The following is a 72,089-nucleotide window of genomic DNA, read 5'->3' on the forward strand; positions in this document are numbered from 1 at the left end:
GCTTCAGAAGTAGACTAAAATAAGGAACAGCTTAATTCTCAGACCTTTTAGTATGATTATACTCATATGAGAGGAATTTCTGTAATGTAGCTGGATGTGTATGGAGCTGGCGTAGTAGGAAAGAAAGGAAGATGCTGTTATGGACACCTTAAAACTAATGGACTTAGAACATATTTGTAGACCCTTATTTATTATCGCTCTAGATTCTTTTAAACCTGGTAGCCTGAAACAATTGTTACTTAGTGAATGTTACTCCTTTAGATGCCCCTCTTCTGAAAGACCCAGGAAGCATAGTATGCTGTAATTAGTTCTATCCCACTTAATCAGTTTATAGCACAGTGTATCTTGGGAAAGGGTTTATTGCTCCCTTCCATTTAGCAAAGCAGTCCTGTGACAATGTGAAGGTCTCTGATGCATGAAGAATTAAACAGTCTCCCAATGAACTGTATCCAGCCCTGCTAAACTGCTGACTTTATTTTGGATGCATGACCTTTTACCTTCTTCAGTGTCTGTTCACTTCTGTGTTGAGATGAAATGAGAACAAAGCCCTAATAAGAGAAGGTCATTAAATGCAGATAGTCTTCTATTTTAACACAAACATCTGAGACAATAACGAGCTCTTATGGAGGAAAATCGTGTTGTCAGGGAAGAGGTTACCTTGGCAACAAGGTCATCCAGCAGGGCCTGCAGTGTGAGGAGAGTGATGGGGCAGCATCTGATGGGGAGAGCCTCAAAGATGATGAAAGAGCAGGAGGTCAATCCCTCACACTTCTCAGTGACTTCTATCAGCTCAAGGTGAGTTACTCCAGGAGCTTCATAAACCTGGCTTTCTGAATACAAATAGTCTGTGTGAATTGCCAAGGGCATGGAGAAGCAGAGGAAAGGACTTTAGATTCAGGAAATTGTTATCATCAAAGATTTTTGTGTGTGTGGTTTTTGGGTTTGTTTTTTTTTTTCTAAAAAGGAAAGAGTAGAAATTCTATGTGAAGCTCATCTGCAGCTACTTTCTCATAGATATTTTAAACCAAAACCTAAACTGTATACTCCTGAAGAAGGATCACATACTTTACACATGGAGAAGGGAGACTCAGGATGCAGCCCAGGGTGCTGGGAACAGATTAACTGACGCTGGTTTCAAGTTCACAGTTGTCGGTGCTAGATAGTCACCCTTTAGGGTTTTGTCTAGCAAACCTAAGATGAGTTAGAGTATAGGTGCTTGATAGTGAGGTCAATTTATCATAGAATCATTTAGGTTGGAAAAGACGTTCAGGATCATAAAGTCCAACCATGAACCCAGGATTGCCAAGTCCATCACTAACCCATGGCCCTAAGTACAGCATCTACACATTTATTAAACACTTCCAAAGATGGTGATTCCACCACCTCCCTGGGCAGCCTGGTCCAATGCTTGACCACCCTTTCAGTGAAGACATTTTTCCTGATATCTGATCTAAATCTCCCCTGGTGCAAATGGAGGCCGTTTCCTTTTGTCCCATTGCTTGTTATCTGGGAGGAGACTTATCTCTATATGCCTGCAATGTCCTTCTACATAGCTGTAGAAAGCAATGAGATTCCCTCTGATTCTTCTCCTCTCCAGGCTAAACAGCCCCAGCTCCCTCAGCTGCTCCATATCAGACTTGTTCTCCAGACACTTCACCAGCCTCATTGCCCATCTCTGTACAAATTCCAGCACCTCTAAATCCCTCTTGAAGTTAGGGGCCCAAAACTGAACACAGTATTTGAGATGTGGCCTCAGCAGGGCCGACACAGGGGGACAATCACTTCCCTTGTCCTGCTGGCCACACTTCTTCTACAAGCCAGGATGCTGTTGGCCTTCTTGGCCACCTGGGCACACTGCTGGCTCATGTTCAGCTGGTTATCAGCCAGCACTCGCAGGCACTTTCCCACCAGGCAGCTTTCCAGCCACTCTTCCCCAAGCCTGTACCACTGCATGGGGTTGTGACCAGTTGCAGGGCCTGGCACTTTTCCTTGTTGAACCTTCTACAATTGGCGTTGGCCCATCGGTCCAGCCTGTCCAGATCCCTCTGCAGAGCCTTCCCACCCTCAAGTAGATCAACACTCCCCCCAGCTTGGTGTTGTCTGCAAAACTATTGAGGGTGAACATCCAGATCGTTGATGAAGATATTAAACAGGACTGGCCCCAATACTGATCCCTGAGGAACACCCCTTGTGACTGGTTGCCAGCCAGGTGTAACTACATTCACCACCACTCTTTGGGCTCAGCTGTTCCACCAGCTTTTAAACAGTGTAGAGTGCACTCGTCCAAGCCGTGAGCAGCCAGTTTCTCCAGGAGAATGCTGTGGGGCATGATGTCATAGGCTTTACTAAGGTCCAGGTAGACAACATCTACAGCCTTTCCCTCATTCAACAGGCAGGTCATCTTGTCATAGGAGGAGATCAGGTTCATCAGGTAGGACCTGCCTTTCATAAACCCACACTGGCTGGGCCTGTTTCCCTGGTTGTCTCGCATGTGCCATGTGATGGCACTCAGGATGATCTGCTCCATGACCTTCCCTGGCAGCGAGGTCAGGTTGACAGACCTGTTGCTCCCCGGATCCTCCTTCTTGTAGATGGGCATCACACTGGCTAACCTCCGGTCTGCTGGGACCTCCCCAGTTTGCCAGGACTGTTGATAAACGATGGAGAGTGACTTGGCAAACTCCTCTGCCAGCTCCCTCAGTACCCTCTGGTGGATCCCGTCCAGCCCCATAGACTTGTGCATGTGTAAGCGGAGCAGCAGGTCTCTAACCGTTTCCTCCTGGTCTGTGGGGACCACATTCTGCTCCTCATCCTCCTTGTCTTTCAGCTCAGGGGACTGAGTAAGCAGAGGTTAACTGGTTTTATCATTAAAGACCAAGGCAAAGAAAGCATTAAATACCTCAGCCTTTTCCTCATCCTTTGTGGCAATGTTCCCTGCCACATCCAATAAAGGATGCAGATACTCCTTGTCCCTCCTTTTGTTTCTAATGTATTTGCAAAAACACTTTTTTGTTGTCTTTTACAGCCTGAGTTCTAGCTGGGCTTTCACCTCCCTATCTTTGCCCTGTATAACTTCGCAACATCCTTATAGTCCTCCAGAGCTGCCTGCCCCTTCTTCGAGAAGTGGCAAACTCCTTTCCCTGAGTTCCAGACAAAGCTCCCTCTTCAGCCAGGCTGCTCTTCTTTCCCATCGGTTCATCTTTTGGCACATAGGAACGGCCTGCTCCTGCTCCTTTAAGACTTCCTTCTGGATTTATGCCCAGCCTTCCTGGAGCCCTTGGCCTTTCAGAACTAACTCCCAAGGGACTCTGTCAACCAGGCTCTTAAACTCTTAAACAGGCCAAAGTTGGCCCTCCAGAAGTCCAATGTAGCGGTTCTGCTGACCCCCCTCCTTAATTTTCTGAGAATCAAAAACTCTATCAAATTCCTACAGAAGCTTTGAAGCTAGAGGAAGCCTGAATGCTCTCAATGTTGGTCTGGCACTCGGCATGCTGGATGGACCCTAAGATAGAGAAATGTGCTGGCTGTGGCGCAGTTGTAAGCACAGCTGGCAGACCTAGTGCTTTTTAGTCTTTACAAGATGTATAAGAGATAAAGGTATAGAAGAGATACAGACCATAGTGGAGTTTTTAAAGGTATACAGGAAAATGAAAGGGATAAATTCTGTGTAAGAGACAGAGGAGAAAAGCAAGAAAGGAAAAGGTATGGAAGATGAAGCATATTGTTTGGAAACAGCAATTTGTACTCTTCCATCTTTCTTTTTCTTTCCATAGTGCAAGAAAAAATAAATAAGGAAATTAAAAAGCGACCTGCTTAAAGCAGATAAATAAATGCAGCACTGTAATTAACAGGTGATCTTAATCACTCCCTATGTTTATCTTTTATCTGCTTTTAATTTCTTCACCAAGCCATTAGGTTTGTCTATTGCTCTTTGATTGCTGGGCCCTGTAAGAAATTCACAGCACTGATAACCTTAAGGCAATTTTTCCTTGATTCAGGATTTTCAGTGAGGTAGTCGTTGTGTTCCATCTCTTCATAATTAGTATGCCTGCTAACCATGTCTGCAGACTAAACTAAATTGCTCAGTTGGAAGCAAATGAGACAATGTAGTGATGTTATTCTGTATTCAATGCTCCCGTCTGGGTCTGCTTTTCAGTCAAAAAATCACCAGCTTTTTCTTCTTCCAAAGCAACATTCTGCAAATGTGTAAATGACACCACCTCCTCTCTCACATTGTGCAAGACTGTGTCTCTAACTGCAGTGAAGAGACAATCGAACTTGTGACTTTGTTAGTGAGGAAATTATGTTCTTGATACTTTTCTCAGTCCTCCTCACCCCTCACCTCAGGCAAAACTAACCTCCTCCTCCTCCACAATCCTGTTGTTAGATGGAGACACAGCAGAAAGACACAGTCGGCGCTGATAACAGGAAAAGCAAGCATAGTTTAGGAACTGCTAAGTTATTCCAGACTGCTCTTAATTTTTAAGGTCTACTTCAGTTTTGTGCTGGAATTAGTGAAGTAGCTAAAAAAATCTCCTCCCAAGTTCTACTTACTTACTCTTAACTAGTAGCATGAATATTTCTTTTTCAAGGAAAAATACTTATCTTCCTTGAAGGTAATAGTCATATCTGCAGTGATCTGCAGAAGTGACCTTAAATATGCTTGAAACTCTATTTTCACCCCCATGCTTATACTTCTGCTACATTTCAAAAGGACAAAGGAATTGACACTAAATCGACATTGCTTGATGTTCACTGAGGACGGTTTTACCTACTCACATCCCAAAATGCATGTATTATTTTATATTCCCTCCAAGTTTGTTTCCTGAAAAAACATAGCTGAGATTAAACTGTACTTGCTATGTGCACAAATCAGATAGGAGATGAAGTTACTCTATGTGTACCACTAGGTTCATTGATAAACTAGAAAACATGGAGCAATACTTTGAAATTCACAAAAAAAAAATAGTAAATGCTGGCAGCTCTAGAAGGGAAATCTTTACTGAGGAAGTAGGAATTTAAGCTGAAGTTATCAGAGTGTTCCTTTTGAGCTTTTACCTCACCTTTCCATCTTGGATGTTTGTATATGCTAGGCTGATAAACCAGATCAGCCTATAAGCATATTTAATAGAATGATGACAAGAAGTTATTCAAATTTAGGCTAGTCAGCTTAACAACTGTCAGTTAACTAAGTGCTCTGTTAAAGACTCTGAGAAACCATTGGCAGAAGGCATAATTCAGACTCTCAAACGCACCTTGTCCTGTCACTTTCCACCCTGAGATTTCAAAGAAAATCAGTAATCAAAGAAGCAACAAGTACTATCCAAGTACCTGAAAACTGATTTTGTTTAAGTAGTATCTTCTGCCTCAGTTTGTGTGAAGAGAAGTTCATGAATTGAAGAGTTCAGTGTGAAAAAAGGTAAGTTGTGATTGCAGTTAAGCATCAGCTGTACTACAATTAAAGAAATGACTGGCTTTTAAAGGTGGGTGTAGAATTAGGCTGTTTGTTCTCCAAATGAGCTGCCAATGCTATCCTGGTTATAAAGATGACAATCTCTTAAATGGCATTTAACTACTAAAGCAAGATAGTAAGATAACAATTTATTACTAAAGTACTAACTGATATTTTGAAAAGCTGTAACTTTCTTGCTTAAGCAATTTTGTCAAATACTAATTAAATATATAGACATTCTCTTGCAAATTTAATTTAATAACTCAACAATATCTGTTGCTTATCCAGTTTTTGGCAATTGCTTGACTGCATTCTCCAATATACTATTCATTCAGAGTACGTAAATTTCTAATAATCGATTGCAATGTTCCTGTGCAGTCAGACTAAACAAAGTATTGCATCAGAGGTTTGTGTAAATGCCCAAACCATACAACTCACAGTTGCATTGGTAGGCAAATCTGACAGTGAAGTTGCCACCCTAACCACAGTCATCAATAGCATGCTCAGTTATGCACCACCTACTGCAGGCTGCCTGGTAATACATTGAAAATTGCAATAAGTAGTTTTTAATTTGGACAAGAGACTAAAATCATTTCACAGTACAATTATTTAAAAAGGCTCAGTGTCTCTCACATGTAGCTCGCTTTCCTTTTGATGCTTCTTGTATAGGACCCATCTAGGAGTGATAATCAAAATAAGTAATGGTCTTCCCTTTCACATTATGGGCCCTAACTTGGTTGTAACTCAGGTTTGAAGCACCCATGCCGCATCTACGAGTTCGGTATATTTTACAGAGAGCTAGCTTATGGTTTGTGCTTTGTCTGTCTGGCCATTTGAGTTGGTCAGCTTTGGCCTATGATGTGGTGTGTGTGCTAGAGCACTGCTTTTCTTAGTAGCTGTGGTGCAGGTCATTTCTTAACATTTGTTTTGGGGCTTGAACAGTGACATTACGTGGCACATTTGGGAGTAGGATCATTCATGTAGTTGCCTGATGACAATGGCATTCTTTTTTTAGGTGGTTAGGATCTCAGCTTTGCTGTTTTAGGTGTGAGCATGTCTGTATGTACACGTAGAACATGAAAGAGGTTTGAGAAAACAGTATCATGAAAACAAAAGCCAATATGTGTTGTTTGTAAGATAGTGTTATCAAGATGAACACATTTAGTTGTAATGCATTGAAAAAGTAAAAATCAACGTTACCATGTAAAAGAATGTGTAACTTTTTCCTACTTGCCCTTTTGTATGCTCAGCCTGGGTTGCTACATGTCCATCTCTGGGCTTGTAAATAGCTGATGAAATTGTATGAAGGACATAGTGCAAGAATGCCTAAGATCTGGGTAATAAATGTAAGCAATAATTTAAATAAAAGTTATAACAACCAATTATATGTTGTAATTTATGATATGTTGGGATTTCTGGATATAGACCTTTCTATTCTTCTAAAAAAATATGGTGTTATTTAATAAAATAATTTTTAAAGAAGTTGATTAAAAACTTTTATTAATAATGATTGTGTAATAGCTGAGGAGGGATAATTGAACATGGTCAGCTTGTGTCTTAAGTGTTTTTTCTTGCTATTTATATTTATAGAATATTTAAAGAACGTATGAAAACAAAAAGATGTTACTTCAGAATGTTGTTTCTCACCTTAGTCATTGTTTCAGTATCCTTTTGTATTCTGTAGGAGTTTGAGGTACTTAATGGGCTGCAATAAAATAACTATAAAATGTTAGCTGTTGACAGATGTAAGTTTGAAGTTCTGTGTTCATATTGTCACAACACTGTTAGACTCCCATCTGTAGTAATGGCGACTTTTGATTTTATACAAGACTGCTACTAATTTGTTTTATTTTGGTACATGCATGTTAAATGCAACTGTATAACTTGGATTTTGTAAATGTATTTGCAATTAGAAGTGGCTATAATTGTTCTTATTGCATAATTACTGAAAAAAATTTAAGCTTCAAATGTGCATTAGGCAACTTCCAGTGGATTAAGAGAGAGGCGAGAAGGATTTGGCCATTTGAAGAGAAAATATTGCTTATAGGCAACTTTCTTTTATTTCTTTCAACTGCTACGCTTTCACTCTTTTTCTTACTTGTTAAAATTCCCCATTTTCATAACTGTAGCTGTTACTGTTGCTACAGGAGCATGAAAAACTTGCTTCCTAGGCTCAGAGTAATATCTTGCCTGTTGACAATGAATTGCTGTTCTGTCACTTGTGAGTGCTCTCTTCCCTATTGCAAGGTAGTGCAGCATCTTCACTCTTCATATACACTATGAATCTTCTGTTGAGAAGTAGTTCTGTGGTTGTTAGGGGTCTTTTGAATCCTTCTAGACTTCCTAGGGTTCTGGGAGACTCTAAATCCCTGGGACAAGACTGCAGTGGCCCCGCAAAAGTCAGCCACATGGATACAGGTTATGTGCTTACACTCTGACAATGTCCTTTGTGGAAGACCTTTCCTTTTAACCTAAAATAAGACTTTTTTCTAACTAATTTTCAGTGTCTTCTGGAGCCATACTTGTCTGTCAAAATGTCCTCTTTTTCTGAACTCAGATACAATTTTAACCTTATTTGAATCAGCAGTTGGTAAAGATTTGGCCTTCAGATGATTAAAAACATTTGAATGCAAAATTATCCAGCACCAGTCTACTATACGTAAGTTTCTGCATCATGATTCGAAGCAAAACCAATTGCAAACATTTATTTTAACCAAAAGCTATTTTTTCTGCCCTCTACCAACTATAAGCCCAGGAGGTTACTGATCCTAATTTAATTGCACAGAATGGAGCAATATTGTTCATTATGAATGAACTAACCAAAAGATTTAAGTAGTTGCTTATGCTGTGTTTAGACTGCATTTAAGTTTTGGGGAAGAACAGGATACTAATATTGAAAAATAATAAATGTGTATGCAGGCAGACTATGCAGAAAGTCTAACTAAAACAATATCACCATAATCTGTGTACATCAAGATTTTTTCCTGCAGTTCACCATTGAGAAAAATCTCAAAATTTACAAAAAATTAATTCATAAACTTACTATAGAGCACTGTATAATGTAGACCTGTGTTTTAGGTGAATTATCCAGTGAGACCTACAGAATTCAGATTGTAATTTGAAGAAAAAATATAAAAAAGACTACATGATCAATTAAATATACACAGGGTAGGATTTTGTTCACTATCTACAGCTTGATCAATGTTTTATATACTACTAGAAACTAATACTGTGTATCTTTGAGTTAACACTTTAAGCAATTAAATCAGTTCAACAATACCTATAGGTAGAGGATGCTAAAAAAAGTCTATGTAAGTTAAAATTTAATCTCTAAGTCCAGTTCTGAGGGCATATATACTCAGAATATATTCAGTAATACTGTAAAGAGCAGTGCAACCCGTTTTCAACAAAGGATACAAGTCCCATTTATTTTGCAGAACATTATTCCATCTGTGTGGATAAGGGCAGAAGCTCTTGCAGGCCCAGTCTCTAAATGCCTTCCAAGAGAACAGGGAAAACTTAATTCTCTTCCCTTTGATCTCTTTTATAAATATAAAGGTCATTATATGAAAAATAAAATTCTGAAGTTATAATACCAAAAGCCATGTTTACGTTGCCTTTAAAAAGTATCTGGATTTTCAAAGGGATTCTGCTCTTGAGATCTTAGAGGACAGAACTATTTAAAATAATCATTTTTTTTATATATATCAAACTTAACAAAAGCACAACAGTGTTGCAGGACATTTAATGCTGAGTGATGTTAGAAATACATGGCAGCATATATAAAATATATATATATATATATCTCTGTATGTTTAATTTCCTCCTTGCCTGTTAGGGCTTGCAACCAGAAAAAATTGCCTACCTGATGAATCAGTCGGGTAGTAGAGTATTTGGTACTGCCTGTTTAAGCTATATACAGCATTGGAAGTACACACGGAACAAAGTAAATTAAACAAGCTATAAGTTATGAGTTTTTCAGACATATTCTACCTGGCACTCAAAGTTTTGTGTGCTACAGCTGTCAAACCTCTATTTTTCTTGCCTTTGAATCCTTTTTTTTGAGGCAGTCCAAAATTCTCTCTGGGACCACTGTCTGGCTAATAGAGTTGCTTGCGACTGAGCTGCAGTTGACCGTGCCTCTTTGAGGGAAGTGTAGCTGTTCCATAGCACACTTGAAAGGTGTCAAGAAGAGCACCACTCCCAGTGGAAGAATCTTTGGGGAAAAAAAAGTCTGGACATGGATCCCAATTGATCCGTGTTGCGGAGAAGTACAAGCAGACTGGCACAATGAGCAGCAGTATGCATGGGGAAGGATGGTCACTATTGAATGCGCCGGTAAGGCAACAAAAGATGGAGGGACTACTAGGTACCAGATTCAATGCACTTTGCTTTCTGTTAGTTTCACAGAAACGTTATTGGCAAAGGCTGAACCTTCCGGTTTGTACCGGTGAGGTGTTTTTTAATGTTATAGGACCTAGTGAGGTAATGATGTGTGACTTATTAGGCTCGTCTTCTGCAGCCAAAAGCATGCTGGCTGTATGCTTCTAAATTGTTACTCTTAAGGGTGTTCTCTGATGTCTGCACTGTGAGCCTGCAATTTTCTGTTTGGATTCAAGAAATCTTTCTGCAAGATTATTTTGTAGTATGTCATTCTTACTTTTGCTAACACTAGGGAATTTTTCTGCTTTCCCTTTGCCTTCTGTTCTAATTCAGTTCTCAGTACTTTTATTTTTAAGGCCACAAATGTGGTAAGCTTTTTATTTTTCGTAGAAGCTGCAGCTAGAAGACATATACTGGCTTAGTTTACATGTTGAATGATGATGAGGGTTTACACTGGGCTAGGTAAAGTGAACAGTAGCTAATTTTTTAGAAAAAGTGATATTTAGAATAAAGTCAAAATACTATATATTCAGCGTCTATGAATGGATGCATAAATGCAAAGAATTAGCTATTCCCTCCCAATTTTGAATGATGATCTAGGGTGTGGTATTTTTGAGCCCTGTCTGACTTTAACTTGAGCTCCCAATGGTAGGTAAATGAAGGGGCAGCAGCTGCAGGAAGCGGTTCATTCAGCCTGTGCTTTGACTTCCGCTGAGGGTTGCTTGTCTTTCTCCATTTACTGTGTATCAAGCCTAGGGTAACTTCCTACTTAGACATCTTAAGAAACAAACATTGTTATGTCTTTTAGGCTGAACTAATTTTCTTATACCAAGTCTGAAGCATCTGGGTTTGTGCTCTAACAATAAAAAAAGAGAATATATGTGTGTGTGCATGTAAGGATTGAAACAATTTGAGAAATATGAAACAAAATTGCCTTAAATATCTATCTATGCTTTGAGAATGGCCATAACTATTCTGTTTTGATTCAGCTAATTACACTTCCAACTAGGATAACTAAAGAAGTGATCTTTATTGGATTCTCTCTGATTGAATTTTAACTGCCTTATGATTTTTTAATTTTTGTGATATTAATTGATTTCTTCTTCATCCTGTAATTTACTGATAGGGAAATTTGCAATATTTATTTTTCAGGCCAAAGATCAGAACCTATCTGAGTATTTAGCAGCAAGTTGTAACAGTTTCAAAAGCAGCAAGTGATTTTGTCAAAATTTAAGTGGCTTATCACTCACAATTTTCAGTGGATCAGTTCACGCTTGCAAAAGTAAGGTCATTTGAGAGTCTTTAGAATCGTCAGAGTAGTCCAGTTACCACCATATAGTCTCCCCTGCTGTAATGCAACAGTTCAGGAGCAGTAGAAGATTCATCATCCTCTAACAAAAACCTGATCACCTAGACTAGTTTTCTTTTAGTTGTTCTGGATTTCTATAAGATGTCTTGGTGTCCTTGAAACTTTTTCAAAAACAGACACAGCTGCAATGCCCTTTACTTTTCATGTAAATCACTTGCAAGATTTGTGGGAGAGAGTCAGAAATGTAAACTATTTGTTCAAGATGTTGAATGAAATGTGCCAAGTGTTTAAAATGAGAAGACATGCTCAAGGCACTGCATTTTCACCACTTCAGAGATGTGGACTTTATTGTAGTTGACCTCAAAACTGACACTTCTGGAAGTACCCTGTGCTTCTATATATGTTTCTTTTAATTTTTTTTTAATGCCACATTATAACAAAAGTTAATTTTGGGCTTGAGTCTGTAAAACCAATGGCTGTATTGTTAAAGGACCAATTTCATTGTACTTTCTGACACAGAGATATGCAGGGCACACAAAATGAGTCACAGAGCTGCCACTACCCATAATGCTGAAAGACTAGGTCTTGGTGCTTAAGGCAGTATAAGCACTGAAGTTATAAATCTAAAGCACCTATGTAATTCTGTCTTTAACTCAGCTAGAATAATTATAGGGTGATCTCCTCTGTCATGTTTTTAGAACACTTTAACAAAACTCTTGTTGCTTATGTCAATTTTGTACTCATTTTGTGAAAAAATATTGTGTTCAGAAGTTTGTCTTCTACAATGTAGATATATTGAAGAAAAAGATAATAGCTTTTTATACTAAATTAAAGCTTGAAAGAGCTTTTCTTTAATTTATTTAATTTCAGACACTAAAACACGTGATTTCAAGCAAAACTAAGAGATTAAGTCCCCTGTCAGTTGAAGAATAATTCATGCGTTATTTATGAGAAAATGCAAATATGCCAACTAGAAGATTATTCAGCTTGGAATGAATATTTGATCTCTAGCGTACCTTAGGACAGGCAAAACTTTTCAACTAGAAGAATAACACTAAAGTGATGGGCTTTGAGGTTTGGTTACACACAAATATATAAATGAAGTATTTGTACATTCTCTCAATTTGTGTCAGTAAGTAGTATTTTTGTTAGTTGTGCCATGGACTGTAATTGAATGACCTTAGAAAGCAATGATGCTTCTTGTTTACTTTAGACACCCATGCTTCAAAACACAACTATTGGAAAACAAGAATTCCATTGTAAAGACAATGAAAGCAGTAATTTCTTCCTATTGGTCTTATTTCTTCCTGTATACCTGTGGTATACCCCCCCCCCCCCCCCCCCCATATGTGAAGGGCAAGTGGTTGCATTAGCCCAAAACTAAGCAAAACAGCCTTCACTGGGAGAGTAGGCATTCTGCAAAATGTGGTTCTGTGACAAATGCTCCTTTCCAGAGACTGACTGACCAACTGATAGCATCTGCATACCAACAAAAGTATACTTTGTACAACTTCTGTTACACTTATTGGTACATTTTTGTGACCAGAAGAGATGGATTTTTGCCCTGAGATTGTTTTTGCTGCTGGACTCCCAGCTACTTGTAAGCTGGTTTTGATGCTTTCCAACACTAGAAATAAGAATTACAAGTCTATCACTTCAAGGGCTGCTTTTATAGTGCTTATTAAAATAACAGGGTTTAGTTTCTTGTAACATATCATTAGACTTCTTTCCATGAAGTGTGTTTTACAGGACACGGAATCTTTTTACCTGCTTTGAAGAGAATGTCTTTTTTTAATCTTATAGATTCTAGAATAGAAAAAAATTGGTTTCTATTTTCTGTTTTATGTTTCTGTGGGATTGTATCTGTCTGTGAATTGCTGTTCAAAGGATTTAGGTCTTATTTCTCCCCACTCTCCCTCCATAGCCTCCAGCCTTCATGTAGATTGTGTGGATTTCATGTGCTGTGTATGAATGGTAGCTCTTCTATACCTTTGGCTATCCAAAAGTATTTATTATGTGTGAAATGCCAGAAGTTCACATATCTTAAGGAAAGAAACAGAAGATGACAGATTCAAGATAAATAAATGTGTGTCCATATGTATTAATAAACTGTAACTGGCTGAGGTTTGAATCCAAGCTGTTCTGCTTCTGAGAAGTTAAATGGTAAAGCAAGTAATTTATAGTGGGTAATCTGTATGATGAATTTCTTTTCTTTTCCTATTAACAAATCTTCTATGAAAGCATAATATATCTTCTCAGATGTACTTATTGTTTTAATCAATCTTTTGCATTCATTCTGGTTGCTGCTTTAGACCCATGAATTGCTTGCACATTATTAGTATTTGAAATGCATTGATGAATATTGATGGAATTTCAGCTTTGTTATATGGAAGGATAAATTTTTTGGTGTCCAGATGGAGATAAAATTAGTTTCTGGTGTGACCCTGCAATCTATAAGTTCAATTTTAGTGTGTGTTTTAACTTTTAGCATGGGAGAAGCAGAAGTGTGCATGAAACCTTTGGAACCGCTGTAATTGATGGCATAAACAATAGACACACAGCACCCTTCCGCTTCACCTACTTGTTGTCAATTGTTTCTAATACTTTCCTGAAAATAAAATTATGGGGTCACTGGAGGAAAAGTTTACTGTACCTTCTGAATAGCTTTCTACTGTTAGGGATTTCTGGGGGGGGGGGGGGGGGAGGGGGAGAAAAAAAAAAAAAAAAAAAAAAAAAAAAAAAAAGGATTACTTCCAGTACTTAACCTGGTACCTGAGAGGTGCAAAATAAGCAGAACAAGAAATCTACTGTTTAGAAAATTTATCAAAGGACTCCTGAGAACTTCCTATTGGTTTTGGTAGCACTCTACACATCTTGTTATTAGGGAACAAAATCTTATACTTAATTTTAAAGCTACTTATGGATTCAAAAGTTTATTCAGTTCTAGTGTTATCAAGTACACGTTACACTTAGGAAAATCACTGGCGGGGAAAAAAAGTGAGAACAGCAGTGTATTGATTTCACCTGTGTAAACAAAACAAACCTCCCAGCCAATAAACAACAAAACCCCATCCACATAAGCATAGCATAAAAGAAATTTAGGTAAGAAAGATACATTGAATATAGGACCAGCCCGTTCAATATTACCCTTGGAATGCTCAGGTGAAACATGAATTAAGTGTATAGTGCAAGAGAAAAATAATTTGCAAGAGAAAAATAATTTGTATTATCAAGTTACCTTTATGGACTGTTGTAGTTCCTAGCATATTCCCCTCTGCCTCCCTTGCTCACATGCAAAGGTGCACTGTCTGCAGAACTTCAGAGCCCACAAGAGTTCATGTATTCCCCTTTATGCTGAAAGTGCTGACTAGAAATCAAAAGGGAATAGAGAGTTCAGGCAGGGGAGCTCCATCTGTGACTCACTGTTTTCCATCATGTACAGCATGAAATATCACCCCAAATTTAAAGCCAGCATCCATACTGAGGAGTAACAGATGCAATGTGCAGAGACCTGCATCCAAATATCTGAATTTGCTTGCTCTTAGATATTTTTGTTTGTTTAAGGAAAATATTTGTGATGCAGTTGCTTAGTTAAAAAAAAAAATAAATGAATGATGTCAACACAGAAAAAAACACTTCTAGTTGGCTTAGCAATTTGTTGAGCTAATGGGATTTTTTTTTTTTTTTTGCTGATATTGCTCATATGTATTCTCAGCATACTCCATGAAGTCCCATGGAACCATTATAGTGTGTGCTGCAAATGTTTATTGCCAATATGATAAATCATTTAACAATGCTCAGACAATCAAAACGGATTTACTAAACAAGTTTAAATCTCTTATTTTAACAAAAACCCTCCCAGAACCCTCAGAAGTAAACAAACCTTCAAACCATTCAATGCACATTTTTAAGGGGGGGAAAAAAAAAAAAAGCAGCAGTTGGTGTGACTGATACTTTGATATTTTTCCTATGATACAACTTGGGAATTATGCAGGTGACCTATTTAAGATCATCTAGGGTTTTTCTAAGATTTGCATAATGCAGTTATGTCGTAACTATTCTATAGTGAGGCATAGTAAACCAGGGTTGATCAAGCACAAGGAACTTCTTTAAATGTGGTCTGAAAAAGCTCACAGCTTTCAAATCATGCCTATTTATATTATTTGTTTCTTGTGATTGCATTGGCACATTTGTGATGGCAGAGGCATTGTACTAATTCATCTGTTGGGACATGTAAATAGCCAGAAGAGTTTTCTAACTTTAGAATAAAACGGTAAGACTCTTCTTGTGTGTATTTACACATTGGAGGAATAAACCGCTAATATGAGAGTTAACTTAAATCAGATTCATATCCCTGGTATTTTATAGAGTAGAATCTTTCTCTAAGCCTGTTCCAAAGCAGGGTATAATAAGGCAGGTTCACTTTTGAAGGCAATGTGCCTTGCTGCTGTTTTTTGTTCAAATCCAGGGCCAGATGGGATTCACTCAACAGTGGTGAAAGAGAGCGCCCATGTGACTGCAAGGGTGAAAGATCACAGTTATTAAGGGAGACCCCTGACAAATGGAGAAAAGCTAACATTATACTCATCTTAATAAACAAATAAACATTAAAAGGAGGACCTGAGGAACTATAACTTGGTCATATTTACTTCAGCCCCTGGAAAGGTCATGATAAAAGTCTTTAGAGTGTCAGTTGCAAGCACATCAAGAACAAGTATGCAACCAGAAGTAGTCAGCATCAATCTACCAAAGGAAAGCTGTGTTTTGCCAGCTTTAACTGTTTTCTATTTCAAAGTGCTTGACAACGTGGATAAGGGGAAATCAGTGAAGGTGTAATATGGTTTGACCTTGGTATAGCTTTGACATCTTTTTCAATGTTCTCGTGTAGAAAGTTAGGAAGTATGGGCTGGATAAAGGAAGGTGGGCTAAAAACTGCCTGTACTGTCAGGCAATAATGAGCAGAGTGCCCAGGAGTTAATATGAAAGCCTTTTTTTTTTTTTTTTTTTTTTTTTTTTTACCTTGGAGTTTTAGCACCATAGAAATACAGGTTGCAAGAGACCTCTGGAAGCTTTTATATTGTCTGGAAGAGTTTGAGCTCCATCTTTGATGCTATCCGTCAGAACATGGAGACACTTTTGCACTGCTCCTTAGCCTCTCCTCAACCAGACTAAGCAAGCTGAGGTCCCTCAACCTTTCCTTCTAGATCATGTGCTGCGGGCCTGTGTACACAGTGACAGCCTTCCAGGTGTACTTCCTCAAGCTTCTGAACATTCTTCTTGAACTAGGCCACCCAAAACTAGGCACTGTACTCCAGGTGCAATCTCACCAGGCTTGAGCGATGACCATAAACTGTGGTTTAAGAGGTTTTAGCAGAACTTTAGGGGATTAAAAAAAGTAAATGCTAGGAGCGTAATGCAGCGCTGGAAAAGGTTGCCCAGAGGTTGCCCATTCTAGAGTCTGTGTACTTGGAGGTTTTCAAGATTTTGCTATCTAAACCTGTGACTGATCTGATTTAGTGGTGGTTATACTCTAGCTTAAAGTGGAAGTTTGGACTAGATGACCTTTCGGGATCTCTTCCAACAAACATTTCTATGATTGTATGATTCATTCATTATACGACAGCTGATTTTTATTTGTAAATTCATGTTTTTTTCTACTTAGATTTTTTTTCTCTTCCATATTGCTAAGCAGTACTCCAAAGAACTGAACGATAGGACTGAACAATCTCTTTCAAAATGATGTTGTTTTGAACTGATACTCTTTAGTAAAGTTACAGTATCCATTACTGTTACAGTTAAGTAACCTCTGGCAGAACAAAATGTGTAATTGTAGAGATCTTGTATCATATTTTTAAAAATAATTCTGTAAGATTGTGCACTTAACATCAAATCAGGAGGATGTCCCCTTTCATATCCTTAAAAGGCATGTATCTTAAGTCTTTTTTTAGGACAGATGATGTTAACACAATCCTTATTTTTCTAGGGCCACAATCTGAATACAGTTGCAGGGGGTGGCGTCAGCTCACAGGGTGAGTACACTTATTGCTTTGGTATGCTGGAGCTGTGTTGAATTGTTTTCTGGTTGAATCTCTTCTCATAATCCTAATTAAGTATCAGACTGTTTTCAAAGGGAAAAAAAACCCTATAATTTCATGATCAGTATTACAATTACAGGAAATTCAACAATGAAATCATTAGGCTTGCAGGGAATAGAAATTACAGAAGAATTTGGTCTGGAATATTTTCAAATACTTCCAATCTGCATAAGTAAATTAATGAATAAAAGAAAATCTCAGAACTGTGTAGAACATTGTATGGGTCTGTTTCTGTGGTAGACAATATAGCTGGGGTTTTCCTGTTACCAAGGCATAGGCTTCGGTCATCGGGAAGACCATACAAACTGTGTTGTGCTTTGAGCAGGAGGCTGGGCTGAGGTTCCTGCCAGCCTTTGTTATTTTTTTGTTATCCTGTGGAATGAGCCAGGGAGTCTGCTGTACTTGTCACCCCTGGTGCTGCTCCTTGGGGGTGCATTTCTATTCCTGTTTAGCTTGTTGGCAACAAACTGTTCTCTATACTTTACATACGAAGGTGGACATTTAACTTTGAACCACCTTTTCCCATGTACTTTCAGAGTACTGCTTGAATATTCTTACCTGTTGTCCTAGTTCCAGCTGGGATGAAGTTACTTATCTTAGGAGCTAGCGCAGTGCTGTGTTTTGCCTTTGATGTGAGGCTTTTCAGGTCCTCAGGCTTTGTTAACAAAAAGGTTGGAGGGGCACAAGGAATTGGAAAGGGACACAGCCAGGTCAGCTGACCCAAAGTACCCAAAGAAGAATTCCATACCATGGGACGTCATGCCTGGTGTATATACATGGGGGTTTGGCCAGGGTAGGCAGGTTGTTGCTCAAGGACTGGCTGGGCATTGATCAGCGAGTGATGAGCGGTTGCTTTGTGTACCATGTGTTTCTTTTCTCTTTTCTCTCTAGATTTTATTCTTTTCCTCCCCCTTTTCACTATAACTGTTATTGTCATTTTTATTCTGTTTCAGTTATTAAATTGTTCTTATCTCAACCCTTGAGTTTTACATTCCTTTTCAGCTCTCCTCCCCATCTCTCTCAGTCAGGGGGAAGTGAACAAGCAGCTACGTGATACTTAATTAGCAGCTAGGGTTAAGCTATGACACCTGTGTATCATGTAAAGGGATGCTTTAAACTGCAAAAAGCAGAGGAAAACAGCAGCCTTCCTGGAGAGTTTATCATGTAGGATCTGAAATACAATACTGAGCTGGTAAAAGCAAAGCAAAGTGAAGTGAAAATAAAGCAGGACTACAGATAACATCCCAGGAACATTGTGGATCAGGTGTGTACCTGTCTGTCCTGGTTTCAGCTGGGACAGAGTTAATTTTCTTCTTAGTAGCTGGTGCAGAGCTGTGTTTTGGATTTGGTGTGAGAGTGATGTTGATAGCACACTGATGTTTCTGGTTCTTGCTGAGCAGTGTTTGTACTAAGTCAAGGATTTTTTTAGTTTCTCAGGCCCTGCCAGCGAGAAGTCTGGAGTGGCACAAGAAATTGGGAGGGGACACAGCCAGGTCAGCTGTCCTGAAGTAGCCAGAGGTATTCCATGCCATATGACCTCATGCTGAGTATATATCAGTGGGGAGAAGAAGAAGGAAGAGAGGGAAATTCAGAATTATGGCATTTCTCTACCCAAGTAACCCCTACATATGATGGAGCCCTGCTTTCCTGGAGGTGGCTGAACACCTGCCTGCCGATGGGAAGCAGTAAATTAATTCATTGCTTTGCTTTGCTTGTGTGCGTGACTTTTGTTTTACCTATCAAACTGTCTTCATCTCAACCCACGAGTTTTCTCACTTTTACCCTCTTGATCCTCTCCCCCATCTTGCTGTGGGGGGATTGAGTGAGTGGCTGTGTGGTGCTTGGTTATTGCCCAAGGTTAAATCATGACGCTGTCTCAAAGATCTTTTAAAAACAGTGCTTCCATACACGTTTTTCAAGCAATCGTTTTTGGTGTCTATTGCAAGGGGAGTGCTAAGAGCAAGATCTTAGTATGGTTTTGGAAGGAAAACGAGCCAAGACAATAATTCAAATTTAGTTGCTAAAAAGATGTTTCTTGTGAGGACATTCTGGACTAGCAGGAGATGACAGCTAGTTCTAAAGAAACCTGTAATGAGTGAGCTTTCAGTAATTAATGATGCAGTTGTGAACCAGTGATTTGATGTACAAGTAAAAAATAAAGGGTGAATTTCACAGCTGTTAGAAAGAAATAGCATCAGGATTTTGTGTAAAGCAGATGTGAAGAACGATATAGTAGTGACCCATGCCTGAAAGTTGGCAAACAACTGTGCAGGAAAACATTCAAAAAGAAATTCAGGAAACTCCCTACTAGGTTGGGGAAGTTGCAGTGGGCTGCAGGATGTTAGAGGGAATTAATGCAATTCTTAAAAAATTAAAACAGGCTGATTTGCTCAGGCTAGTATTTCTTATGGACCCAAACTTACTGATATGACAGCTTCTGTGGACAGTAAGAACTCTTCCTCCTGTCCCTAGTGTGACCATTAGAGGAAGAGAGAAGTGGTCGGGGCTCAAAGGGTGGAAACGTACCACGACTGTCCGGTTTTGGAGGAGGGAAGAGTTCATGGAGGCCAGCTGAATTGTCTTTCAGGTGCCTTGCTTCGAGCTTCCCCCATTTGCCTATTGTGATGGTGGGTGTGGAAAAGCTGTAGGTATGTTAGAGAAAGTTGCAAGGAGCATAGACCACCTTTAACTTATACTTTCTTTTCTCTAGTTATGTTTCACATATACTGTTATGCATCAGTTTTGGTTATAGTGTATGAATTCTTGTAAGCTGTACTTCCTTACCATCTGTGACCATTTTCTGACTAATTTACACCCACCTATAATGTTCCTTAGCACAACAAATCAGCTTGCTTAAAGATCTGCTTTTGGGCCTACTTCTTTTTAGAAATTAAGTTGTGGTCTGATTTTGTACATAATAGTCACACAACATAAATGGAATGGGTATAATTTGTTTTTCCCTCTGCTGAACAAAAGATACTGTGTTTGTTCAGGAACTTTTTATTAAAAAAAAAATGTGCCAAGAAATACGTAGCAGTAAGATAACACATGCCTCAAGGAACTTTGTGAGGCACATACCTTTGAAAATACTTTATTTCTGTATTTCTTTTTGAAAAGAAGTGTCAAAATACGAAAAGCCAACAGGGAGCTGTCACTAATGCACCAAACAGATTTTACTTACAATGTATTTACACTTAGTGCCTTCCAGTCAAGAAAGACATAATCAATGCCCTGGAATACTAGTACATAAGTTTTAGTGGTTTTGAATGTGAAAGTAACACAGAATAGGCATAGAAATGGAAAATAAAGGTCATGATGTGCAAACACTTGTACATAAAATGTGTTCCATATATATGCTCTTATATGTTTTGGAATGCAAGATTATGACATAAGTATTTATGTCTTTATTGATCTGGGGACAAATAGTTTCAGAATTTTAGAAAATTTCTGCCACTTTTAACTGATGGGAGAAACATCTGTTTGTTTTAGATATAGTATATCTTCAATCATTGTCCAGCTGTTTTGGAGTTGTTGCATCTCATCCTATGATGGTCATAGATAATAAATCCTGTCTTTGATCACACTAAATTTGCACTCAGATGTTTCTTTGAGTAATCCTGAAATAATATTTTATGTGAACCCGTTTTTTTTTCTCTCCTTCTTTTCGTCCCTGATCTCAATATAATTTTAGCATAAGCAGAAATCTAACCATATTTGCTAAGAAATCCTCTGGAAAGTCTTTGCTCCAAAGCAGTGACTACAAATCACTTGTATGTATCATATATCTCAGCTGCCTTGTAAAATCGGAAGTCCATATATAGAGGTATAGTCACTGATTGCTAATACTGTTCCTTACTATTGGTTACCTCTTCAGTTTGTGCCACACTGATGCTTGCTTACAGAGCTGTCTGCCTTCCCTTGTCTCTGTTTTATGGACAGTGACGGGTAGTTAGTTGTCTTCAGCTCACAAGGAGCCTTTGAGCCAGCCTGTATGTGGGGTTCTCCTACCTAAGCTATAAGCCCAGTACCTGTTGTAGTCCTCAAATCTGTACAGCTTATCTTGTCTGTGCTATCTTGAAAGGCTGTTGGGTAACTGTTGATGATTCAAGAAGCAGAAAGTACTATTGGATCTTTGTGACTGCCTGAAAGGAAGGTTTCAAAGGTATACAAAAAGGAAAGCAAGGCACCAGCAAGCTTCACTGAGAGCAAATCATGCCTGACAAATTTGGTGGCTTCCTGTGACTGGGTTACAGCGCGGATGGATGAGGGAAGAGCCACTGATATCATCTACCTGGACTTGTGCAAAGCTTTTGATGTTGTCGGACAATACATCCTTGTCTCTCAACTGGAGAGACATGGATTTGACTGGTGGATCAATCAGTGGATAAGGAATTGGCTGGATGCTCAGACTCAAAAGAGTTGTAGTCCATGGCTCAATGTCCAAGTGGAAAGTGGTGATGAGTGGCATTCCACAGTGGTCTGTATTGGGACCAATGCTGTTGAACATCTTTGCTGGCAACATGGACAGTGTGTCTGAGTGCACTCTCAACAGGTTTGCTGATGGCACCAAGTTGAATAGTGCATCTGACATGCTGGAGGGAAGGGATGCTGTCCAGAGGGAACTTGACAGGCTTGAGAGGTGGACCGATGCAAACCTCATGAAAATCAACAAGGCCAAGTGCAAGGTCCTGCACGGGTTGGGGCAAACCCCTGTATCAATACAGACTGGGTGGAGAATGGATTGAGAGCAGCCCTGGAAAAAAGGGCTTGGGGATGCTGGTGGACAGAAAGCTCAACATGGGCCAACAATATACACTTGCAGCCCAGAAGGGCAACAGTATCCTGGGCTACTTCAAAAGACATATGACCAGCAGGTTGAGGGAGGTGATTCTCCTCGGCTCTTGTGAAACTCCACCTGAAGTACTGGGTTCAGCTCTGGGGCTTCCAACATAAAAAGAACTTGAACCTTTTGGAGCAAGTCCAGAGGAAGGCCATGAAGATCAGAAGGCTGGAGCACGACTCCTATGAAGAAAAGCTGAGAGAGCTTTTCAGCTGTTCAGCCTGGAGAAGAGAAGGCTCCAGGCAAACCTTATAGCAGCCTTTCAATACTTAAAGGAGGCCTACAAGGAAGATGGGGACTAACCTTTTAGTATGGCCTGTAGAGACATGACAAGGGGTAATAGTTTTAAACTAAAAGAGTGTAGATTTAACTTAGATATAAGGCAGAAATTCTTTACTGTGAGGATGGTGAGGCACTGGAACAGGTTGCCCAGAGAAGTTGTGGATGCCCTAGGGGTTTTTTTTAGGGATAACAGTAAGGAAACTTTCTAGTTGTACTGATCTCAGATACAAGAGAAATGGACAATAATTGTGAAATAATTGTTATAGAACTAGTCAGCATTTTCTGACAAATCTATTTTTGGAAGGCTGACTTTTTTTAAGAAAAAAAAAAAACAAACCCTGATTTAAAACATTTCATGAACACCAGGAGGTTTTAAGCAACTTGACTGTTGCAGTACACCAACATCAGTATGACAGTTAAATTTAATTCAATTCTCAGGTTTGTTTAATTTTTTCCCCAATATTTTTCATGTTGATATTAATAAATTCCTGTTTTATCGTATTTTTTGTGCAGTCATTCTGTAGGTGAGCAAGTTGTGTGAGTTTTCTGTTTGTTTGCTTATTTATTTTACCCTTCTGACTGGTCTGTTTAACAGTTTGAACTTATATTTCAAAGTAAGTTTTTCCTTTTCTGGTTTGATTTTCCTGTGTTCATCACCATAACCTTTTGGCACTGAAAGCAGTGTCTTTAAGGAAAGAAATAATGAAACTGGAGGTGAATGGTTTTTGGAGATCTCTTCCAGTACAGCACAGAAAAAAAGTATTAGCTTCGCACAACCCCCTTCCTGCTCTGGTAGGTTGCACTGTAAGGCTGCAAGTACTGATCTTATTTCACCCTGTTGAAGTAGCGTTTTACAGAATAAAAGGACTGGTTTTATGCAGAAAAGGAACATTATCTCTGCTATTGTCAGTTCAATAAATGAAAGATCACTCTTTCATTCCCAAAGTTGTTTTGGAAGAGCCATCTGAGCAAACTTGGGAGACTGCAGGATGAAGCAGTTCAGAGAAAAGGGTTTTTCTAAGTATCACCTTAAAGTAAAGGAAAGAAGTTCTCCCACCTCCAGACTTAGCTCGCAGGAGAAGCTGCTGTAGCTGTTCTGCAGTGTGATTTCCAGGAACGCATCCAGGAAATTCTGAAGCTATCCTTAAGCTCTCCCTAAGCAGGAAGCTGGTTTGCAGGGAGGTCTATTTCCAAATAACCATACGCCCTATAAATTTGTCTCTTTTGAGCCACTTCTGGCATAGACTACTATCCAGAGATAGGAAATTTAAACTCATTTGTTTCTGATCTAGAAGGAAAACAGTAAGTAATGAGAGTTATCATGAAGGGAAGTCTAGGTCTTCCAGACGTGGTTGATCTGGGAAAGGTCTGGAGGAATGAGCCCAGAACAGAGCTAAACTTACAATCTCATCCAAATTTGCAACTGTGGTAGCTCTTGCCTCTCCGTAAGGAGGAGACAAAACTCACATGAAGGCATAAGAGCTGTTATAGTGCTTCCCCCCCACCCCCCCTGAGGCTTAGATGCAGACATTGCTATGCCTTGAGGCTGCAGAGCAAGAGCTACTATTCATGGGAAGTGTGGCACAATGTAGAAGAGTTATAGAGGACTGTATGAAAAAAATATTTGTAAAAATGTTGTAATGATTGTTAAAAACATAAGGTATAAAATGTTAAAAAAGGAAAAAAAGGGGGGGGGGGGGAAGTGTAGAGGAATTAAGCTGGGTTAATTAGCATTGATAATATACAGCTGTGGGCTGGCTTCAGGGGCACAGGTTGGCCGGTGTAGCTAAGGTGCAGGTGTGGCTGGTTCTGTTCAGTGGTTGAGAGCCAACGAAGAGAGAGCACCCAAGGCAGAAGCAAGAGAAGAGAGAGTGGGCCCTGAATGGGGTGAGATGAGGAGAAGGCAGCAGAGGGACTGTATGAAGAGTGTGCTGGTATGAGATGGTAAAAGACCTTGTTGCAGCGTGATAGTTTGGAGAGTGCTGTGACAGCACAATACCGTACGTAATGGTATGGAGAAATAGTGTGAAATGGGGACAATGGACATCGATTGTGATTGTATATGTCTGCCCAGGAATGTGGGTATGGTGACTAGTCATGGGTGCGATGTCTGGTCACATAGGCACACAGCTTTGAGGAGACGCCTACATTTTTGAGGAGACGCCTGCCCTTCTTCCTCTAACAAAGGGGAGACGCCTGCCCTTCCTCCTCTAACAAAGGGGCTATTTAAAAAAGAATGAGAAAAGGATGAAAGATATTCCAATGCTATCTAGAGGGAGGGAGTGCAAAGTCTCCTTGCTGGAGAAGACCGCTCCTTGCTGGAGACGCAAGGAGACGATCGGATGGTCACAAGGACATGAATCACCGCTCCTTGCTGGAGAAGATCGGATGGTCACGGATGGTCACAAGAACATGAATCACCTACAAACCTGCAAGACCACCACATTCCAGGCAAAGGACTGATAAGCTAATTAACATACGAAGCGGGTTTAGGTAACAAATATGTATAGGCTTTAATTGAATATTCATTTGTTTTATTGTATAAATGTGAGATGGTTCGTCACTTCGGGCATGCACGCTTGTGGAGGAGCGATCCCCCGTGCATCTGCGTGCAATAAACATACCTACTTTATAACTTTCGAGTTATAGAGTCTAATTCCGCATGTCAGTAACACTGATAAACTGCCTTTCCTCAGTTGTGATCTTATTCATATTGCAAAGGAAAAAAAAAGCCACTTCTTAAACTGGATCACTGTCATGATTAAGGCTGAGAAAGGGTAAACTGGGGTGAAGTGTTTCAAGACTGCAGGTAGAATCTAAGCATGTAGGAAAAACTTCCTTACTGGTGTTGGGTATAGTAGATGCAGTTGTGTGGTGAGGCTTTCTCCTGGATCTGTAAGGGTACAGGTGATATAACCTTCACTTTATGGCAAAGCTTCTTGGGTACTTGGATGAGTAATCCTTTTGAATGAAATTATCTATTCACAAGTTTAAATGTTCAACTAATACCTACACAGCATTCACACTGCTAGTATGGTTACATTATGCAATATTTAACAATCTTACCATTAATTTGGTAATTCTTTTTTAAATCTTCTGCCTCTTCAGCACTTTAAATTTTCTTTAAACAGTGATTAAAATGAGGTTTTTTTTAGTAAAACACAGACTTAGGAAGAAAGTTTGAAAAGAGGAGGCAAATGTAACTTTTTAGGAGATTTTGATCATCCTCTTTCCTTCTGTCATTTTAATTTCCCTCTTATTTTCTTATTTCAAACTAGCTGGACCTGGTTCAAATACTCATGCTATTTTGATGATATTTATGGATCAAAAGAATATGATTTCCATGGCAACTGCTCCAGGTTTTGAGCAAATATCAGCTTTGAAGGTGCTTTCTCTTTTTGGGGGTTTGTATTTTGTGCTTATTTGATTAACCCCAGGAGGGATTTAGATCTTGTTTATAAACAGAGGACTTAATTTGGAGAAGAAAAGTAAAGTTCAAAATAGAATGTGTTCAAGATACTAGAGCCAGCTGCGGAGTTCTTTCAGATTCTTGTTTTGTCCTTGGGTATTTAATCTGGTACAACTTTCAAAAAGCAATCTTTAGCACAAGAAATGCAATGTTGCATATAATCATGTTATTTTATAGTTACTAAATAAGTGTTCTGAGACAGTTATTCTTATTTATAGTTTTGTGGGCCGTCGGCTGTCCATTTGGTGGTGATGCATATGATGTGGGTAGATTACGTGGTGAAAATGTAGCTGCTAAGCTGAATTGAAGGCTAAGTGTTCTCAATGGGAAGCTTCCTCTGTAAGCACTGATGATAATAACTGAACCTGATTGTTGCTTGCATGTACTGAAATGCTTTAGGACGATTTTTTCCCATTTTGAATGCCTGTTCTGCCTGCATGTTAGCTCCTACCACCTGTAGACCTTAATCTTGAAACAACTGTAATGTTTCAGTGTACACAAATTCAGTGTACACAGCACCAGATTCTTCTAAAGGAGTTAGTATTTGTTGCCCACCATTATTAAAAAAACGTATTAAATTCAGAGATTCATGAAGTGTATATCAAATGTTGATAAGCATTTCATGAAATGTTGAGAAGTCAGCAATACTAAAAAATATTGAATCCATGACTTCAAAGATGGAATAATTATTACTAAAGCTCAACTTTTCTGACTGTAGTTTCAGAAGTGCTACTGTATGCATGTGTATGTATGTTTATGCATTTATATGCATGCACATGAACAGTTGTAGGAATACCTACGTTTGTCAGTGTAACATGTACTCTTTGTCATACCTTGGTGCTTGTATCCAAAGGAATGAGGCAGCAGACTTGTAGGGCACAAGAGAATGTGATTATTTCATGAGTAAATTTTAACTATGTCACAATACATAGTCGTGAGAAAGCAAAACTGTGGCTACACAGACACTTCCTAGTTTTCTTGTATGCACATGAAACATCTTTTAGAGAAAAAAAAATAAGGTATCATTATGAGCAACAGCACCCACCCCATGTATTACTGGCAAGGTTATAAATGTTACTTTTGGGCATTGCAGCAACACTTGGTAACTCCAGGTTATTGAAGTAGCTACAGTAGGTGGAGGCACAATGATCCCAGAGATGGAGAAAGCTGAAATCTGTGTAGAAAAAAGAGAAACTGAAAGGGGGCCTCTACCGTACACCAGTTCAGTGCCAACACTGAAGACTTAAGCCCATTTCTCCTCCTTTCTCCTCCCCAAAATCCACAAGAGGAACTATGGAGAAATAAGCAGGAATACTTTAGGGTCAGCGTGCAGTGCTATGGGGTAAGGATTCCCGTGGGAATTTTAGCCTCAACGCTTGTACAGTTGTTTAAAATAACAATGCTTTGTTACTGTTACACTGTTAAACAATGTCATGCAGTGCACTGCAGCAAGCAACAAATTCACACTGTGTATCACTGGACAGCTGGAGGGCAGGACATCTGGGTGACAGCCTCGAGTCACCTCCAGAATCACTGGACTTGCCTTGCTTTGTGGTTGTACTTGTTCTATCTCTTCATTATCCATTGTGTGTTGGTAATGCGTCCACTGAGGTGCTGGGCACTAAGCCTAGCATTAGCATAATTAGTTTTGCTTAAATGCTGCTCAGAACTTTTGCAGCCTAACAATAAAGCAAAGGCACAAGGACAGGTTTTTGGTCTCTTCAGGGAATCACTCTCTATAAATATCCTGGTTAGGTTGTAGGGGGCTACAATCTTGAATAATTTTGATCACCAGCCTTTAAATAAATGTGGTATATGGATGTGTTTTATGGCACATTGGTGTGGGGGGGGAAGATTTAGAACACTTTTCTTCATATTTTTCTATATCACCACCCACACTGTCAGCTGCTGTCATATTTTCTGGCTTTAATACTGCTATTCATTAAAGAAAATAACAGAGCAAGGTAGCTTTGGCTACTTGTCTCCTCAGTAGTCCTGAAGTTTGTGTGCCATTTTATGGTATCCCGTGACTGGGGAGTCCTGGATGCTAACACTGATATTCTTTAAAAAGCCAGATAGTAACAGGCCTTTCGAGTTTTATTTTCTAATTTTATTTATTACTTTGTTCCTCAGGGAAGTAGGGCATAACTCTATTTACAATGTATTTATTTTGTCAGACCTATACAGAAATGGAAGTACTTGACAAAATGCTATGAATTTTTCCCTACTCTTTTTTTTTTTTTTCTTTTTTTTTGTTTCTTTTTCCATGAGGAAACTGGACAGAAGCCCTCCTGTGGGGTGGACGGGGCTCCTATACTTGCATAGAGCATTTTGTCTTTGCTAGACCCATATACTGCTTTTATTATAGTCAGGTTACAGATACCACTTAGTAGGAATGAATTAAGGTTGTAACTAAGAACTGGAAAAACTGACAAAAGTGTTTCAGTTACTGTTTCACTAAATTTCCCACTTGAATTATGATATTAGAATGAAGGAGAGCCAGAGAACATTTTTCAAGATTTTAACTAAATGTAAAATCAAGAGGGGTAGGATTTCAAGAGTTTGTTCAATCAAACACATGTTGCACTGAGTATCTTAAAATTTTGATTTGTCCATGCAAATATAACCTAGTTCTGTGTATTCTGAATAAAAAAAGTTTTGTAAACTGTGGTCATTGTACTAAGGTTCAAGAGTTGCAAGTTTGTACTTAAATAAAAAATCAGGAAATTTATTTTTCGCAGATTCTCCATTGATAAACATGTTTTAAGACTCTAAACAGGATAAAAAAATTGGTATAGTTTCAAGTTTCCATATGAATGTTTCTCATAGTTCTAGCTGTAAAGTGTTGCTGGCCTGTTGGAAAACTTCACTGCTTACATACTTGTTAAAACCAAAAATGGGTTTTAAAAAGTTTTTAAGGTGGCTTCTTTATTGATGTCTTTTTAATATTTGAGAATTGTTAGTCAAATTATGCATGGGCATACATGGTTGATTCAGTCTGTATGCTTTGCATACTAATTTTATCCTGGTAGAGCTGTATTTAATTCAACTGAGTTAACTTTGTTTGTATAAGTGCTGAAGTAAAACTGCTCTTTTCTAAATCAGGATCAGAATAACTTTTAAAGGAATGCTCCATGGTGTGCCACTCACCTCCACTCCTTGTGAGGTAAGAGGGAACTACAGATATGAGGCACTTTGTCACATCAAGGACAAACCGGTACGTTGTGGTTTGGGTGTTTGTTTTTTTTTCAGAATAAACCTCATTTATTTATTTCCTTGCTAAAGGGAAACATTTTTGATTCTTGGTTCGAGTATCCTGATTTTGTTTTCCTGTAAATGTCCTGTTTTCAGAAATAGATAAACTAGCAAACACAAACAAAGTGTTTACAAATCCAGCTTTAGTGTTGTACTATTTCTATTGAATAGAAAAATCAGTGTTTCAGGTCTATGTACAGCTGAGTTAGCTCCTAACAAGTGTGATGCTTTGAATTCAGGAGAGATAATAGCATGCAAAGACTTTAACCTTTAGGTCACTTGGCTGAGCACTGCTCGATTTCTGGTAGATCAAAAGTCATTTGTTTGTGATGGCTTCACTGGCCTGTATGAAATGAGTTAATGGCTTCTGTTTGCTTCAGAGAGAAGAATTCTCCAAGTTGCAAGTGGCAAATGTTGTTGATGGCTCTTCCAGCAGAGATGTTAACATTTGACTGTGAAAGGGGGCAGATACCTTCCTTCTGTGTAGGAAGGACATTGACAAGGAAGAGTAGGGACACTCGTGCTACTGCTGTCTGATCCCTACAAACAGTGCAGATGCCAGTGTTGTCACATTATCAAGACAAAAATACCTCTTTTATTTAAATTTGACAGAAGGAGAGATAGTGACTAAATTACTAAATAAAGAGTAAGAGTACATATAATGACTAAAAAGAACTAAGTTCTATCCTGTGCTGAACCTGTATGTTAACTCTGGGGGTCCATGGAACTGTGAAACCAAATATGGAGGAACATGGGCTCCCTGGGCTTAGAGAAGCTGTGAGCCCTGCCTAGCACCTTGGCCCTCCATGATTTTATCTGTTCCTGATTCTGCTCTGTTCCTACTCCTTGGTTGTCAGCAGCTGTTTGTTCTGAGCAGTGGCTTGCAGCCTGGATGTGCTTGCTGTGCTAGCTAATGGTGTAACACTGCTGACTGCAGCTCATTTGATGCTGTTTTTCACAGGCACTACATCACAACTAGTGCCTTTATCTGAAAAACTATTTACTCCTTTCTGGTTTCCTAAGAACCTAAGCAAACTACTATTTGCTTATGTAGAATCACAATGAAAAATGTAAAGTAATTTTGAATTTGTCAGGATCCGGGGAGGAAGGGAGAAAGCCCCATAACAGAAATAACTTTTATGAGGGTGAGCCAAGCCAGGCATTTAACTCCTCTTCATCGTATGGTTTTATTATGTAATGCTTTAAATACAGAAGAGAAAGACAGGTGGCAGTCAAAGAGCAGGAGAGGACACCAGCCACTGGAGAACAAGACCATGAGCTCCCTAGGCAGTGGAGGTGAGTAAGAGGGAAGGAGTGCAGAACAGGTGTCATAACATTAATGGAGGCAAGCAGGGGTGACCCATATACGAGACTGTTAAAAGCAGATACAGGGTTTATACCATGTGATATCTTATTTCCTATTCTTTCTTTCTCTCTGTGTTGTTTTGAATTATTTTTCCTGTGTGGCTCCAGAACTGTTGTGATTTCCCACCCCCTCCCCCCCGCCCCCCCCGCCCCGGGATTGGTTTTCTATTACTTTTAGCTACGACATACTTATAATTTTTGGTTTAGGTTTAATGGAGTCTAGGTATTGATGTAAAATAGCCTGAGATGGTTGCATTTTTCACAGATCATAAACTGTTACGTGTCCTGTTTGTGGCAGTAGTATTAGTATAAGTCTAGGGGTATTAGATAATTACAGACAAAATTATTTGGATTCTTCTTTATTCTGTAAATGTACAGAGTTAAATAGCTATCACTAGGTCACAGGAACTAATTGTTCAGCACTTCAATAAATAATAAAATTTTTAAATAACAGGACTTTGACTTCTGCAGTTACCTAGCTGGAGGTCTGACCGTGGAAATGCTGTTTCACATTGACAACACATTCTCATTTACCAGCCTACAAGTCTCAAAGTTATTGAGTTTTAAAAAAATATTTCAACTGGCTTTAGACATCTTTGTGTATTAGACAGGATGAGCTTCAATGGAAAGTCCCAAATAGCCAATTTCTTAGGTTCTTGCCATGAGGAGTTCAGGACAATGCGGTTTCTTTAGTTATGATAGCAGTAGTGATACAAGAAAAATAAGCTCTCATAAGTCAGTGTCAGATCTATGCCATTTCAGCACAACTCCTTGGATCTTGTTAGTTGTCTGTCTCTGCATTTATACTGTGTTCTTGCTGTTGAAAGTCTGTTTACTTCACTGTGGTGTTTTGCTTGTAAGGTTGTAATAAGGCTAAAGGGCTTGATCCTCCAAGCTGCTAAGTACCTCTTGTGTTGTGCTGTACACTCTCAATTTCTATTGCTTGAAGCACTCAATACCTTGCAAGATCTTACCATTCTAGAAAGAGAAATGCCCTCAAAGTGTTTTTCAATTATCTGATGCAAGTAACTTTAGCCTATAGAAGTATCAGGAACAATTATTATTATTCAGGCATTGTACCAGTAGCATCTATTCCTGCATTTCACTTGCTTTCAAAAAATTTAGAGAAATGGTTGTCACCAGAAATATGAAAGTTTTAATATTGCTGTTTTCCCACTTTTTTGCCTGGTGCTTAGACAAGTGGAAGTTTTTATTTATGAATTAAAACCAGAAGCAACAATATTTATGAAGATTACATACCTATTCTGTTCACTTTTCCTTGTCATAAAGTGCTAAGTCTACATGAATAACTATCCTAGTAGTAGTTTTTCAGTCTCGCCATAGCTGGAGTTTGTTGAAATTTATTTGAACTTGTCCTAAGAAATAGCCATGTTTGAATATTTGAAATTAACTTTCTCAAAATGATCTAAACATGGAAATTGTTTCTTGCTGTATTTTATAACGCATTTGGAGATGGTAGTCACCATTGCCAGGTCCAACTGTCAAGTCTGTTTTTTAACAAATTGAATGCTCTGATACAAGGGCATATCAATCATCTTGCTCACTGAAAAATTGAATCAGTACTCTAGGCTCTTTGTCTAGTCAGTAGAGAGGGCAAGCAGCTCCACAGGGCAGTTCATCCCCTACGAAAGACCTATTTTAGGATGGAGTGAGTTCCTTTCTGAAGGCACTTATCTTTCTTGACTATGGAGATACATAGATAATAAACCGAAACTAGACACCCATATTTCAATGTTAAAAAACAATCTGAGTTGATTCTCACCTCAAAATCATGTATTATCACAACTGAGTAATATGCTTTTGGCATCCAAGCTGAAGAGGACTGCAATTAGTTATTATCTCTGAATCATTAGTCAAGCAAACCTTTAAGGGAATTGTTTCTGATTAATGATTGCAGAACAAGATCTGTAAGAATCTCTGTAGAAGAGACTGTGATCTCTGCTGCTTTAATGAGTTTTAGTTCTGAGATTCGTTATAGCTGAGCTGGCCTTGCGAGTGGCCCTGAAAAATGATTTCTCTCCAAAGTATGCCACTAGCACCGAGCTGGATATTTGTAAAGGGGTCTTACAAACATGCTATTTTTTTAATAATTTTTTTTTTCCCTTTAAGTGGAGTCTACTTCTGTTTTTCTTGGCATATCTCTTTGTTTTCGTTTTGTAGAATGTGTGACAAAGGGCTAGAAACGTGACTATATTCTTGGCTATGTAAATCAGAGTAGCTTCACTGGCTGAAAACACTGTCCTACTGTTTCATTAAAAGATGAAAACTGTGATTATTTGAGGTTCTTTCTTTACATTTGTATGAATGGTACTCCAGTGCAGGAGACTTGTTCTTGTAGTCTTAATACTGAAAATGGGGAATGTGCATCTAATTTCTACTATTGGTATAGCTGAAGTAGGTAGCCAAGCAGCTATATGAATAAGAATTTGTTAGAAATATCGAATGTTTGAATTGGAGGCAACTGAGAATTTAATGTACATTTAAAATTTATCTGTACTGTAAATATAGTCAGTCTAATAAAATATATATGAAGAGTGGAAAAGGGATTAAGACAATTTTCTTAGATGATAGTGGGGAGTTCTGTTATTTAAGGTGTTGACTTTTGACAAAGAAAGAACAAACCTGACTGGCAAGTTCTTAATGTGCTCTGAGGTTTCATTTTCTTTTTTGTATTTCCTTTGCTTCTGCTGCTAAATAGGTGCTTCAGATCTTAGCAGCAGGGTCTCAAATGTTAGTTTTAATTTGAAAAACTGTTGGTCTGGAATGAGATAAGCCCAGGAGATAACTCTAATTGAGATAAGCCAGAGACATTACTCCAATTCCATTTCCCCTGCTCTTTTCCTCTTCCCCCCAAATTGTTTCCCCCCTCTTCCATAGGAAGGGAAATGACCTCTCTGAAAGGTCATTGTCTGGGAACTTACTAATCATCATTCTGCAGAATGTAGCTTGACTGCTAGATCTCTGATTCAGGCTGTAAACTATGAAGTATAGTGGGGTTTTTTATATCTGTAAGCGCTTGCTCGTTGCTAAAACCTAACAATATATGTGTGTACCATCCATTTTTTTAAAATCACAGTGCCTTTTACCAAATGTGTTAATGTTATAGTTATGTGAATTTGACTTCTTTACATCTGCTTTTACTTTTAGGCATCCTGTCACAGAAAAACTTTATCCTCCATCATTTAGTCACAAAAAGATGTTTTGGGTTTTTTGGCCTCATTGAACATTAGCTTAACACTATTAGTTTTAACAGGATTTTTTCCTCTTTTATCAGGCAACAGTCAATCTTTCATCCTTAATGATGCCTTGCTGAGGTTTGAAATTTGTTTCTACTGTAAAAGTAAGAATGCCAACTGCCTATGGCTGGGAGAAGTTTGGGTTCTGCAAGTGTCTAGATTGACCTTTAAAGGAGATGTTTACTGCAAGAATCACATTAGCATGGCATTTTAGATACAAGTCAGAGAATGACTCCATTATCCCCGTCCTCTGTGTTGTCTTTTATTTCCAGTAAGGCAGGCTAGCTAAACCCACTTTGAAAAGTAGTACAGTTAATTTCTCTTTAAAAAAAATGAATGGGAAAGATTAAAAAGCAAATAATTTTTTTACTTCACAGCTGCCTACAGTAATGTCTTTCATAAAGTTCCTTTTCTTTATTTTTCACAGAAGGAAAGCAAAGGCTCAGAGCATCTTAATCACAAGATACAGAATGTGGTAGATTTCTGAACGGGATCTTAGCTCTCTCTAGGCCTGGTTACTTTAGTGGTTTCAACTTTGCTTCCCTTAAAACTGTTCTAGGTGAGAGAGGGACATCATTAGGAAGCAGTTGCACTGGCAATACCAAAACTTTTAGTGCTATTTACTTTCCTTGCCCAGCAAACTTGTAGTAGTATCTTTGTACACGTAAATACAAATATGTATATATGCACTCTTTCACTCCCAACTGTTAGTTCTTAAATTCAGGTTCTTTTCATTCTTCTTGTAGCTATGTTCAAATTTCCTGTTCTTAAGTAACAGGGTAAACTGTCATGAGTGTCGTAAGCTAATTGGAGACTACAGAAATGAAAAAATATCTAAACATTGGTTGACCTGTCTGATCAAACTTCAAATTTTCCTACCTGTGTTAGTTGAACAGAAGACTTCATACTTCTGGGAAGACAATTAAATGCTTTTTCACCGGTGTGAGTTACTAAATTGACAGAAGGACACCAGAGGGGCAGTATATATTAGCTAGTTAATAGGTGCTGGACAGAAATAATTAATTTCAAGAATGTTTCATAAAAAAAGTGACATCATACGTGCTAACCTGTACATGTGAAGGAATTACTCGGATGCCTCAATTTCTATGTTTTTTAATTGATGTAATCTCTATACTCTCAGTACTATATATAAAACTGTACAATACTGTGAAGGATGCTGGCCAAATGGTTTACATGCACACTCTGAGCTCAGGTTTGGATAGACTGTCATCAGTATTATTGCTTATTCAAGTTGGTTTATGTTTAATCTTATTTACACTTATGCAAATAAAAAAGTTGATATAAATGACTGAACCCTGAACAGTTAATTTGCACTAATTTTCTGCTTTTAAAAATACAACATATTCAGAGAAGTAATTAAAAATAACTCTTACAACTCTCCTTTCACCTCACCTTTAGTAATAATATATAGTTTAGTGGTAATCTGGGCAAACCTTGAAGCTGTCTGAATTTTCAAAGTGCAGGTGGTCTTGCTTTGACAGAAGTTGGATTCCCATGCATTGCTATGAGGCAATCTCAAAAAATCTTAATCTTTATTTAGAATAACAAGCTATTTGCAGTGTTCATGCAGTTGTAGCATAAAACCTTGTAAAAACAGGTATAGTTCACAAGATGTGAAGTGTGAAAATGAACAGTATGATATGAAAGAATGAAAATGCTTGTATTTGGCGGTTCAGCTGTCTTCTGATGAGCAATTCAATTAAGTCTGGCCTTGTTAAGTAGGTGCTTGAAAACTAAGTCAAGTGATGCAGTAATTATGAACACAGAAAAACAAATCCCTCCTTCTTTTAAATAGCAATCAAAATATTGATGTGGAGAAGTTGTTATTGTGGAGCTTTTTATACATATCCAAAAAACATTAGGCAGCTAAGTTGAGGAGAACTCAGTGTGCAAAAACACAGGGTTGGAAGGCTTGAGGAGGTGTTCAATGCAAATCCATCAGTATCTCAGTTTCAAGACTCCACAGGGGAGTGATTTAAAGACTATGTAAGTTTATAATAGGAACAAATTATACTTTTACCAAATTGTAATCAAATGGAGCATAAAAAGTGAATAATGACATTTCACACTGGGTATTTGTTTCCAATTAATACAGAAAACTTACCTAGCTCTAAAGTAATACATAATACTTTAGTTAGACATTAATAATGAAAATGGATTTCTGGACAGCGCATTGTACTTCTGATCATGAGAACATTGGTTTTAGTTAATTGGCAACTCACTGGGTTTCTCCCCACTTTTGTTTTACTGATGGTCAATGATTTTTCTCTAGAACAGCAATATTAAGTTAAAGAGTAAGATTAAAATGTATGAGATACTGTCTACAGTGTTCTACTGAGTGGCATTTGGTTTGACTTCAGCAGTGTCACGGGAGCTGATAGCTCATTTACCCATTGCCATTTGGAATTTGTAAAGCAATCTGTAAACAGCTTCTGTCCATGTAACCTGTTTATTTTGTGAAATTCCAGTTGCTTCAGCAATGTGAAAGAGTTGGTATTTGGTTTATCTCCCTTTGTCACTGTCACTAGTGGTCACTATGGCGCACATAATTCAGTTTCATTCAAACTTATACCTGCTTTTATTTAGCAACACACTGGGCTGCATGGTCAGGTCATCCTGGAATGACATTGAAGAGCTCAGCTGAATGGGGCCCAGATCAAAGCTTTGAGTTAAGACTCAAACTTCACTAGAGAAAATGAAGTTGCCTTGAAAAGAAGGAGAGAGAGAGGTCATCTGGCCAGGCAGCCCTTTCACTGGGGGAACTGGAGCCTGTCCCTGTCAGAGCTTTACTGAGTACCACCTGTGAAAAATCTGAAAGTCTGGCCGGTGCTCCAGCTAAGAGTTATGTGGTGGAACATGAAAAATTAGCAGCTCTTCATTTGGCGTCCTCCTGCCTCACACTAGGAAAAGCAGTGTACTACACCTTTAATGCTGGTTTACCTCAGGGAGAAAATGGTAAGCCCATGTAGAAAAACATCTGGTTGGAAGGGCTTCAGGCAGTAATGCTAGACTGCAGAAGCAGAGGCTACATATTTCGGTTAAAAAAAATTAACTGTGCCACGAAAAGAGTTCTGCCCTTCTGTTTTGCATGAACATTCCTAACTTGGAAACCAATTCAGTCAGTGTAGCTGTAGTGCTGCTAACTAAAATTTTCTTACAGATTAGTTCAATAGGAAGATAAAATGAAAAACAAACTGACATTTCTGAGATATACCATATGCTGTAGTGCATCTGTCACGTGGCTTATCTGCTTTCTGGCCATGTCCAGCACTTTCTGTGCAGAAGCCTATTTGGAGAAACCCTGCAGTAGATTCTAGTGCTGTCATGCTTGAAAGTCCCAGATGAGAATTGAAAATATTTGGATTTATGGGTGTAACTTCTCTGAGTAGAAAAGAAAGGTGTGAAATACTCAGGAAAACTGTTGAAAAGTAGCCTTAGTCAAGGCGACATTCGCTAAATGTCTAAATTATGACTGCTCTTTTCTTTTAAGATATGTGTGTGAAGCATACTAGTACCATGTGATTTTACTGTTAATGTTATGTATTGAAGAACCTCCAAGAGAAAGGCAATAATATCTGAATTTTACAAGGGAATCACAGAGAGTCAGATAGGACAAAATCTATGCTATTTAATATTATGTAAGCACGAATTTAAAATTTGCCCTATAGATGTAATTGTGATGTAGGTGAGCAGCACAGCTCTGTGTGTTTGCACTTAATAATCAGTTCCATGGCCCTCCACACAGACAGGATGTTGGAATGACTGGAGGTGGTTCACAGCTTCAAGCTAGCTTCACAACAAAGCAGTTGACTATGTATGCAGGAGCTTTCCAGATGAAAATATTGGACAGTCCCAGAGATTCCCTCAGACAGCTCCTGCTGTGCATTGCCCAATTGATGAGAATTGTTTCTGTGCTTAAATGTGTTCATTAACATCCTGGGTGGAGAATCTGGCAGTTCTAGTGATTTCTAGGCAGTTCCTGCTGCAAAGAATTGACCAGAATGAACATAAATAATACTAAGTAGTCAGTAGAAACCATTCTGTGCAGATCTGGGATAGAAGAGAATCAGAGGGTGGAATTTAAAAGTAATGGTGACCATTAAAAAAATATATCCCCCAAACCAAAAAAGAAACAAACCACACCACCTTGAGACAGAGAGTCAGGTGTTGTTGTCGAACCTGGTTGGTAATCACTGTGACAGTAATTTCAATTAGACAGATTGTTTTGTGTAGATGAGAGAAACTACTCAAACAGCTTGACTTTGTATGGCACATGTTGTAGATACTGATCTTTGTACCTGACTTTTTCTTATTCTTTTTTTATTTTTATTTATTTATTCTAATCACCCTTCATTATTTTTCCTGTTGTGGTGGTGTTGACCATGACTGCATGACAGGTGCCCACCAAGCTGCTCTATCAATCCCCTCCTGAGCAGAATGGGGAGGGGAGAAAATAGGATGAAAAAAATAATTGTGGGTTTAGATAAAGGCAGTTTAATGAAGCAATAGTAAAGGTCATGTATGCGGAAGCAAAGGATAACAAAGGGTGTTTTGTTCTCCACTTCCCATCAGCAGGTGATGTTCAGCCACTCCCTGGGAAGCAGAGCCTTAGTACGTGTAGTGGCACCTGCAAGACAAACATCGTAAATAACAAATGCCCCTCCTTCCTCCTCCTTGCTTTTAGCTTTTGTATCTGAGCAGATGCCATATGGTATGGAATGCCCCACTGGTCACTTTGGGTCAGCTGTCCTGGCTATGTCCCCTCCCAAGGTCCTAGAAATGTTGGAGAGACATCCTTGATGCTGTGTGAGCCCTGCTCAGCAGTAACCAAAACACAAGTGTGTTGTCACCACCTTTCTAGCTACCAGTGCAAAGCACAGCACTATGAGGGCTGCTGTGGGGCTCACCCAGACCCAATAAAATTAAGTAAAATGTTTCAGATTACTTGGATTTTATGGTGGTTCTATTTTTGAAACTTACCTTGTGTTACCACTGTGATTGTTGATTTCTGATCCTTTGGGAGGAAAATTACATAAAATCTCTTATTACTAACATTTAATTGACATTTTATTCATATCATTTATTTCAATTGCAGGACTTGAATGTCATTTAAACAGCAATTATTTTCCCAATACTATATGTTACCAGCTAGGTAGGCAATACAACCTGCATTACAATGAGTTCATTTAAAGGAAGATGATACTGATCAAGGAAAGAATGTTTGTAGAACAATTTGGTAGCACAGGGCTACCAAATGGATCGTGAGGTGGTTTGTATGTTTCTGATCATGTGAAGTCAATGTAATGTTATTAAAATACTTAAGTCTCTATTGTGGATTATCCTATCTTAATATGGAAATGATTTATGGCATGGGACTTAAGGATAACAGAGTCCCTGACCGCTGTACCAAAGTGCTTTGACACTAAAATAAAACATCAAATACATTCAATACCTGCTCTTTTTTTAAAAAATTATCACAAAATACTAGTAGTGATTATTGTACTCTAAGCACTTTGTTGCTAAGCACTGCCTTAGCCTGATGGTAAGGTTCACGTTTATCATCAGATAATTGAGAATTTTTTGGAAAAAATATAGTTCAATTTGTAAAGCAAAATTACTCTGTAGACAGTGATCAGGAAGTAGAAGTCTCACTGTTACTAGTTATGCTTTGCTGTTTTCTCTGTGGACAGATTTTCACAGGTTCCTTTTCTACCGGGAAAGAAGAAAACTGGTTAATAGAGAAGAACCTGATTGTTAGCTTCAAAATTCATTGTAAGGATTCTTAAAACAGTGACATAATTAATGGCCATGGCAGAAATGCCACCAGCGATGTTAGAAAGGCGGAGGAAAAGTGAATAGATAGTTGTTCCTCTTCTGTTTCCTATGGGATTGAATGAGCAATGGAACCATCGTTCTTCTTGGGAATGGAAGGTGGAGGTACTGAGTTTTGCTGTGATGCATTTGGGTAGTTAATAACAAAAAAACGTAAAGGGAGTGGAGTGTCCTGGAATTTCTGGGATTGGTTCAAATTGTGTAGGCCTTGTGGAGCAGCCTTGACCTGTGCAAGTGAGGGGGACAGCAGGTAAAATTCTGCTGTCCTCAAAGAATTTGTCTGGTCACAGGCAAGTTGTTTGTGTGTGGGGGCTGGATAATCATACAGTTACACGTGGGTTATCCTTGGGCACAGCAATTATCTCTAGGAGGCCCTGTGCTAGTGACATAATCATCATCACTCTCCCAAAGGGGATGGTGCTGAAATAACACATTATTTTTAGATTTTAACACATGCATTTTATGTATCATAGCTGAGGTTAACTTTCCCTCTGGCAGTTGGTGAGGTATCTGACCAGACTGCTTTTTTTCTGTCAATCCAATCATTTTTGGGCTTTCTTGAGCAAAATATTCTGAACTTTCTAAAATGATCAATTTCTCATGAGTTATTACTGGAAGAAGGTGATAATTGTTTTATCAATACAAGACACAGTCAGTTGCATTTCAAATACAAAGCTAGTTATCTGATCACACTCAGGCAGCTTTGGTTATTGTTTGATTTTGGCATTTGGTGAGTTATTAGTAACAGATGCATAATACTGAAAAACTTCCACTGCTCAGGAGCAGCCAGGCTTTAAGTCCAGCTCCCAGTGCAAGCCAGGCCATGTTTTGGATAGATATACAGGAGGATTGCTGGGGATGAGGATAGTGGCCCCACAATCCACACCTGGCATTGCAGCCAGCTCTGGGGGTTGCCTCTCAGGGATGTCCTCTGAGAAGAAAATGAGAAGGCTGTCAAATAGCTGATGAAACCCTGTCCATTCCTTCACTCATCCTCTCTTGTTGCAGGAGATTTGTGTGCTTTGCAAAATAAAGCATTTTTTTGTTTCCTAAGGTGAAAATCTTGATACTACCCTTAAATTTCTGCTAAAGACTTCTTCTGCCAGGGGCAATGGGCAGGGACCCTTGTCTCTAGTTTTCACTAGCTGGTGTTTGGGTTTCTGAAATGTGCCAAAACATTTGTCTTAAGTCAGTCCTCATTTGTTACAGCAAGTATGCTAGTGAAAACAAAGCCTTCCATCTTTTGATGCAAAATCATGCTTTTTGAGGGCATAGCCAATGTATCCATTTGGAAACTTCCAGGCATTACTCTGCTCTGTGCTTGTATGTTTATACAAATGAGAGTGTCTCTTGTAAGCTATCAGAGTGTATAGTTCATGTAGTAGGATAGCAACATGTGTACTCTCATCTAGACAAATACTCTTCTGTGGTGATTCAAGGAGCAATAATGAAAAGTGAGCCTGTTCAAAGTAAATGTGAAAGTTTTAAAGCCACTCAGGAAGCCTAAGGCACTAGATTTTAATAGAATTAAGTACCAAAGGTTACTTAAAAGATGAACTGGTTCCCCCAGCACAAAATAATTTGAGTTAGTGTCAGAAAGGTGACTGGAGGTACTGGAAGTTAATGCCCATCTTTTAGAAAGATCTAGATTTTGCATTGTTACTGAAATTGCTGATTTGGGGTTGTGGCATTGATTTGGTGGAAGGAACTGCTTAGCATCCACAGAATGTCAGTATCTAGCATCTTAAAAACGACACAAAAGTGCTGCTTTGGCTGTGATGGGACTGTGTGCTGTAAGCATGGCTGACCAAACTTCTTCCTTCTCCACTGTGTTTTATTGCTGTAATGTCATTTGCTTTTGATGCCAAAATGGAGTAACAGCTCAGTGACGAATTTTGTCTTTAAGCAGCAAAGGTATTTATTTCGTGCAACATTGGGGAGCTAGCCGATTGGCACCAGACAAACTGGCTCCGAAGGTTTCAGTGAAAAGTTAGGTAATTCATACAGTTTTTGTGAGAGGTTACAACATCTTTACATACATATTCATCTGATTTTGATACCTAATGATTCTGCTTATAATAGGTGGGATCTAGGTCCTGTAAACCTTTCAACTTTTTGTTCAATGATTTCCTGACTCATGATCTCCTTATCTCCTTCAGGTGCCCACCTTATCTTTTCTAATTATTCAGAGTACATTCCATTACTTTAACATTGTCAGTGGTATATTCCTTTAACATCATCAGTGGTACCTTTTCCTATTCAGAGTACTTTTCTTATTATTTATAGTACATTCCTTTAACGTTGTCAGTGGAACCTTTTCTAATTATTCAGAGTACATTCCTTTCTCAACAGAGCATTGTACCAAACTCATCCTGACTAATCTTTTCAAGACCATGCTCTGTTTCACTTTGGATGGTCAAGGTACAGCTGTTAAAGCTCAGAGAAAATTATTTTTTTGTTTCTTAAATAAAATATTTTTTACTAATCTATGAAAGTTAAGGTACATGATACCGACTTATCTTCAGTGCTTTGTTTCAGCAACCACATAGTAATGCATCTTTATGAGGAACCATGAACTAGATGGCCTGTACTTGTCTCTGACTGATCATATATATAACTCTGATATGCCTTTACTTGATTCTTTGCCTACTCTGCTCACTGCACTGTTGAGGGATGTTTATTTTCTTTTAGACTGCTTTATAAACCTAATTAAATGCTTGTAAATTATAATTATGCAAACTTCAGCCAGAAGGTTTATGTGCTGATGCAGCTTGATCTTTTTGAACATACTAAATTTGGTTTAAAATTCTGTTTTCATCATCTATATATTTCCAACACTTAGAAGCTGAACAATGTCTCTGAAAAAAGGAATAACCTAAAGCACAGTCTGGTAAAACTTAAGCTGTCTGAAAATAAGGACAGAACTGGGCAAAAACGTTTATTTTCTGTGCCTAGTTACTCCAGCATTAGCTAAAATCTGAAAATAACAGTGCTGAATTTTCAATACATATCTTAGGCTTTTCTTACTATTGATGAAACAAAAAGGAAAATAGAAGGAAAACAGCAGTCTAAAATAAAAGCATGGGATAGATAAGGAACGTTTGACCTAATTAGATTTTACATATATAACTAGCTAGCTAGATTATATATATATATATAGCAATGGCGTGAGAATATCAGCAGCTGTCAGCCTCTTTCTTTCTAAACTTCAGCTCTTTCCATTTAAAAAAAAATATTAGCCATCTAGGAAAATTAATTTAATTTTATGTGTTGATATAAGCCAGAGCTCATAACAAACCACATGCAACCCAGGGTCACTTCCAAATAACTTACCGTGTGAACTGTAAAATACAATTTTTTAAAGAACTCAGTTTTCTTTTAGAAAATGAAACAAGTTGTACATCTGTCTCAAATAAGTTTACATAGAAAGTCTGGGAACTTTCCCAGAGGAAATACTGCAATAGTTTCATATTAGAGTTTCATGCCATATAATAATGCCAACTTTTAGTACATCTCTCTATTCATTTTGCAGTCTTCTAGCTATTATTTTCAGGAATGTACAGAAAATGTGACTCACTATTTAGAGTGGACTGATAGATTATATTTCTGCTTTCCACGTTAGAATAACTTTCAGAACATAAAACATAGGAACACCTTTTATGTTTTTTTTTTTTTATTATTTGCTGTGTCACACAATTTCGATTCTATGTTAATTTAACTGCAGTCTGTATACTTGAACAAAAGGATGTGCCTTTTTTCAGTAAGGGCTGGAACTTTAACCAAATGGATTCCATGTATTTAACAAAAAGTACTGAAGGTGGATGGCACTATACTAGTAATTTGGTTCATCTATCTGTTTCACAGGAAATAATTACCATGATACAGTCATCGATTTTTAGAAACATAGGAAAATGGTTCCTGGGTCAGACCAGTAAACTCCTGTGCCTCAGTGTGCTGTCTCCAGGAGCTGCATCAGGAAATGTTATCTAGTGTGTTATGCTGGACACTTTTTGCAGGCTATTTTCCTCGCACTCTCCCAGCATCCAGTAAACTGCTTTGACAGAAAGACTGAAAATCTGAACAACTTTTTCCAAAAATCACTTCCCAGATACTTTTCAGTCCCTTTTGCTGACAATTTTCTGAAGTTTTTGTGGTCCTTCAGTGTCATCTACACATCCTTTCTTGTTTTCAGAGAAGGAGGAGACAATAGCGCTGGGGCTATTTACGCTGTCTAAGAGTTATCTAATGTCAAGTTAACTATCAGTTTGTGTATTTTAGATCACTTTGAACACCACAGTGCTAGTAGACTAGCTTCACTAATAAAGTAATTGGGCATTGCATCTACTTAAAATCTCTATAATAACAGGTATAAAGAAATGCAAATGTTATCTCATTCTTTTCAAATGTTGCAAGTAAATGGATGGGCCAGCATTTGAAAGACATGAAAAAGCCTGTTACTGTATTGAAGCATAGCCAAATCCTTCGTGTTGGGACCATTTAATACACTTGGCTGTGTACAGATACACATACAGCTGTAACAGAGAATGATGCTATACAATGGGATCAAGATGGGAATAATGATGTAAAATACAGAAAATGAAGTGTGGTGTAGTATTAAATATAGTATTATAGGGTGAATCTCCTTTGAGGAGCTGCTCATTCTTAAGCAGATGGAAGACAAATTAGAAAAAAATAACTTAGCTGCTTCCAAAATATCAACTCACATCCTCCTTTTCCTTGTGAATAAGGAATATTTTATTCATTTGCCTAGAAAAGATTCCTACTGATATGTAATGTTATATATATATATATATATATATATATATATAGTTAGGAAGTACCATGCTGTGGAGCCTTTTATTGACTGGGTCGTCTTAATAGTAATGAATCAATACAGTGCTGGTGGGGTGAGAGGGCTGTGCAGGCTGTATTGTTTGTGTAGCTGAAGGCCTGAAAGTAGTTTGGTGATTTTTGTAGTTGTGCAGTGGGAGCATAGGAAGCTCAAGAACGGAACTGATAAGCAGCCAGATAATAGACTAATGAGCAGAACATCAGAAATCCATCAAAGAGAAAGCAAAGGTTTGTACTAGGCATGTGTGGTCTTGAATGGGAAGCAGCACAAAAAAATATGTAAACGTGACATGAATATAAACATGAATTGATCATGTTGTGCTTTTAATGACTGATGTGTGTGTGCATGCTCAGTCTCTAAGGAAAATTAACTAAAGGTGCATATGTAATAAGTTGTAGAAAATACAGTAACAGGAGAAGGTGTTGATTGAAGAACTGGCTATATAAAGGTGAGGCATGGGCTGGATTCTTTAAATTTATGTACTGAATAGTTCCTTTCCCCTGAGAGCTACTGAATGACTTGTACAAAGTATGCAGCCTGCTTTCTGCCACCAATTAGCATTTGGTTTAAGCATGAAGCTGCTTTGGTCTGAAGTCATATTTAGCTTTCAAATGTTAAAAGATGGATATAAATTCTGATACTATTTTAATTTCTACATTCATAACAATCTCTTCCTGTTTCTGTTACTCTGCCTGTCCCAGGAACTGCTGTTTTGATGTCTTGGGATTGGGAAAAGGAGGAAATGGAGTGGCAGTGTGTACCCATTTTTTTTGTTAGGCTGGAGTTCATCAGATGTCAGCCCCACCTTGAAGTAAAGCCAAGTTTGAGGTTAGGTGAGGTGGCTCAGGTACAGTAGAATCATTTAAATATTTGGAGTGGTTCATGTTGTTTACCCTTTTTACTAAATGTCTCCTCTAAACAGGTGTATTCCAATTGTGTTTATCCTAAACAATTAAAAATCAGGTCATGTACGTCTAAGTCTTTTTTTCAATGGCTTAGTTGGAACAAACAAACCTCCATTAAAATAAAATCTCCAGACTATTGTTAAAAATTTGTAGTTATGCAAGTTAAGAGAAGGATAATCAAATTTCATACTTCATGCAGTAAGTTGATCACCACAGGAGTTGAGGAGAAAGTTTTCTTCAGATTTAAGCACTAAAGAACTTAGTGTTCAGTTTCCTTGTAGGCCTTGTGTTTTAGGTTGCTAGTACATGAAAGTTGCTGGAATTGAAGAGTCTCATTAACCAAATCCTGGACCCTTTTTCTCATGTCCTTTGCTTGTTCAGAATAATAGGATGGATTTTTCAGGCCTTATTCAATTTACTTTTACATTCTTTGGTAATGAAGGAAGTTCAGAATGTAACTATGGCTTTTAATGAGTAGTGCCAAGAACCTGCAGCAAGAAAGAAGCAGAAACTGAGTACTGTATGTACTCACTATGTATGCAATTCAAGATTTCTGTAGGTGGCATTTTAAATATTATTGTAAACCTGCATGAAGCTGCATGAGTAAAATCTACAATAAACAGCCTTAAACTGATTATTATTCTTTTTTAATATATTCTGCTCTGATTATGTGGCAACGCAGGAAGCAATACCAGCCTTCCAAATGCTTTTGTGAGCATACCTTTATGGACTGGCCATGGCAGGCAAGATTGTGAGTGCCTTTTGAGCAAACAAGGCTTCCTCCATGATACCAGTCATCGATGCATGACAGCACTGCTGCTTTAGTGGACTACTGAAGAACTAGTGGGTACTATTGTGTCTTCCAAAAACACATTTCAAGGAGAGGGGAAGGACGTTGTCAAGGTACTCTTCCATCTCTGCAGTGGGCGATGAAACTGTTGCATTCTGAGAGCAGAAGATAAGCCTTGCAAAACAAGGGTTGCCGTGACACCTTGCATGACTGCATATCATGAACTGGATGGTTGAATTTAAATGACAATCTCTGGACCTATTATGTTCTCCAAAACTGGAAGTGGCGAATTAATATTGATTGGGAGTTGAAAATTCCATCACAGACAGTGATGTCATCTCACTAGATGGTGCTGCAGAATCGTTTTGCCTAGAGAGCAAAAAACATGCTTTGTGTGATGATTAATGGCTACTATATTTGTGAGAAAAAGCTGAATTAGATGCTAAAACTCGGGTCTGAGAAAGTTATGGGTTTTCTGCTTAAAACTTTTTAATGTATAATTGAATCTGAACTGTAAGAAATAATTTGAGATGAGGAAGAGTTAAGTAAGAACTAAAAAAGTAAATAGTCGTATTATATATAAAGATGTAAGTAATACACATTTTCAAAGCTGAGATTAAGTTAGACAGAAAATAAGGACAACAAAGAAAAGGGAGAAAAAGTGAAACCACACTTTCTGTGAGCAATTCTTTCCAAGACTTTCTTGGAACTCGTGGTGCTGCATTTGTTATCACCATGATGAAGACTGACTTCTAAAAAATGAAATATCTTGTTATGGAATACTGCTGGTTTAAATTACATCTTGCTGTGTTGCTTTTTTTCCTGAATGTTAATGGTCAAATATAAAGGATGTTGTTCTTTATAAACATTTAATTAACAAAAGATTTATTTATATTGCAGTGAGGAGAGCTAATTTACAAACTGATGGCAGTAGATTACAACTTGGAGATTTATTGTCCAGTCCTGAAGTAGTTTTAATACATGTTATGCATAGAAGCAATATTCCACATTGTTATTCCAAATATTTCAAATCCTCATCCTTATTGTTCCCCAAGGTGAGGTACAACTAATCATCTCTTGCCTTATAATGACAAGGAAGAATTCTTCTGTTGAAAACATGAAAGATGAAATGACAGGTCTTTAATTTATGCCAGGTATCTGCAAAACCATGGAATCTAGTGCAATATATAAGCTAAAGTCAACTCAGTATGAAGAAAGGGGAAAAGTGCTTAGCAGTGTTACTGGAATCATTGCACATGAGTCCATCAGTAGTATCATTTGGGCATGACAGGATCAAATGGCAAGTCAAAATATTTTTAATATAAGGCTAAGAACTGATCACTATCTACAGAAGCTTAATATTTATCGACATAATAAGGCAAAACTTGCCAAAAAGGTTGAAAGCTAAGAACAGCGCAGACAACTTCTGTTGAAAATCCTTGATGATCTTGTATATATTACATTGCATTCTGAATATAGCTACACTCACAATTAGACAGAGTTTTTATACCTTTGAGGATTGCTACTACGAATGCTTAGCATACAGCACAGTCTCAAATGTGGGTCAGTGACCTCTATGAACCAGGGAGCAATCTGAGATCCCGCTGACTTAAATATGTGAACTATTCAGTGTGTTGTAAATAGTCATTGGTATGCTGTCTTGTATTCAATTCCTGAGAGCACCATAAAACCATTAAGCATAGCATAGCAGAACCAGGCAAATAATGGATTTTTTTGCTTGACTACTGAAACAAAAGGAAAGTAAAAAAAAAAAAACCCTTAAGAAAAATTAACCAAATCTGAAAGTTGGGGGTTTTTAGAGGCATTTTGAGTAACCCTACTTAAGGAAAAAAATTTAGAAATCTTGACTCAAAAGAACTCTTTTAAAAACTTTAACTTTTATAAAGTTAAATTTGACATTAAAATGCTATTTGAAAATAAAAGGTTGTGAAGTTATACCATGGAAATAAACAAAAATGCTGGCAATTCTGTGATTTTTCATTTGAAGATAATTACATGCTTCATATAAACAAGTGACGTTTTTATAGATAACTTTTGCTCTTGCAAAAAGTTGCATCTCTGTCATGTAGTGAATATGATATCCATTACTGGAAATACAGATGGAAGTCAGGATGTGAAATGGTCTATTTGAGATAAAGTTGCCAATAGATGGCTAACAAGTTTGTCTAATTTTCTGTTATTAGGACTGCTTCATCATCCAGCTTTTATGGCTTATACACATTGATGCATGACATTATTTCTATGATGACAGAAATGCAGATGTTATTTGTGTAAATGGTGTAATCTTATTGTTTAGTATATAGCTTTCCTCTCTCAAATACTGTTCTCTAAAACCAGTGCAATTTTTATTGAATAGTTTAAAGCTGCACTTAGTGTTATTGGTGTTGTCAGAAATCGTAACTATTTTGAGTTAAATATGAGGTTTCTGTTTATTGCGGTTAATATGATGCTCCTTTTTAATAATCCTTTAAGAAATAATCTTGCTCTCTTTCTGGGTGAATGAAGAACAGCTATTCTCAGAGGAAATTGTTTTGATTCAATGTTTGGCACATTATGCTTAAAATATTTGTTTGTAGAAAGAATTTATTGAAAGTATTTGAATTTAGCTAGAAATTGAGACAAAGCTGCCCTGACTTTCAATTCCAATCTAGGGCAGAAAATGAGTGAAATTGGATAGCAGCCTTTATCTAGTTTAATCACTGAGGCTAAATTCAGTGTGGTACTCAGTGGTCCAAGTATTAGGCTTTGTGTTGCTCTGCCTTGAGAAATCCTTGTCCAGCCTGTACAGCTGCTCTGATAGAATATATCCTCTGCTGGAGGGGAAAAAGGATCCTAACAGGAGAATAACCTGGGCAAGTGATATTATAGGGCTTTCTAAATTTGATCTGCTCTGTGCTCTGTGGTGAGTGTCCAGCCCCTGAGAACCCACCGCTGCTTCTGTGCTGGGACCGCACTGCTTCCAGCACCATCATCACGGCCAGATATGGGAGATCATTTCTATGTGTGGCAGGCATGCTAGCCTGGGTGGAAGGACAAGTTTAATCCTTTATTTCTTGTGTAGGTAGACTGCTGATTGTGAAAGTGCAGAGAATCTAGCAAAGCGTTGAAATTTAGAGTTTGGAGGTAGGTCAACCTATATTTGGTGCCTGAAAAAAGTATGCCCACTGCATGCCAGAGGTGGTTATACTGACCCCAAAGTAAGAATTTCACTACAGTTTCCAATCTGAAGATGAATCACATGCCTTCAAAACCCTCTGATATCACAATTTCTTTTCTCCACAGCCAAATCATCAAGATAATGATGCCAAGTGAGGAAGATTTAGCTTAGTTGCTATGGCAAAACCAGAAAGAACACAAGGCTGATACAAAAAGTGTGTCATCTTTAGCATCTGCTCCAAATATGTTTTCTTTTTTCTCTTTCTTTTTTTCCCAACCCAGGGAAGATTTAAAAGTGAAGAAGGGGTTATATATATGTAACACAGAAGTATATATATAAAATATGATACAATATATACATATTGGCATTTAATACAAATTAATACACTTCTAGAGAATTAATTTCAATTATGAGATTTACTCATGGAGGTTGCCAATTTGGCAGCCTCATGCAGTGCTTAATATTAAGTCTGTTTAACAGGCCAGATGATAATACTTCAGACTGTACCCAGATTATTTACTGAACCATGGAGCAAGTGGCTCTGAAAATAAATATATGTGTTACCAAAAAGGAATATTGCAGTACCTGACATAGGACGTCAAATACCATATTTTCCCATTTATCGACACACATATGAATATGAGGCATTCCATATGTAATATTGAAATAGTTTTTTAGTATGACAAAAGCATGTCTTCCGGGGAAGACAGATTTCTGGTCTATCATAGACTATCAGCCAGTGTGACTATGATTTCACAGTTTTTCTACAATACTGATCTTTCTGAATTAATGAAAACAAAAGTAGTAATTTTTCAGCAGTTCTGTGAGTGAAATGCATCTCTAGTAAACCAAACTGAAGGTAAATCTCTCTTGAAATCCTGTAATATGACATTAAGTTAGGAGAACCTGTTTTTCTGGCATGTCCTTTGCATTCAGTACAAAAATGCCTAAATGAGAACGTTTAAACTCCATGCAAACTCTTGTTTATACATCCTTTCTTGATCATTATGCATTGTATTTTTCGCTGACGATTCCATCCTGGGATGCTACATTTGGCTTGGAGTTCTCATTTGAGTTTTGAGTTACCTATAATGCCTGAAAATCTCTTTGTATGGTTTTCGGTCATTACTTTACTCCCCACCCCTGAAAGCTTTCAAAAGTACTTTTGGGTCTAGCAGGCAGAGAATCAAGTTAAATCTATTTAGACAGTTATTTAAATACAGGAGGTTAAGATGCTTGCTTTAAACCAGGGGTTCTCAAACTACGGCCTGCGGGCCGGATACGGCCCCCCAGGGTCCTCAATCTGGCCCCCGGTATTTACAGAGCCCCCCCGCTGGGGGTTGGGGGGGGGAAACCAAGCAGCCGCAGATGACTGCCTGCCACGGCATCCGCGCGCCGGCCCCCTGGTTAAAAAGTTTGAGGACCCCTGGTTTAAACCTTTAGAAAAGATGGTTGTGAGTTTCAACAGCACAGGTTGCCTAATATGTAAGGACTTTCAATTTCGCGTCTTCTCTTGACTCTCTGACCATTGACTCCTGAACTGCTCTTAATATTTGGCACATTCTGATCTCTCGTACTTACCGGCAATGTGGAGAAAGACTGTGGAAATAGTCAACACTAGAAATGTTTATTTCTTGATTTGAACCAAAGAATGTTGTGATATATCTTTTACAGTAATTATTCATTTAAAAAAACCTGATTTTTTAAATTAAATATATGAATATTTATGAAAACACTAGAAAATAAAATGGGTGGAGGGTGATGGTGGAATACTTCAATATTTGTGAAAAAGTTACTTTATAATGGGAATGTTGTCTCTTGATTCCAATAAGCATAACGATGCAAACATAAGGAAAAAAATGACAAAAAACAACAGTTGGGTTTTTTTGGGTATTTTTGGGGTTTTTTGTGGTGGTTTTTTTGGTTGGTTTTTTTTTTTTTTTTTTTGAAAAACGTTTTAATAGATAGCTGTTTATTTGGTCCCAAACTCCTCTGTTTTTTTCTGTAGAGCCAATAGCAGCTGGAGGGACTGTAAGCTGAGTGTGGCTGTTCAGAACCTGCTATACGGTATCTTTTGGTCTGAGCGTCTCTGTGGTCCAATGGCTAAGGAAAACTTTGGTTTGGAGAGTGAAGAGAAAATTCAGGAAAATTCATGGAGTAGTTTATGATATGGCATCAGTGCTAAAAGGGTTACCTAGATAAGTGTGATATGGTAAAGATAAGAGAAATGTGATTCTATTATATTGCATTTACCTAAAACTCAAATCAGAAAGAAATGAAAGAATATAGTCTCAGCAGCTTTAATTTTTTTTTCTTGGATTATTATCTTCTTTGGAGTTCACCAGTTAAAAATTCAGTTACAAGGAGATATGAGGATTCCATGATGAAAGAAAAAGAAAAAAAAAAATTACTGGAGTTGTGTTGTGTCATTGAAGGGGAGCCTGATAAAACTACAAACTGATAAACTACTCACAATAGTTTCTAAAGTCCTCTATAACTCATTTTCACAAAATCACTGAATGGTTGAGGGGATCTTGTTCAATCTCTGTGCTCAAGCAGGACCATGAAGAGCACACCTTCTGAATATCTGCAGAGGGAGACTCTACTGCCTGGCAGAAAAGAACCTGGGAGTGCTGGTTGATGGCTGACTGAACATGAGCCAGCAGTGTGCCCAGGTGGCCGAGAAGGCCAACAGCATCCTCACTTGTATCTGAAACTGTGGTCAGCAGCACAAGGGAAGTGATCATCCCCCAGTGCTCAGCACTGGTGAGGCTGCACCTCGAATACCGTGTTCACTTTGGAGATTCTCACTTCAGAAAGGATGCAGAGGGGCTGGAGCGTGTCCAGAGATGGGCAATGAGGCTGGTGAAAGGTCTAGAGAACAAGTCTTACGAGAAGCAGCTGAGGGAGCTGGGGCTGTTTAGCCTGGAGAGAATACTCAGGGGAGATCTTATTGCTCTTTACAAGTACCTGAAAGACGGTTGTAGGCAGGTAGGGAATAGGTCTTTTCTCCTAGATAATGAGCAAGAAGACAAGAGGAAACGGCTTCCAGTTGTGCCAGGGGAGGTTTAGATAGGACATTAGGAAAACTTTCTTTACAGTTTATGGTGTTGAGCATTGGAACAGGCTTCCCAGGGAGATGACAGAACCGCCATCCTTGGAACTGTTCAAAAAATGTGTGGCCATGGTTTAGTGAGGGACTTGGCAGTCCTGAGTTATCAGTTGGGCTTGATGAACCTGAAGGTCATTTCCAACCTAAATGATTCTATGATTCTCTTTCCTATTACTTGTAGTTTGTTTGATTTGGCTTTTTATCTGTCTTTAAGGGAAAAAGAGAAACCCAAGAATGTAAATTTTTACTTACATTTTCCTTTGCAATAACAGTAGTACGTACTTGAAAACATTCCTCATCCCCCACCCCCCCAAGTGCCTTTAGTTGCTTGTCTAAAGCACTTGTTGCAATATTGTGAGAATTTGTCCCAGGTGGAGCTAAGTACTGGTATCACAGACTTCATTCCAGTGATTAAACTGTGAGTAAGAAATCCCAGAAGGTTACCTGGCTGAGAATCCTGAATGGTTTATAAGCTGGAAAGCTCTGGGGTATCTGAAGTTTCTTTATGAAAATGCTGAGAATGTGATCACTCAGCCCAAAGAGAATGATTCTCCCTGGCTTTATGCTGCAGATGGCATCAATCAAGGAAGCTGATTGACTTGTCATATTAATAGGTCCTTTGATCCAAGCAAAAGGAAGCTTCCAGCAATTAGATTTTATATTTGTGTAAGGAAAACTGTGTTTTTAATATAAGCAAGTACTCAAATCTTAGTAGCTTTTATGAACCTTTAGAGGTTTTCTATTTCTTTTTCTTAGTTCTAGATCCTCCTTATATTAGAGAAGATCAAAATATGTGGCATGACTTATTCTTTCTGCTAAGTCACTCCCATTTATTATTATTTTTTAAGACCCTCTCACTAGACTTTCAAAAACATGAACTTGTTTTATGTTTCAAGGCAAGGGAATTAGTTAATGTGTATGTTGGGGTTTTTTTGAATGTGGGGAATGGCCCAGTTCTTGCCCATCTTTTGTTAACTTTTTGCCTTGCTTTGAATTTGTGGTAAAAATTGGGCTCCAGCATAGCTATTAATTTATGCTGTGCTTCTTAACAAATTTGTAATTTAATCATATTTTATATCCTTTCTACATTCAAAAGAGAACAAATATATGTGATTGCTTCAATGTTTTTAATAATTGTTTTCTGTGCCTTGCATTCCTGGAGTCTTTTCCTCCTGCATTTCTTTGTGTTCCTTTTTTATATGCTTTCACTTTGCCCTTCACTTGGTTGGGTCTAAAAAACTGACACTTGTTTGCAGTCTTGTTTGTTAATATTTATTCAGTGATCTGTTGATTAGCTCATACTTGCATTGTAGAACTTAAGGCAAAGGACAGCTAAAACTCAGGTAGTGTCTAGCAGGAAGAGTTGATAATACAAATATTTTTTCAGAAATTTTTTCTTTTATCTCTAGTAGAAATTGTAAAAAAATATTTAACTGTAGAAATTATTCGATCTTGCTCACTCGTACCATCATTTGTATCTAGATTGAGAGTGCTGTTATGTTTTTAATGCTTTTAAACCTGTAGCTGGTCAGCTGGGAACTGATTTTGTTTGTGGCTGGTAGGACTGTTTTCCTTATAAATAGTAATTGCACAGGCTTGCTACCTTGAGAACACATGCATTACCTTACAATAATACAACAAGAATCAGAAACCTGTGCATCAGAGTCTGGTGGTTACCAAAACCAAATGAATAGTCAAATGTAAACGAAACACTAAACAGAATTGTGACATTGGCAGTCCTAAGTCAGTGTCACTGAGATGTGGTTGCATAATAGATGTGTATTTAATCCATTTTACATTAATGATTTCTCTTGTCTTAAGCAAGAAAATGAGAGGAATTTCAACAGGACAAAAATATAATTGATGGAGATGAGCTATATGGACACAGGTGATTAGGACAAATATTCATATTAGAAGTTGCTTAGCTGCAGTAAACTAAACTAAGAATGTGATTTTTAAAAAAGATAAACTGACAAGCACTTCGTAGGTTTAGTAGAAAATGCAGTTAAGCATAAACTCTTCTCTTTCCCATGCACAATAAAATGCTTATTCTGACAAGTGATAGCCTCTAAGTGTCTATTGCTTATTTTTTCATCCTCTAGATTTTATATTCCCTCGATGAATTATCAAAAAAGCAGTGACTTTTACAACATGACAATTATATGCATTTACATATTTTGCTAAAGAAAATACAGAAATAACTATCCTACGTTTCATTAAGATGCAGAAATAATTTTCTTAATATTATTGCAGTGCTTTCAGCATATGTGTATAAGACAGGGTGCTGACCAAAGGGAATAGCTTTAAGCATGTTGGGCAATATTCTAGCCATCTTTGGAAAAGATGAAAAAGAAAAAAATAGTAAAATAAGAGCATGAACTATCTTCAGGTTGGTATAGTATTTGCTTCTTTCACGGATTGTTAGCTCTTTTGTGGGATGTTGGAGTACGGCTACTCAAAATTTTAATGTCTGCTGACAGTCCCTGGGCTGCCCTTTCAGCAACCAGTGCTGCCCGAGCACTGCAGCTGTATCCTGCCCCAGCTCCAAGCTCTCCAATTCAGCATGAATGTGGTTCCCTCCACAGCTAAAGTAGCTGCTGTAAACTGGCCATGAATGTTTCACCTTACAAATTAGTACATACCGTGTCCTAGTCAAAGTTTGAATCAACATGTTAAAACATATGTGCAGTGTAACACCTAAGAAAGAGTGAAGCCATTTCTTGGGTAGTATTCATTGCATGCAGACGACATTATTAAAGTAGTTTGATTAAATAGACAAAGTATCTGAAACAGTGTGGAAACTGTACATGTCCTTGGCTTTTTATGCTAGGCTATGTGTTTCTCTGATCTGTTGCCTAGAGTTATTGAAGTAATAACGCAGTAGCAGAATGTTTCAAAGGCACTGCTTGTTACTTACCAAGTTACAGGAAATAGTAAATATGATTAAATGGTTACTCCTGCTACCATTCATTTGACAGCTTGGGGTCTTTCCTCTTTCAAGATGAGTAAAAAATTGTCTAAAGTGTCTAACACAAAGTTTCTAGAGCTGCCTTTTATGTCTTTCTCATAGTCATTGAGTACAGAGATGATGAATAATGGCAGTGGTTTCATTAGTTGCACGCTGGAGGCCTCTTGTTTTGTTTCATTGACAAGAGATGTTAGACTTCACATGTTTATAACCCTACTTTAGGCCTTGTCATAAGCATCATTTATGTCACTTGGGGCAAAGAATCAAATATATAAAAAAGAGATTTAAATAACCAGTGCTTTGCTATAAAAATGATAAGCCTTATTCCTAGAACACACGGATGAATCACACATACAGAAAACAGTTTGTGTGAGGGAGAAAACTGTATTTTAATGACCCAGTGAAGACTTTCGTGCTCTCAGTCATAATGGTCCTGACAGTATTTATATTTGATATCAGTGGATTGCAAAGAACATGAACAAAATTAAAACAGAATTGGCAAATGGACAAAAAAAAATTATTTGTTCTGTTTTTTTAATTGGTAGTCAATGTGAAGATGGGACATTCATTCACAGGAGGCATGGGCATCATGCGTCTACTGTATTTTTTTTCTACAGATTTAGTAATATGGGTGAGATTCACTACTCATGAAAACAAAGAAAGCCTTTACAGTAACTGGGCCAGTCTGTTTTACAGGTATGTTGACTTCAGACTAGTGGAAGTAGTCAGACATAGGTATGTTTCTGGTGCTCTCGAAGTACGAAAATGCATTTATCTCTTCCTAGAATTTAATATGTGGGGTTTGCACTGAGAATTTCCAGGAAAACTTTTTTGCAAGGTTCTTGGTATCTCTTCAACTTGCATTGCAACATACAGAGTGGTAGGTGCTCTGAGCACCTTTCATGAATTAAGCATTGTCTATGTTCCCTTTGGGTTTTGTTAGGGTTTTCTGTATTTGTTGTTGGGGATGTTTTTTTTTTTGGTGTGTGTGGCTTTTGTTTTACTTCGGTGTGAGTGGTTTGGTTTTGTTTTTTATTTTATTGTGTGGTTGCAGTTTTTTGCAACGGGTGTTTTAATATTCCATTGCTCCTGAATGGAAGATTGTGTGTGCTAAATGGATATCATGGCTTAATCCCAGGTGGCAACTAAGTACTGCACAGGTGCTTGCTCGCTTTCCTCCACCACCACCCCAGTGGGATGGGGAAGAGAAGTGGAGAAAGGTAAAACTGATGGTTTGAGATCGGAGCCGTTGAATAATAGAAATGAAGTAAAATATAGTAACTATTACAAAGGAAAAAGAGAGGAATAAAAGCCAAGAAAGACAAGTGATGCACAATACAGTTGCTCACCACCTGCTGACCAATACCCAGCCAGTACCCAAGCAGCAATTGGAAGGCCCTGGCCAGTTCCCCCTGGTTTATATAATGAGTATGATATCACACGTTACGGAATATCCCTGTGGCTAGTTGGGGTCAGCTGTCTTAGCTGGGGCCCCTCCCAGATAAGTGTACCTGCTCGCTAGGAGAACATGTGAAACTGAAAAGTTCTTGATTTTAGTAAGCAGTGACAACTAAACTGTCAGTAAGTTATCAAGATTATTCTCCTGCTAAATGCAAAACACAGCACTGTACTAGCTACTAGGAAGAAAATTTACTCTATCCCAGTCAAAACCAGGTCACCAGGATACAGCAATTCTGATGTAGATTTCCATCACATCCTTGTTAACAGTACTGCCTGAATTTGACCATTTCTCACTATGAACATTTCATTTGTGTGTGTAAATTGCCAAGGTTACAGATTTGAAGAGATTATAGCTCTAAGCTTATTGCAAGCCTGACATCCTCATAAAATTAAATTCTGTGTGTTGCAGGACATATGACATTTTAAAGAAAGGTTTGATCCATGTGGTAGTGTACAAACTGTAATGTGGGGAAGTATTTCGTATATTACATTAGTATAAACAGGAAAGAGAATGGGTAGTCTGAAATCCATAGACACCATCCACAGTTCACAGACCATGCCTATTCGCACTCGAGTCAAGTTGTTAACTTAATCATTTACCTAGCCATAACATTTTTTTATCTTGTAATTCTGAGATGTTCTAGTATCAGTGGTTATGATATGCTGGTTATTTATTTAACTTAAATTTATATAATGATATCCAGCCTTTTAGGTGAAATAGTAACAAAAAATTGGGAAACACCCCCCTACCCCCCACCCCCAAAAGACGTTGGCCTTTAGGGGAGGCATTTTAAATATCTGTTATAATTCACTTTACAAATATTTAATTTCATCAGTATAATTCAATTCCTACTTTCTACCCTGTGATATCCTATATACCTGTGCAACCTTCTAGTGAACAGTCTTCATATCAATCCCATCCCATGAGTGGGGTTGGTAATGAGCATTCTTATGAAATATTCCAACTTGTTTATTTGATCAGCTCAACAGTCAAAGCCAACAAAAGTTTGTTTTGAAGTGTACTAAATTTTTTTTATCAGAATGTCATTGTTTTCATTGTACAACATCTACTGTAGAGACAACATCAAAAGATAAATTGATCTTGGAAGGAAACAGTAATATGTATATTGATATGAAAACTGGTAATCCTCATTGGACAAAAAATGCAGTTCTTTATTTTGCAATAAAACACATCAATATTTCCTTCCTTACGTTTAGCAAACAGCAGACTGATATTTTAACATAGCTATTTTTGAACAGTTTTCTGTATAACTTGAAGGCATACTCAGATATTTTTCCTGGTTTTAAAGAATGACAGAAAAAGCACCTTTATCTGACATTTAGGATGATTAAATTTTGAAAAATCACTTGGCATATTCAGCATGACTCCACAGGGTACTCTTGCTTTATAAGGCAATGGATCATGTTAGCTTAACTTATATTTAAGATTTGCTGGCCTGATATTATTGTGTTAGGCAGTATTGCTGAAATGGAAACATAAAATTTTGCTGCCAGGAGATCAAGTCTGTGCCTGCCCTACACTATAAATTAGTTCCATAAAGTTTTAAAATGCAGTATTTGCTCTAGCTCAGCTAGTGTTGTAAGCCAGCAAATTGTGCTTAAATATATAAAATTAAACCCCAGGTCAAAAATGTATGCATTTCATTTTTGTCATCTTACAGGTTATACAAGGTACAATGCTATCCTAAGAAAGAAAATTAATTTAAATTGAATATGTTTACAAATATAAATATATTTTTCTTTTTTTTTTTTAATATCCATGACACTGATGTAGAAACAGATTTGGGAGTATCAAAACATTTTCTTCTGCGTCTCTAAATGGTAACATGTTCTTTGTGGCTTAATGAAGTGAGTCCAAAGTAACACTATAAGCTAGAAAAAAAAAGCATGTTCTACACTTTTAAGAAGTCGCGGAACTGAATTTTCTGTTGAGAAATCATGATCATATTCATCAGGTGAAAATACTGTATTAATCTTTTCTGTGTTTAAACACTTGAGCAATGCTAGCTGATGCTGTTGGGCTGGGATTGTGGTAAGGATGCTGTGCATGGCACCCTGGTAAAGCCTCCTTTCTGGCTTTGCCCTTTACCTTCTGAGCAGGTGAGGCATAAAGCCACTGTGGAGGTCTCTACAGAATCCTTTTGCATGCCTGCTCAAGGCAGCTGTAAATGCCATTTGAACTTCCTAGTTTTCTTTTCTCCACAATGGGAACCTGTTGTGCTACTTCACTGAGCAAAAATAGCATCTGTTAACCACGCAGCCTCTGAGGGTCATGGAAAATACTTTTTTTTATCAAAGAACAGAAGCGAGTTTTTCCCAAAGCTGGGAAATGGACAATTGCCTTTGTCCTGAGAAACAGACTTGCTGAGTTAAGAGAATGCTAGGTTGGCAGCTTTTCTATTCACAAAGATATGTACCCTTCACAATAGATCTGTGGAGGAGAGAATCTAGCAAGTTATTTGATTGTGGTAGTGTAGCAAAAAGGACAAGGAGAGCAGAAGTTGAAGTGGAGCAGATGGTCTTGACATCTTCAGGTCAGGAAAATTCTTTTAGCAGCCTGTCTGTTTTCTGTTGTCTCTTTCCCCCGTGCCTGTACAGATATAGCATTTCTGAGACAATTAATAATTGTATATTGTCCTTAGGCTATATTAATAGTATCATATTAACAATTTTGTTGCTTAAGTGAAATGTTAATGAAAAGAATAGCTCCAACCTTAATGTGCCAGTCTGTGAGTAAGGGGACAGGGCTCTTGCTGCTTCCCACAGAATGTACAGGAACTGAAGGAGCACAGGGAATGGGTTCCCCTACCAATCACAGTGGCTGTGCTGGGAGGTTTACTCAAATTTTGGTAGCTGAAGGACTCTGAATAAGTTGTACTGACACCTTGCAGGCTGTTAGATGAGGTACAGCAAGGAGTCTGGTTGGCCTTGTATTGCCCAGATGCTGTTGTTTGAGTAGTGGAGCTGCTTGGAGGGGGTTGCAGGAAAGCATTGGGGAGAACATGATGACCGACATCTCAGTCCTCTCTTCTCTGCACTGTATCGCCATGCCCTCATCATGTCTGGTTTGAAATGGCAAAACATCTGTTGTCCCCGAGGTACGTATTTTGATCATGATTTTCAGAAACTGAAGGAATTAAAGAAACACAACATCTGCAAAACTGACAAAAAGCACTCGGGTTTCTGCAAGTGCTCCCAGCAACAGTGCTGACAGAGATTTGAATGAGTAGATTTTCTCCTGCCTGGCAACAGTAATGGTGATGGCTCAGGTCTGCAGATGCAGCAGCAAACAGTTTACAAACTAATCAAATATTGTGAATTAGTTGAACTAACAGAGTGGTTATAAGACTTTTCAAATCTGTATTAATGCCTGTTGCTTGTCACGTTTGGCTGGGAAAGGCAGACATGGAGAAGACTTTTCAAAGTGATGTGTGTTAGAGCTGGTGCTTGTGCAGAGGAAATGAGCTGCAGCTCAGGCAGTGACCTCTCTCTGACTCTTTCCTTCCAAGTGCTTTCTGCACAACACAGTACCTGGGCTGATAAATTAGCCAAAAGTTTACGGTGCACCGATAAATTGTCTGCTTTGCATTATAGTTATTTACAAATCAACTTGATAATTTGACTCTTTCAGTTGCAGAGTTCCCAGCAGTTTCCCTGCTGGTCTCTTCACTGTTTTGCTCTCTTTGTGAGATTATTCTGGAAAAGAGGGAAAATTTGAAGCTGAAGCTAAAATATCAGATTTCAGGAAGGGTACAGCTTGATGCAAGATTTGAGTAAAAGGTGAAGCCTGGAGAGTCACACAAATAATTCAAAGAAGCTGAGCACTAATGCAAGTGTTAAATTGCTGAAGAAATGTATTTATCTGTTTGATTGCTTATAACACCTCTTATTATTAGTTAATTAAATATCTCAAAGTATCAACACACTTTAAGAAAGCTTGTTCACTGAAATAATTGAAAATAAATTACACTTTCACAAATAGACAGCTATTGAGTCAGGTGCTAACCAAAACTGAAATTCTCTTCTCTCAACCCCCAGATTAGTGCCTGTACAAACTGGCACACATGAATGCTGCTAATATTGCCAGTTCTGAGAGTTTGTTGTTAGTTTCCTTTGTCTTTTGGTTTCAAAGTCTATATGAAAACTGGATCATATTTTGAAGTGTATTTCATCTAAGGAAAGATACCTGATGTAATCGCATGCCTCTGGAGGCCATGAATCTGAGGCAAATACTGAATACCACAAAGTTCTTGTAGTAAAATCAAGAAAAATGGCCAGAAATTCTGAACAATTTTCATACGTTGCAGCCATCCTAAATATACTGTTTGGCCTCTCTGAGTTAAGCTGGTAAGCATTCAGACTGTGTTGTCCATGGTAATAAATGTGTTTGGCATTGTTTCAGCCACAGTTAGATAGCCGTTCCGTGCTGTAGACCTTATATTGTTCGAGCCAAGAATTTATCCAATACAGAAGAGGCAATTTTATCTCAATCTACAAAGCAGCTGCTTTGGGCCAGCCTTGCAGATTGTTCTGTGTTGCTCTGTGGAACAGTTGTCTTCCAAACTGTTACCTTGCCAATGTTTTTGTAAGTTTTCAGTCAACGCTCTGAAGGAGGCTGACATTAGTGGCCACTTAGTAATTGGCGAGTGCTAACATAATATTAGAATGTGGTTTCTGTAGACTGATTGATTAAATTGTGTCAAACAGTAAGGATAAAGGGAGTACATGTGAATTAAGATATCAAATAATCTGAATGAAGTTATCAACAATCTGGCTCTAATTATTTTGTATGAAGATTATGTATCTTTTTTTTTAAAATCTGATAGTGTGTATCTGTATTTCATAAACTCATTTAGCAAGTACTGATAAACTTTCCACATTGAGTCTGATACAGGGAAAAGGTTGAAATGACCAAATTGAATAGCTAGCTACAATTTTCAATTATAACTGTATTATATCTACCCAAAGATAAAGTATATCCTGTGCTTGGTTAAAAAAAAAAAATGTCTTCTGTACCCACGATCAGGAGAGTCTAAAAATTCCCCTGGTGTTTATTAAGAGACCTTGTTGGATGAAGTGCCAAAATCTTGATGTTCTTTCACCCCTCCCCAAAGCTTTTGTGTCTTATACTTGTTCCTGGTCCAGGTGACATTGGTTGAATCTTGCATGATTTATATATTTTAAATCATATTGCAATTGTTATCTGTTCCAAACTGACAAGAGGGACAAGTGGCTGAACCAGTTGGACACACCTACGTGTATCTCTTAACCTGGTCTATAAATGCCAAGGAATAGTACTAAAAGAGCACAGTTAAATAGATTAGAATATCTAGTAACATATTGGAGGAAGCACTGTATAACCCTGTAAAACTGCTTTCCTAGCCACCATTTCTTTTGTCTTTCACATTCAACTTGTTAAGCATCTCTTTTTAGTAGTATTGAACAGTAAGTACTGTCAGGTATACTTTAAGACGTGTTTTCTGATTAAAAGCTTTCAATAACATGTTTAAAATTCATTTAGATTTGGGATGCCAGAACACAAGGAAAATGTGTGAAAAAAATTGTTTAGTTTATACCATGTTTCTAAAAAAAAAAAAAAATTGATTTTACATAGTAGGACCACTACTGCAAAGTGCTGGTGACTTGAGAAATCAGTAGCTTCTTGTGTTTTCTTTTCATATCAGGTGTTGTTCTTGAGTATATGATCAAGAGGATTATGTTCTATGGTACTAGAAATGACAGTAGTTATTTGCCGTGAGAGTTTGCATCCTAAGAAAACAATTTTACAATCTTCAATGTGAACAGTAAATGAAAGATGCACAGGGTTTTTTTTTTCTTCATTTTTCTATTTTATGTTTAAAGTGTCTATTCTGATTAAAAAAATGAATTTAAATTTGGGGATTAATTAATAAGATTTGGGGAACCAGAGTTCTATGTGTTACATCCATTGTATGAGCAAATTAACCCAAGCATGCAACTTCATTTTGGGAAAAAAAGTTCTCTGACTTGTCTGAGAAATATTTAAAGCAGCCGAGAAAGCTACATATTCTGTGGTTGTTCTAGGAAAAAAAAAAACAGACCAAAGCACATTTTCTGTTTTGTGTGGATACTTTTCCCACTGCTCTGCAATGCCTCACTGTGCTAATGCAATAATACTGTATTTCTGAACATAATATACTGTTGTCGAGATGGAAGTAATGAGACTAGATAATTCTTATAGTGTATGGCAACAAAACACCCAATAAGATATTTCAAAAAATACAATTGTTGAATTTTTTTGTCTTTTTACTCAGGTTTGTTTTTGGAGGGAATGTGGGACAGAGCACTGGTTAACAACGTAGGGCTTTTTTAAGGGTTGTGCCGAGTAAGAACTGTAGATATTGTTATTCTAACTTTCCCTAAACACATGAAATGTAATAAGTATTTAACAGGAAAGGTGATTTTGCATCCAGTGCTATCTTCACCATGAAAACTGGTAGAAATATGTTCTAAACAAAGTTAAGCAGGGACATAAACAGCTCTTACTATTAATGTCTGGTTTCTGAAGTTTGACACCGATACTCTATCCCTCAGTCCTAACTTTTTACTAAGAACTGTGTAAATAATAGTAATGCAAATAATCAGTGTATTCCTGAATGTTGGTTGCAGATCGTTACCTACAGATAAATAATCCGTGCTTATGAATATGCTTCTGGGGTTTTTTTGGCTTCTTTAGGTTTGGTTCCCCCACCGCTTTTGGTGTCCTCCAGGGGTGGCTCTTAGACTTCACTATCCTGAAGTTGTCTCCTCCAGTGCTTTATAATCCTTTGTAAAATCTTCTGAATGTCATTTTCATCTTGGGCTAAGCATGGATGATGCATGTGCTGGCACCAAGCCCAGCAGTAAAACGTACTGGAACAAGTAGTACGTTGGGTCTGCACAATAGTCTTCCATGCCAATTTTTATGGCTGTCCCTGATCTTGCAGAGAATGACCATGCAGCAGCCCAGGCAGAGTGTGGAAGAGACAACATGTTTGAAATATTGAGATTGTTGTCTTGTGATCCTATTCCTGAGATGAGCTGTAAGGCCTGACTGTATAACTGTGCGTTTCACTCCCTGCCCCATTTTTTTTTTTTTTTTACAGTGAAAAAAACCTTCTAACAGGGTTCTTGTGCTTTCATTTACATGTGTACCAGCCTCAGGTATTTGCTGCTTAATGTCAAGGTTGTGGAGATGAGCAGTTGGCAATTCTGACAGCGCATGAAATGAGGCCTGTAGGAGGAAGTTACAAAGTCTCTTGCAAGTTAATGGTATTTTTTTATGTTGTTTTCCTGCACAACTCTATATAGTAGTGTCAATACTACTGAAAATGGGTGAGCTATATGGTTGCGATCCCCACCAGTTTAAAAGCATTAGTTGCCGCTGATAGCAGCAAGTTCATATACTACTTATTAGTTAGCAGTTTACAAGCTTTTTACCTTAAAGTGTTTTGTAATTTTGTTATTGTTGTAGCAAAATGAAGACAACGCTGGCTAATGTGCTACATTAAGGCACATTATGAGCTTTGACTACTGAAGCTTTTTTCTGTTGCCTTTTGTAGTTGAAATGTCTACAGCTTTCAGGCAAACCATGGGAGAAGTTCCACGGGGTAGAAGTTTGTTTTGTAACTTTAAGCTAATTTGTTGATTTTCCTTATTTATGTTATTCATTGTGGTTCTATCAATTTTTTGGGATGCCTTTGTTAGTACAGAACATCTTCAGTATACCTTGTGTTTGACCTTATTAAGTAACTGATAAACAAGAATGGTGAACTGAAATAGCTGTTTATAAATACATCTAATAGCAACTGCAACATCAGTTCTACTTTAATAAAAGAAAAAATGTGCAGAATTAAGGTAGACTGATTTACTTTCTTTTTAGGATACATTTTAAAATTATGTCCTGTTACAGGGAGGCAGGACCAAAATCAGTTGTATTACAGAGTGATATTGAGAAATAGGAGCTGATTAATAGGAAACAAAATATGACTGATAATCCGTATTGACAAGGAGTTTCAAGGGAACTATCAGATCAGATCCAAATGGAATACACAGTATTTAAATATCACTATGAGAATAGATTACAGTATTACATCAACCAATTCTAAAGGTCTGACTGACAATGAAATTGAGATGTAAGGGAAAACAAAATGTCAGGTTCAACGTACAAAGTAACAAGGAGCACTATGGCACCCTTGAGAAACAGGTGGTTCAGTGTCAAATGAATAACATCTAATGAACAACAAACTGGGGGAGAACTATCTAGAAAGTAACAAATTTCATTGTTTGGAGGATTTTTCTATGTATTGCTGTGTGTTGTTTAACGTCTCATCAATGCAATCTAGTCTTTGAGATTCACCAGCTTCTTAGCCTGGAACACAAGTCGTAGGCTGCTGGAATTTTTCAGAAGACTGCATAGCTATGTCCCCAGGGAGTGGCTGGGCATGGATCTGTCACGTGAATTAAATTTTACTTCCAGCACCCTCACCTTGTGTACTGCTCATCCAATCCTGTGGAGCAGAGCTGTATCCAGTGTATTTTGCTGTCTTGGAAGATACCAGTGAAGCGGTTGTGTGACACACATACTTTTTTTTCGCTGTAAGCAGTGGCTGGAAAAGTCCAACCTGTTCTACCTGACCACTCCTTATAAAGAAATAATTTTCCACTGACTAGGCCATGTTTAGAGGGGAATAAGAAATCTTGTAATTCAGTTGATCAGGTTGTTGGATAGCTTTCTCTGGGCCAGTGGTGTCTGCAATGCCAGTTGTCACCAGGTTGTCTGGTTGCTCCTTTGAGCACAGAGAACAGCACATAGCACGCAAAATAGAGGTTGGATTTAAAAGTGAAGGGTGTCATGTGATACGTTGTAGTCAAATGCTAACTGAATATGCAGATTTTATTCGAAGAATGAAACAATTGCTCTGAAGTATTTTTTTACAGAAAATATTTTGTCTTTCCCAATAAGATTTATTTTCAAAGTATTTAAAAAGGTGATTTTTCAGTTAGGTTGCTTATGGGGAAAAAAAAAAAGTTTTCTGACTGACTCAGGAAAAATATTTATAAAAGATCTCATATAACCCAAATAGTAGCTCTCATTGCACTTCCAAACAGTGCTACTAGTTTGACCTTTGCTGGAGTGCACTAAATCCTTTGAGACCTCTTTGAAAATTATAAGTAGCAGAGTGTGGTGCCTAAGAGCTCAGTACTTCATAATTTGTGTTGTCTTCTCAACCAAACAGATGCAAAATCAGAATGTCAGTTTAATCAGCCATAATTACATATGGTAACATACACTGAAAGCTCTTTCTTATTTTAATTAAATAAGTTCTTTGCCACCAGCTGTCACTTAAAATCTAATAAAAAGCCTCCTTAAAAGAAGTACAGCCAACCTGGCCAATCTAAATTGTAAACTTTCTCCATCTAACACAAAATCTCTGGAAAGTACGGTCTAAATTTATGGGTCAGAAAAGCTGTGGTGTCTCAGGGATATGGGGGTTAAGGGACGCTTTTAAAGAATATTTAGAGAGGGTGTCCTGGAGATTACATGGTTAGTAACTGTCACATACTATCTATCACATCAGTTTCACTTAAGTCTCTTTAAGACATGGCTATGGCTACTGCATTTTGTCAAAAGAATTTCCCTCGATGGCACTCTGTTACCAGAACTCTGAAACAAGGTTGTTTTTGCACTTCACAAGTACTGCTAAAAACAACAAAAATTCCCCTTTGGGAGAGATTCATGTTACTGAGGCTTTTGTAGCAAGGCCTCCTTGACTAACAGTTGGTCTATCAAGAGGCAGCATGTGAAGTTTTTCTGCATTATGCAGCTCAGAAGACTGCAGGTGAGTGTTTTTCTGATCTGCTGAACAAATTTGTGATGTAAAGGAGCAGAAGACAGCATTTGGCAAGAGCTATGGAATTTAAGAGATATGAAACTTAAGCTTGTCTTATAATTGTGATGTAGCTGGCTGTCGGGACTGTGGCTGTGTGCATAGCCAGTGCCCTGGTCATTAACTCCCTGGGCAGTGCACGAACTCCCAAGCTGGACAGACTTGAGACAGGGTGAGTGACCGAGCCTAGTCACCTTCACAACTAGGCATTTGACTAATTGTTGTAAGCGGTCTCCAAGTGAGAGTTTTGGACTGTCCTGAAGATTCCTGCAAGCAGCTTCTGCAGTGTCTAGAACAATGCCTATGTTTCCACATGTTGATTAATACTGTGAGTGGAGAATTTGGTGTTTTGCAGAGACTACTGTAGGCATCACCTGCTGTGAAACAGGTCAAGCTGTACACAGACTACTTGCTGAATCAGTAGAAACTGTTACTGTAGATGCAGTAGTAGTCTAGGGCAGTCTTTTATATGTAGTTTAGGATAATCAACAGTGATGTATTGCACATGTGCTGGAGTGGTCCTAAGGACCATCTGCTACTTGCAGAGCTGAGCAGAATGGCAGTTTAGGGCATTTGACTCCATTTAGACTTTGTAAGGACTTTTGCAATGGAAACTCCCATCACCACCCAGTCATCCAGACACAGAGGCTGCCTGTATTGTTTATGTGATGTGATCCCTCATGTGATGGTTACCCTTTACCAATAACACTCACTTCCTCCCTCCCTCTGTCCCCTGCCTGCCCCTGCGCAGCCCGCCCCCCCCCCCCCCCCCCCTTCCCAAGTGTCAGTGCAACAAACCCTACATCTTCTGTGGGCTGAATCAGTAAACTCTCTTTCTGCAGTTACCCCACCCATGGAAAGGAAGAGATACAATCAGGGGACTGAATATGACAATAGCGCGGCAGAGAATGTAGCAGGCTGGGGCTTTCCCTGTTCACTGGCAGCACTTCTGGAGAGTCCAGTATCACTTTCCCCAGTGAGAACTTCCCTGATGAGGTTAGATGGTGCAAGTGATGAGACATCAAGTCCTGAGATGCAGTTACTGTAGCTGGCTCAGTGCTCTGTCCCTTTTGTTCAGCAAGAATTATCAGGGCATAGATTTCTGGATAAGTTTAAGCTGAGCTGATTTAAGCATGAATGTTTTTCAAAATACAAATGGTGTTCTGATAAAATTGCACAATTTCCAACATACATATGTCAACAAAGTAGCATTTTGATGGTAACGTTGCAGGGTTTTTTGCTGTTAATTCTCAAGATAATGTGTTGATGTATCTAATGAAAAGTTATCTTTTATTTTGAATGTTTCTTAACTTTTCTGTGCTGTGAATGTGCTTGGCTAAAGTTCAACAGTGATTAAGTGGAACCCCCTTTGTTTATCAAGAATATTAAACTGAATATAAGCAAATTAGATTCAATAACTCAAATGAAAATACCCAGATTTCACGTTTGATCTGGAAGCACAGATGCTTCAGAACATACCAGTCTCACTATAAGTTGCAAGAGGATTTCTATACTGTTATACACATGAAAATAATGACACAACTGCATATTCTCTTTCACTAGTGGCTTGTGTAGCTCCTCTTGAATTATGGTGTTGGCCCAAATCACTGGCTGTATTCTGTTAGCTCTTTTGTAAGGCTCTTCACAGCAAAATCTGTGCTCACTGTGACACTATGCAAACAAACCAAAACTTTTATCTAGTAAAACTTCAAAATACTTTAAGTGTGGTGGCTTTATCCTTTGTGATTGTGAGCAGCTGTAGCAATGCCACAGAATGCCTGAATTACTGTATATACGTGAACAGTCTCTTTGCATTCATTACATTGCTCATGCATGCAAAGTTCCTCAGCTGAATAGAATGAGAATCTGTTTCCTCACTTGGCAGACATGTTCTTTAGAGTTAGTGTGGTAGTCCCATCTGAATAAAACCTTTAGGATAGTACATGCTCAGAGTAACCAATTAGAAAACATCATGTTTGAGGTTTGCTTCTGGAGTTCAAATACCAATATGACTGCAAAGTACCTCTAGCTTCCTACTGGCAAGTTGCTGGACAATCCTAGTTTTCCTGGACTTGTCTGCTCAAGTCACGTCCCCTGTAAGAAACATTTTAAATGGCCTCAAATGGATCGAGAAACACTATGCCACCAGGTAGTTATGGAGCATGATTCCCTCCAAGCGATGACTCTTTCGTTTTTTACTTACATATGAATAATGTAGTCTGTACATTTTTGTGATATGCTTTTTGAACATATATTTAGGATAGTAGTGTATATGTTTTAGCACTGGCTCCTCTGTTTTTTATTTCACAAAATTCTTTTGATTTCATTTCTCTCTCCCATCCTGTACTAATATGGAGTTTTGCCACACAAGGTATGAGAGTAAATTCTCACATCTTCACTGTGTGCTGGTATTTATCTTGACAAAAGTGAGCAGACAGATGAGGTAGCATATGATCCTATAAATTTTTTGTGGCTCTGTTGAGTTCTGAGGATAGGCTAAATAAATGAGCATTACTTAGTTTCCAGCATGTCTTACTGGGCCAAGCACACTTTACACACTTTAAAGCATCATATAAAATGAAATTAACAAAGCATATCACCAAGACTAATACTTAGTCTTAATTATTATTGCTAACTTGTTGCTGTTTCCTTGAAAACATTTGGAAGACAAGATTTTTGGTCAGTAAGTATGTTCTTATTTCAGTGCAAGTTGCACTACTTCCTGAGAGTACAAGAACAGTATCTGCAGTTTTAAAAAATAAGGTCCTGAGGTTTTGGGGCAGTATTGAATCCATAGTATTCCCAGGAAACCGCTTTTTAAAAAAATAATTTTGTCATAGAAATAGCTACTGTCAGAAAAATATCAATAAGCTAAGAGAAAATTGGAATCCATATTATTTGCTTTCTATTGTAAACATCCTAGAGTAGTGGTTTGAAATTAATAATTATTTCATTATCTCCCATGTATTAACGTACCTTTCATTTTCAAGCTGGCAGTACATGGGACCATATAATAAATAAATAGAATATAATATTTTTTTGCTTTGTATTCAATTCAGGGCTTACTAGAATGAAGTTATGGTTACAGCTATGACATTTTCAAGAAAAGTATCTGCAGGTGATTAATTTTACTACTAAAGCAATCTCTTATTCCCAGTAGAGTTCACCTAAAGGGAGCAGCTTTTAAAAAGGATTAGTTGACCAGCTGAGTTAATTCTGTGATTTTACATGTTCAGAGTATCACAAATCAGATTAAGAAGTTAAAGTATTAAATATTGTATCTGTAGAACCAATGCAAGGTTTATTAGGATCATAAATAGAAATTCAAAAGAGGTCAGAGGTTCAGAAGTTAAAATTTTAATTTTGGCTTAGTCTCTTTGAAAACAGTGGCTTTTGAGAAAGTTGGAAAAATGTATTGAGCCATAAGGTTTCAAAAGCTGTTCACATTTGCACTTGAGCAATAATAAATTCTTGCAATGTGTTTATGAAGACAATGTACCTGCATTGATTTGTTGAATATTCAACTTCAGAAAATCCTTTGTCATTTTGTTTAGCCTGCATAATAATGACTTTTGTTTGCCTGCTGTGAGATTTAAAGTAATTATAAAAGGATAAACCTTTATTGGTAATCTATATCTTTTGCAGAGTTGTGTTGATTTTAACTGAACAATGACAAAAAGGATATTAGCTTCACTGAACCAAACATTTGCAATTAAATCAGAGGATTGGGGAAAGGATTAACACTAATGAGGTGAATAGTATGGATTACAGGATCTACATTTTGTCCAATTACCTTCGGAATCTTCATATTTAGATAAAATAATGCTTAGGGTAGATAATGGCTAATGACGGTCAATCATACGTGTAACAGTTTTGACAGAATAAGTAAGTGGTATGTTCATTGAAGTTGTTACGTAAATTAGGGTTCCACTGTCTGTCCTATTAAGCACACCATACCTTAGACCTGTTAGCAGCCTACCTACTGACAGATGGAAAGGTGTGCTGTTTGCTCTCCTCCTCCTGGAAGGTGGCTGCAGTACAGTTATGCGTCATGTGAATGAGAAAATCTCTGCAAAGAGCTCAGTCCAGATGCCACATGGTTTAGTTTTTAACTCTGGCAGCACAAGGCATATAAGAAACACTGAGACATTTCCATGGTCCTTTATTTGTTGGACATTAACTTGCTGCATGAAAAGACTGAGCTCTAATTTGTTTCTAGCAGTGACAGCCATATGAGAAAACTACTTCTGACAAACATCTCCTTGATAGGTCACTCCTTAGAGATGCTGATTCCTTCTGTTTCTTCCAGCCTCTATGAGAAACAATGCTGCAAGATACCTTTGATTTTAGTGCATTTGTCCAAGTTAAGAGTAAAGTTTATGCAAAGGTCTATGGTTGTTCGGATGGCTGGGACTTGCATTCAGTTGTTTAAAGGTTCTGTGTTGGGATTTTTTTTGGGTGGTCATTTGGTTGGTTGTTGTGTTGGGTTTTTTGTTTGTTTTGGGTTGTTTTTTTTGTTTTTTTTTCTAAAGGGGGAACATTCTTGCAAGGCCAATGTGTTCTTTTTAATAAATTAATATTCTCAAAGCACTTCATTCTTCATATGCACAACTGTTGAAAATAAATAAGTATGCAGGAGAAAACTTCTTCAATAGTTAAACTTTTTGTAGGATAAATCTCTTGTTCAAGCTACATATATTTTTTTTTCATCTGGAAGCCCTGAAATTTTGCACATATGATCTCCCAAAATGCCCTGTGACTGAGGACTTGTGAAAAACACAAACACTCAGAAGGAAATTAGTGAGTGGTTACAAAGAAGTTGAAGATATGTAGGTAGCTAGAGTTTTAACCAGGGAAAACATTCTTTCCAGAACTTCTGATTCTTAATATAGACTTGAATAATTTACCAATTTTTGTACTCACTTGAGATATTTTTAGACATTCCTTAAGAATATTCTTAATTGAATTTGCATATATACAATTCTAATATAAAGGAGTACTTCTTTCAATTGCAAAACCACCATGCAGAAGAACTATTGTTTAAGCAGTCCTTTCCAAAATAAAAAAGCTAATAGAAAAAAAGAAACCCACACATTGCTTTATATTTGAAAGAGTTTAAATGTTCTTTAAAAAAAAATATGCACAAATATAATTTAAGCAACTTCATAGAGATACAGAAGCAACTTCACCTAATACTACTTTCCTTGAAGAAGTTCATCCAGTCTGCCCAAGATAGGAGATTTCAGTTAGTGTGCTATCCAGTGGAAACCTTTAATTATTTTCTGTTGTCAGTTAGAATGGAATAACAATTGACAATCAAATATGTTACTTTAG

This window comes from Falco peregrinus, chromosome 10, assembly GCF_023634155.1.
Source record: "Falco peregrinus isolate bFalPer1 chromosome 10, bFalPer1.pri, whole genome shotgun sequence".
Taxonomy (NCBI): domain Eukaryota; kingdom Metazoa; phylum Chordata; class Aves; order Falconiformes; family Falconidae; genus Falco; species Falco peregrinus.